The sequence below is a fragment of the Aethalodelphis obliquidens genome, unplaced genomic scaffold, assembly GCF_003676395.1.
Source record: "Aethalodelphis obliquidens isolate GAN/ISIS:26980383/991018 unplaced genomic scaffold, ASM367639v1 scaffold11, whole genome shotgun sequence".
NCBI lineage: Eukaryota > Metazoa > Chordata > Mammalia > Artiodactyla > Delphinidae > Aethalodelphis > Aethalodelphis obliquidens.
This window is the reverse complement of record NW_020837955.1, coordinates 642,173-704,768: the sequence shown is the minus strand read 5'-3', so window position 1 is coordinate 704,768 and position 62,596 is coordinate 642,173. Positions and strand designations below refer to the sequence as shown.

General features: G+C 49.6%; 1 protein-coding gene across 1 annotated transcript; it reads left to right on the top strand.

Annotated features, from left to right (window-relative positions):
• Positions 1–39,178: 39,178 nt before the first annotated feature.
• Positions 39,179–60,610, top strand: TMEM72 (transmembrane protein 72). Its single transcript, XM_027113091.1, has 5 exons — positions 39,179–39,248; positions 53,123–53,189; positions 56,876–56,947; positions 58,543–58,682; positions 60,092–60,610. Exons 1-5 carry the CDS (start codon positions 39,179–39,181, stop codon positions 60,568–60,570), a joined length of 828 nt encoding a protein of 275 aa, XP_026968892.1. The 3' UTR covers positions 60,571–60,610.
• The last annotated feature ends 1,986 nt before the right edge of the window (positions 60,611–62,596 follow it).

Genomic DNA, 62,596 nt, shown 5'->3' with positions numbered 1-62,596 from the left:
GGAAAGAGGTATCTTTTTTTTTTTTTTTTTTTTTTTTTTGGTGGTACGCGGGCCTCTCACTGTTGTGGCCTCTCCCGTTGCGGAGCACAGGCTCCAGATGTGCAGGCTCAGCGGCCATGGCTCACAGGCCCAGCCACTCCGCGGCATGTGGGATCCTCCCGGACCGGGACACGAATCCGTGTCCCCTGCATCGGCAGGCGGACTCCCAACCACTGCGCCACAAGGGAAGCCCAGGAGGTATCTTTATATATAGGAATCCATCTCCTCCTCTTCCAGACCCACAGAGCAGACAGCATGATTCTCCCCGCCTTGATGATAGGAGGCCCAGAGGGACAGACAGTCTCTGAAGCCAAGCTGTCTCTTTCTGCTGCTTCCTGGTCCTTAGTAAACATCCGCCCAAAGAATAACCTCATGAGCCAGCAGAGCTGGTCTCTTCTGGAAGCTGTGTGGTCTCGGGCAACCATTTCTCCCCTCTGAGATCCATTTCCCTCCTCTGTGAGATGGGCAGGGCTTCCCTTCCCCGGGGTTGCTGCAGAGATTAAGTGAGCCTCACACGAGGCTTGTACACAGCATGTTACCAAGATACTTCCGTTCTCCTCCGCTCCCTTCCCTTCTGGGCACCGTTTATCCCTTTACAAACAGGGCCCTTAGACTAGATGCTCTGCTGGACCCTTTGAATTCTGCTGTTCACGTGTCTGTAAGAAAGACCCTGGGTCTGGCCAGGACTGCTTGTGGAAAGGGAGCCTGACATGGGTCTTTGTAGACACCGAGGAGTCTTTATTCTGGAGGACTCTTGATTCTGACTAAGCCCATTGGTGCATGGAGGGTGGACGGCGGGACGGGGAGGGGGAGGGGGATAAAAAGAAAGGTCTTAAGGAATGCTGGGGAAGGAAGAGAAGCCAAATGTCTGGATTGTGTGACCCCAGGCTGCAGTGCTAGAATGATTCTCAAAACATTCTCCTTTATGAGGAAGTTGGAATGTGAGTCACACTCCGCGCGCTCCCCCAAGGGTTGCTTTGCCGAGAAAGACTGCAAATTGTTCAGCTAATTAGCCAGCATTCTGAGCTAAGCCTCAGCCCAGAGCAGGCCTCCAGCACAGGGCACCCCCAGGACGGATCCCCGGGGGCTACTGCCCCGTCATCAGGAGAGTGAGCTACGTGGGAAGGGGGGTGCCCAGGGTAAGGAAGGGAGGTCCCCAGTGTTTCAGCTGCTGCCAGGAGATCATGGATAAAAGAGCAAGTGGCCCAGCATTGTGCAGTTTACAAAGAACCTTCTGTCCACAATGGTTGGATTCTTAAAACAATCCTGTGAGTCCAACAGATCAAGGTTGTACTATAATTGCTTTGCGCATAAAGACACTGAGGCTGAAACAGTGCATGCAATTTGCAAGGCTGCAGAGTAGGCGTGGGATGGAGGCAAGGCAGACTGGCAGCTTCCGGGCGGTGCCGTCCCCACTCCACCACATTGCCTTCTGGGGACATTACTATCTGTGCATTAGAGGTTATGGGTAGATTGTGGGGATTCTTCATGAGGCTTTTACAAAGCTATCATCCGTCTAAGGTGGCTTATAAACACATCCCTGGAAACAATGGGGAGAGCCAGAGGAGTTGTGGGGTAGAGATAATCGCACTGAACGTGCACCATTGTCTGCAGGGAGATGGCTGCGGCCCACTTCCCAAAGGGGTTGGCCAGCCGTGACAAACACGACTGTGCACTAGAGCCTTTCGGAGAATCAGTCACTATGCTCAGGTCGTCCCCCCCAATACATTTCAGATTATCGACATATATTATTGGAACACAAGAAAATAAAATATTCAGTATTCAGTTTTTTGAGCTCCAAAGCTAGGTCTCAAAACTGACATATTAGACAGTAGTGGAAAAGGCAAAACTGTTGATTTACCAGAGCCAAGTCATGGTAAGACAAATTGGGCCTCTAGAGGGGACTCCTCACTCTCTGGGAAGCAGGGATAACTTTCCTCCCATACAACAGATTAGAGAGAAAAAAAGAAGTGGGCCTAGATCTGGGGAGAATAGATGAGCAGCTGCACTTGGACTAGAAGGAAGGAGGTTGAGGCCTGGGGGACCAAAAAGAGAGAAGGTCACGAAGTGTCAATATTGAAAGAACCTTCCATCCAGCACCAGGGAGCCACTGACTGGATGCTAACCTTCTGAGTGGTCCGCACATCCCCTGCGTTGAAAAGCTAAGTGAGCTGTTGCTTTCACTGCTGACAAGTGAGGTCCACCCAGAGGCAGGGGTCCCCATGCTGCATGCAGAAATGGTTCCCACCAGCCCATAGGGGTTTTACAGCTCCTCACCCAGACTGTTTCATCTACTGAGCATCTTTTCCAACTTTCACAAGTCCCCTGGGACGAACGCTGCCGTCCCTGACACCCAGAGGAACAGACGTGGGATACAATGGAAAGCCCCCAGACTCTGAACTTGGTGGGACTGGACAGCGGTGGCCTTCGTCCCTGGCACTTCACGATAACATTTTATCCACTCCGCGGCAGAGTGGAAGTAGAGATGGTTGGGTCCCAGTTTGATCATCTGTAAAACGAAATTCAGGGATCAGACCACGTCATGTTCAGCTTGCGTTGTCCAGTACCTGCTACATGCACACTCCAAGGAGAACTGCCTGCCCACTGCCCTTCTAGGGGCCGGGGGCCTCATTCAGACCACAGGAACTCAAATCCCAGTCCCAGTACTGGCTAGACTTTAGGCAACAGGAGGCACGGAGGTCTGACTAGCAAGAACTTACCAACCTGAGCTCTCTGAGCTCTCCCGTCCCTGTGGCTGGGATGGAGAGGCGGGGATGGGCTGCCCTGTATTCTTATGGTTCACGTCATCTCAGATGCCCTTGGCAACATTCTGAAATAAGATTATAAATTCAGGCTAAATAGATCTTTCCTCAGAACGGGAGCCCTGAGAATAAAAGATAGCAGAGTTTTCTCTTAACTGGGAGAAAACTATCAAGGTGCCTATACATACACGGGCTGGGTTATCCTCAGAAAAGGAAACAATAAAAGAATACTAGAAGTACCAGCTCTTTTAGCATATAGCTCTCAAATGAGACCTGTCTGTGTGAATCTGGGGGAGATGACGGACTCTGCTCTGTCTGCTAAATGCCATCGTGCATAAATCACATTTTGAGAAGCTACCTAACGCATAAGCTTTTTAATGCTGTCAAAGATAGTAGCTAAAATTAAATGCCACTTAGCTTTTTCAGAGATGAATTAATGGACCGCCTGGTCAAATTCAAAGCTTTTTGATGTATAAAAACTTTATAAATGGAGCTCTTCCATCAATAGGCAAAGTGTAACGAAAACCTGTCTACATGGATAGTGTGTAATTTCTGCACAGGTCTCTGTAGCAAATACATCACTGTATACTGGTCAGGAATCTTGCTCCAATAAAGGAACATAAAGATTAAAAAAAAAAAAAATGGAGTACTAGAATTGGGGAGTCCAGGGCAGGTGACGCTGGGAAGCCCTCTCCCACCTCACCCCGGCAGTCCCTGTGTGATGAGACACATGTCACTCCAACCTACTCTTCCCTTCCCTACTGTGGGACCCCTGCCGGGTCAGCACAGGCCGACCAGGGCTGGAGCCTGGGATAGAAGGAAAGAAGAAAGGGAGCAGATACTCCTCCTGATGGCTGGACCTCCACTGTCCCACTTCTGAGCAGGCAGGCCCAGTGCAGAGGAGGCAAGATGGCAAGAGGACTGCAGAAAAGGACGTCGGAAAGAAGAGGCTATTGAACACGCCGAGTACCTCTTCTAACGCCTTGGGGGGCCTATCACCTCCATAAGAAGAGTAGCACCCTACGGTATAGGGCACTCGGGCTTCTCACGGTGCCCTAGAAAAGTGCCACACACACCGCCAGGCACTAGGTGGGGAAGCACAGAGTGTAGAGTGAGCCGACATGGGTGGCCTGCAAGGATGCCAAGCCTGCTTAATGTTCACACCTGCTCCTTCACTAACCCTCAGCACACCCCTGAGAAACAGGTTTTCAGATAAGGAAGCAAAGGCTTGGAGCCAGGAGCCAGGCTTAACACACGGACAATTCAGGAAGACACATTTAAGCTCATTCAGAGGAAAAGTCGTTCAAGTTAGGAATGAGATTCTGTGATTCCAGTTGCCTGTGTCTCTGACACTGTGTGTGTGTGTGCGCGCGCGCGCTCATTGAGGGGGAGGGGGAAGGGGGGTGTGCGTACGCGTGATTACTAAATGCCAGTAAAATCACAAAACACAGAGGCTTCATTTCTTAACTTCTTCCATCAGGGTCAATGTTGCCTCCATTAAAATGATAAAGAACAAATGAATACACAGAAATAACTGGCTTTGTCAGGCAGATACCCAGTGTGTTTGCATTTCTAGCTTCCAGCCTTTGCCGGAGTTGGTGCTTGCCTTTTCCGGAGTTTATAGACACGCATGCGCACACATACAGCCACACTCACACACATGCACACACGCAGCACTCAGGGCCCTGTACTGGGCTACATCTGGCCCCGTCTTAGGCACGTTCTTTCCTACAGAACAGCCCTGCCCTCTCTCCAGGCTGATTGTCTTTTATGATCAATGAATGGTTCGAAGGCCCACAAATTCCGCAGATGGGCCTTTGAAGAGCACTGCCCTCAAGATGACTCTAGAGCATGCGGATGAGAAAGTGCACAGATGCATCTGCGGGGGAGCATGGTGCCCGACTCATTCTCCAGAGCCAGGTTACTGGGGCACCAGCCATCCGACTCACCAGCTGTGTGACCTGAGGTGGGTGCCTTAGCCTCTCTGAACCTCGGTTTCTTCATTTGTCACTGGAAATAATAACAGCACCTGCTTCCTAGAGTTGATGTGAGGGTTAAATGGGCCTAACAGAACAGGGTTCAGAACAGCATCTTTCCCACAGCAACTCCAGACCTTCCTCCTGCAGGCTCAGACCCCCAGGACCTCCGAGCCAGCGGAGGGTTTAGATCTTCCTTCCCACCAGCAGCCACACTCCAGATGGAGTCTGGAGCCTTTAGTTTCTGTGTAGCTGTGCCCCTGGGAGCTGGCTCCTTCTTAGTTTTTTGAGTGAAACCTCCCTGTTGGACCAGTGAACATTGCCTTTGGACCCCTGCCCATCTGGCTCAGCCATGATTCCACATCTGCCCTGTTCAGGGGTCCATCCCATCCCCACCCTTGTTCAGCGGCTGTTTCTCCAAGACAGATACTCCCAGAATTGCATTGCTACCATGCCCCAAACTAGGAGTACAAATCCCGTTCAGAGGCTCCTGTGGCCCCATGCCACCCCCCAGATGCAAAAAGAAGTAAGCCAGAGCAGCCTCCTGAAACAGTTCAGGAACTAAGCAAACTGCACCATTTGAACTCTATGGACAGACTTTTAGAAACAGTGGCCCATGGAGAAAGGCAAATTCTCACTGGGCCAAAAGGGGGGAAATAATCCTGCCCACTCCACATGCCTCATGCACGTGGCCCATCTGAACGTGTTGAAGACTCACAAGAACTTGATAGGCTGTGGGAGTTGAATGCCCCGCAGGATGTGCTCTGGGCCTCACCCTGGTGGTCCTGGCCACAGAGCTAGTCAGCTCGGCACGTGTGGTTGTCATTCCCGGTGACAGCCTAAAACTACTGCCTATTTCTGTTCTGCTTTTAAAATCCATTAATGGTTTTCAACTTTTTTTTCAATATATAATAGCATAAACATTACTAACAATAATAACCAGAAATCATTGAAACCTACATGCCCAGCACTGTGCTAAGAACCTTACTTATGTCACCTTGTCTGATGTTCGATGACACACGTTAAGCAGGTAGTATTGTCACCCCACTTTCCAGAGGAGGAAGCTGAGGTCTGGAGAGAGGTACACAGCCAGTTAGTGACAGGGGACATGAGCCCAGTTCCTCCTCCACAACTGATTTTTCTGGATTGTCGATTGTCAGCAGCATCTCCTTGTCTCTGCTACACTGTCCTCTGCTTCTCAGGGATACACCTGGAGCCACAGAATCACTGCCCCTCTGGGTCCAGGTTAGATTCAGCTGCTAAGCACGGGCACTGGGATCTGGTGCGGAAGTGGAGAAAACTCGTCCTGCAGCTGCTCATGGGTGGTGCTCTCTCTGCCTCCCAGGGCTTCTGAGAATCGTCCTCCGGGTGCCGCAGGTAGGTGACCCCCACAGGCAGGCAGCTCTCAGGCTTGCACGTGTCCTGACAACACCTGCTTTGGGACTGCAGGCCCCAGGGTCCCCTCCCTATCTGTTCTGGAAGCCCTAAGGAAGTCTTCCTGACCTTCACTCTCCCAGTCTCTCCCATGGTTTAAAAAGCCCCCAGTTGCCCATAGTAAATCTCTCTCTACTCAAAATACCTAGAGTGATTTTGCTTCCCTGGAAAACCCTGAGCAAAAGCCCCCAGCAGAAGCTCGCAAGGTCCCAGGCACTGCTGGCTGGAGAGGCCGTCCACGGCTCCTCCCGGCACACCCTCTGCAGCAACCATCTGCTCACCCCAGGCTCCTCCCTGGCCCCCACCCTGCGCGTCCCACCTGCAGGCTTAGAGCTCATTTCTCCAGCAAGTCTTTCCTGACCCCAGGACCCAGGAAGGCCTCCTGGCTCCATGCCCCTTGCACCCTTTGCATCCATCCTCCTGCTTGATGTCAAGCTCTATAAACACAGCGACGGTGTCTGTTTTGCACACCACCGTACCAGCATGGGGTCTATAAATACATTTGCATTAGTGAATAAATAAATAAGCGTTGAAAGTCTTTGAGGTCATGATGCCGTGGGTATGAGGAAAGAGACTATAATGTCTCTCAAATATGTTGTTTTATTAAGAATGCGTATTGGCACTGGCTCTGAGCTGGGTGAGCTCCAGGGGGTAAAAGGTGAACCCAGCAGGAGCCCAGATCCAGGAGGGGCGAACATGCGTGTATGGGAGTCTGCATTCTAAGGTTTCTAGTGACGTCTGCTTCCCTTGGTCCCTCTAGGGTCTGCATGTGTGCCTGGAGAAAACGCAGTGACAGGAAGGTGTCCACCCCCAGGTGTCAGGAAGGCTGCCTCTGCATTCAGCAGATGGCTTAAGTTCCAGAGCTTTCAACAAGTGGAACTGATTGATATCAGTTCCTTGAACAGTCTACATAAAGAATGACTTTATGGCACTTAACCATTTTTATATATTTCATCAAGGTCTAGTAAAGCAAACCTTTTTAAAAATAAGGACAGTATCTATCCCACCTTGTCATCACTGTGAGAGTGGAGAGCACGGAGCCGGGGAACCACTAGTCAGCCACGCCCACTTGAAGCTGTAACCAGACTTTAGCTCGTGAAAGCCTGTAAACACGTTTTTAAAGCCCATACCATTTTGTAGAAGTTACGCTGGAGAGTGAAGGGAAATCCAGCTTTTCCACACCATGTGTCCTCTGTGGTTGGCCTCATGCAGCTGCCTCTCCGCTCAGACCCCGTTGCCCAGGGTCTGTAACCTGCTGACTTAAGGGCAGTGGTTCTGGGGCTTCGTCTCAGCCTACCATCCAAGAAGCAAAGTCATGAGGCAATAAAGCTTAAAGCTAAGGAATCACCAGGAGAGGACACAAAAGCAGTGAGAGGATAGGAGCCAAGAAAAAGTGGAAGCCACAGGGGAAACAAAGCCCCTGTGTTTCTGCAAACCATACTGGACCTCTGCTACCCTCTAGTGGACACTGGCCATACCACAACCTCTGCTGGGGGATCCCAGAAGCTGACAGCCGCCTGAAGCTGGGCTCCGCTCAGACACTGCCGCTTTCTAGTTGGTGACCTTGAGAAGTCACTTAAAACCTCCCTGCATTCTGAGGGTTGTCTTTTGGTCTTGTTTATGGTTTCCTTTGCTATGCAAAAGCTTTTAAGTTTCATTAGGTCCCATTTGTTTATTTTTGTTTTTATTTCTCTAGGAGGTGGGTCAAAAAAGGATCTTGTGGTGATTTCTGTCATAGAGTGTTCTGCCTATGTTTTCCTCTAAGAGTTTTAGAGTGTCTGGCCTTACCTTTAGGAGAAAATATTTGCAAATGAAGCAACTGACAAAGGATTCATCTCCAAGATTTACAAGCAGCTCATGCAACTCAATAACAAAAAAACAAACAACCCAATCCAAAAATGGGCAGAAGACCTAAATAGACATTTCTCCAAAGAAGATATACAGATTGCCAACAAACACATGAAAGAATGCTCAACATCATTAATCATTAGAAACTACAATGAGATATCATCTCACACCAGTCAGAATGGCCATCATCAGAAAATCTGGAAACAATAAATGCTGGAGAGGGTGTGGAGAAAAGAGAACCCTCTGGCACTGTTGGTGGGAATGTAAATTGATACAGCCACTATGGAGAACAGTATGGAGGTTTCTTAAAAAACTATAAATAGAACTATGATACGACCCAGCAATCCCACTACTGGGCATATACCCTGAGAAAACCATCATTCAAAAAGAGTCATGTACCACAGTGTTCATTGCAGCACTATTTACAATAGCCAGGACATGGAACCAACCTAAATGCCCATCAACAGATGAATGGATAAAGAAGATGTGGCACATATACACAGTGGAATATTACTCAGCCATAAAAAGAAATGAAATTGAGATATTTGTAGTGAGGTGGATGGACCTAGAGTCTGTCATACAGAGTGAAGTAAGTCAGAAAGAGAAAAACAAATACCGTATGCTAACACTTATATATGGAATCTAAGGGAAAAAAAAAAAGGTCATGAAGAACCTAGGGGTAAGACGGGAATAAAGACACAGACCTACTAGAGAATGAACTTGAGGATATAGGGAGGGGGAAGGGTAAGCTGTGACAAAGTGAGAGAGTGGCATGGACTTATATACACTACCAAATATAAAATAGATAGCTAGTGGGAAGCAGCCGCATAGCACAGGGAGATCAGCTCAGTGCTTTGTGACCACCTAGAGGGGTGGGATAGGGAGGATGGGAGGGAGGGAAAAGATATGGGAACATATGTATATGTATAACTGATTCACTTTGTTGTAAAGCAGAAACTAACACACCATTGTAAAACAATTATACTGCAATAAAGATGTTTAAAAAAAAAAATGCCCTGCAGAAGTTTTCTATCTGTAAAGTGGGGGTATAATAGGCCTTACCTGTAAGATTGTTAAGAGGTTTAAATGCCCAAGATGAGGTAAAAGGGACCAGATTTATCCTCCAATCTGAAACTTAGTTTTTAAGAGACGGCCCATAGACTGGAAGGACAGTGATCCCTGACAGTCAGCAAACAGATGATCCCTATCATTGCCCACCTCACTGCCCAGAGAGTTTCCAGGCCACAGCACAGAGAGGGGACCCTGGACAGCTCACAGACTCCACGCGTTGAGAAGACAAAGCTGAGAGTCCAAAGAAACCAAGACAGATACAGAGTTCCTGAGGGAAGAGTAAGCTGCACAGAGAGACAACTCCAAACAACTGCGAAGTATCCAGCAGAGTGTGGATCGGCACGAGTGTACCAGAGCCTGGGAAAGAACCGCCTGACAGGATCAGAGAGAAGAAGATCCAGCATCCACAAAGAACCAGAATAGCGTATCTTCCCACCAGCCGGCTGGAAACCTCACAGACCATGAGGCATAAGGTTCAGGAGTGGGAAACAAGTACCCCTACAGTAAACGCAGCTCCAATTCCCCCTAAGAAAGTTTAAAGGCATGTGACTAGACAGGATCTAACTGTTTCTAAGTAACTCAACTGTGTCCCAGACAAAGCTCAAAAATGCATACAGGAGAACAAAAATATCTTGCACGCAACAAAAAAAGAGTAACAATGTCTGGCATCCAGTAAAAAATGACCACACATGAAAAGAGGCAGGCAAAATGACTCATACTGGGAAGAAAACTCTATCAGTGGATTGAGTGCCAAAACATAGCATATCAAAATTGATGGGTTGTGGACAAAGAAATACTTGGAGGGAAATTTAATGCGTGAAAATAGGTTAGAAAAGAAGAAAATCTCAAATCTAGGATCTCAGTTTCCACCTTTAAAAAAAAAATAGAAAAGAAGAGCAAATTGAACTCAAAGTAAGCAGATGAAAGGAAAAAATAAAGATCAGGGCATAAATCAGTGGAATAGAAAACAGAAAACAAGAGAAAAATATCAATGAAATTAAAAGCTGTAGCGGTTGTTTTTGGGGTTTTTTGCTATTGTTTTTTGTTGGGGTTTTTTGGTTTGTTTGTTTTTTTTGGAAAATCGTAAAATGATAAACCTCTAGTCAGATTGATGACCAAAAAAAGAGAAAAGATCCAAATTACTAATATCAGGAATGGGAGTTATGACATAATTGTAGACTCAACAGATGCTAAAAATAAAATAAGAGAATATTGTGAAAATCCTGAGGCCCATCTATTCAACAAGTTAGATCAAATGGACAAATTCCTTGAAAGACATTATCCATGCTCACCCAGGAGTAAAGAGATAACCTGAAAGCACCTTGTATCTATTCTTTTAATTTAATTTTTACTTCAAAATCTTCTCACAAAGAAAACTCCAGGTCCAGATGGCTTTATTTCCAAATATTTGAGGAAAAAACTAATACCAATTCTATATAAACTCTTCCAGAAAATTGTCAAGGAGGAAATACTTCTCAACCCATTCTAAGAAGCCAGCATTATCTGGGTAACAAACCCAGACACAGACATATTACAAGAAAACTACAGACCGATGAGATCCCTATAAACACAAAAGCAAAAGAAGAAAAAATAATATTTCAAGCCAAACAAAACTTTCGCAACTGATATCTAACAACATAAAAATATAATCCATCATGACCAACTGAGGTATATTCCAGGAATGCAAGGTTAGTTTATGATTAGAAAAATCAATCAATGTAATTCACCATATTTATACATTTAATAAAGAAAAACCATATAAACATCACAATAGACATAGTAAAAAATTTTCAAAAATCCAACTTCCATCCCTCATAATAACTCTAAGAAAACCAGAAATAGAAGGAATTTCCTCAATCTGGTAGGGGACCTCTATGATAAACCTACTGTTCATATTAGAATTAGTGGTAGAAGGCTAAATGTTTCCCCCTAAGATCAAGATCAAAACAAGGATGTCCATTCTTACAACTTCTACTCAACATTCTTCTGGAGGTTCTAGTAAATCCAACAGGGCAAGGGAAAGAAATGAAAGGCAGAAAAAGGCATCACATTACAATAAATCCAGGATTAACCAGAGAACAGTTACCTAGAACTCCCAGTTGACAGTAATATCTTTCTAGTTTACCTCCACTGTTAGAAGTAACAGCTGAAATAATAATAGCTCCCACTCACTGAATGCCTACCTTAAGCCTGACATAAATTAGCGCTTTGGATATGCTACCTACAAGCATTATTAACACCACAAAAGGAAAAAAAACTTAGTAACCGTGTTCACTGATGAGGAAAATGTTACTCACACATGTTAAGTGACAGTGGGGATTCCAATTCAGATCCATCTGGTTTTAAACTGCTCACAGAAAGCTAGAATTTTTTTCCATAAAGAAGCTTCCAAGGAATGACCCAAATCAAATGGTTTCTGCCAAATCTACCTACAAAAGTTTAAGCTCCTAGTTAATATTTTAAATCCTGGATCGCCATTAAATTTCATGCCTGTACTAACTCCTGCCTAATAAAATAGCTGTCTGGAGTCTTGTACCGACAAAGATTGTGCAGCCAAGTTTGGGCTAAGTGAGAAAGATTGCAGACTGGATTCTAACGTTGTTTGTATTTGTTGGAATTCTCCAGAGAGATAGAGCCAATAGATGGACAGAGAAGCAGAGCAAAACAGACATAGGGAGAGGAGGGAAGGAAAAGGGGAAGGGGAGGGAAGAGGAGGGGAAGTGAGAAGAGATTTTTAAGGAATTGGTTCACATGATTGTGGGTGCTGTCAAGTTTGAAATTCACAGGGCAGGCTGGCAGAAAAATTCTGGCAGGAGTTGATACTGCAGTGTTGAGTTCCAGGGCAGTCCAGAGGCAGAATTCATTTCTCCCCAGGGGACCTCAGTCTTTTCTCATTAAACCCTTCAACTGATTGGATGAGGCCCACCCGCATTATAGAGTAGTCTGATTTACCCAAAGTCTACTGATTTAAATCTAAAAAGGACCTGCACAGCAACATCTAGACTAGTTTTTGACCAAACGACTAAGCACCATGGCTGAGCCAAGTTGACACATAAAAGTAACGATCACACAGCCATAGGTCAGAAAGACAGTGCTCTGTAGAGCAGTGGGTCTCAAACTTTAGCATGTTCGGGAACCCCCTGGAGGGCTGGTGAAAACACAGACCCGGTAACTCTTCCACCCAAGTCTGACATATCTTGAATCAGTTCGAGACAGACATTCAGACAGTGCTGTTGGAGGGGAAATGAACTGCTCTGTAAGGTAGGAAGTTCCCCGTGAACAGAGGGAGATTCAATCTGGAGGACCCCTGGTGGGAATTTCAGAGAGGATTCAGGGAGCAGCTAGGACACTTCCTCTCCTCTCACACTGTGAAGTTCTACGAATCCCTGAATTCCAGCCCAAATTCCTGGGATGAAGCTTAAAAGGAAGAAACAAACTTTAAAGAAATAGCAGAAGGTGCCAGAGTTAATATAATTATTATGGATAGCCCTTATAAAAATCACACAGACTGTGCTCATGCATGTTTCATGCAGAAATCCAAAACCAGGTCATTAAAGCAGATTCGGGGTCTCAGTAAGTTAATGAAGAAACAAACAAACAAAAGTCTACGCCTTCAGCAAAACCGTTCCAACTTGCATTAATCTGGAACTGAATGTCACATTTAATTCTGCTAAGGTCTGGCAGGGCCCCAGGCAGGGAATTGTTTGCATTCCATCAAGAAAAGCTGCTTTGGGTGCTAAGGAACCAGTAGTCTTAGTGGGGCCTGACTAGGGTGGCTAGAAGGTAGTGTTCCTCTTGGTGGGCTTATGCAGCACGAGTGAGATAAGGATCACTAGCCTGAATCCCTAAGGTAGCACCCTCCCCTCACTCTCAACCTGGCCCAGCTCATCCCTCAGCCAGTGTTACTGCTAGAAACACCACCAGATTGTGCAGCAAGACAAAGCTACATGTATTCCCCGTGCAGCTGTGACTCCCGTTGTACCATGCATGACCCAAAGATCAACTCTAAGACCTGCTTTCTGAGAATTAGTGGACACAGCCTTTAACTTGCAGCCAGAAGACCTGAGTTTAAGACCGGGCTCCGCCCTTGGAGGACTCTGTGATTTGGGCAAGTCAAATCACCCCTCTGAACCTTTGTTTCCTCATGGGTAAATAGGGCTGAAATTCCTGTCCCTGTATGCCCCACAGAAGGTCTTTGCAAGGGGTTATTAAGACGCAACTCCTCACATGAGGTCCAAAGAAAGTTTTGGACCCACCTTGCCTGGGTTTTACAATATATGTCACAAAGGTAAAAGTATGGCCTAAAGTGTTCACAACCTTTCCTGTATTTCACTTTTATTGGCAGCGTGAATGGAAGCAGGATCCTGAGTCATTTATGTGTTCAGCCAGGGGACCAGCACGGTAGCTGTAGAGGTGGAAAGTGGTTGTGAAAGGGGGGTGGGCCAGAGATTTTAGGAGAGACCAGAAGAGGGACCGTGGTTTGTGAGAGGGGGTGAGGGAGAAACGGTGATGGCAAGGACTGCAGTGAAACACCCCTAAAGATTTTGTGAGACCTTATGCTGTGTTTTGTGTTTCCCATATGCTAGCCCTCCAAAAGGCTTCAAGTCTTCTGTTACTCTGAAATGCTTTTGGAGTTGAAACTGCATTTCTTTTGATTCATCACAGTGCTAAGACTGGACCTTCACAAGGCAAGCAGGCCCAGATAATTTTTGGTTATACGTACTTAAAAGTCAATGTATTTTAGGATGAAAGCTAGGGTCCCTATATACGTATCTGTAGGCATAATAATAATAATAATAATAATAATAATTTCTGACATTTCTCATATCTATCTTTTCCAAAACATTCTTATATGTTGGATACAATGCATTCTACGTGTTCTGCTAAGCAGAGACTTTGTTCCTCCCTCAGAGCTGGATGTGGTACACATACGTCACTTTTCCTAAGGGGAGTAAACTGTAAGAATTCCATGTCCTAGAGAACAGACTTGTGGTTGCCAAGGGGGAGGGGGGGTGAAGGAGGGATGGATTGGGAGTTTGGGATTAGCAGATGCAAACTATTATATATAAGATGGATAAACGGCAAGGTCCTACTGTATAGCGCAGAGAATTATATTCAGTATCCTGTGATAAACCATACTGGAAAAGAATATGAAAAAGAACATATATATATAACTGAACCTCTTTACTGTATAGCAGAAATTAACACAACATTGTAAATTGACTATACTTCAATGAAACTTAAAGTGCTTTTCCACTTTCCCATACATGCTTACGTATGATGCATCCAGAGCTCAGCTCTAGGTCCGGCTCCATCCACATCAGCCCAATTTGTCTACAGGTGGCCCTTTAGTTTCTCAATGTGCCTTGAGTGAGCACAGCACTGGTGCCGGGGTTTGTAAAAGCAATAGGGTTACAGGAAGAGGAGAGAAGAAAAGATTTAGGGCATGAGATGGGGTGAAAAATCAGCAGCACAGGCTGCAGGGTGTGGACTTTTAAAATGTGGAGGAAAGTCTCGGTCCCTGCTGAGGAGCCAGGAAGAAGGAGACCAGAAGCAGTGGAGGACGGGCCAAGGTCTTGGCCTAGGAATGAAACTTAAAATCGCGCCTGTGTGAAAGTGGCCTGTCCTCCCGCCCCGCCAGGATGGCGCTTGAAACGCACCCACTGTTTGCGGCCAGTTCTTCTCACTCCCTTAAAGTAAGCAGATGTAAGAAACAAGAGCACCAGAATCAACCAGACAGAACTTACTCCACATACTGGGGGGACCCATGGACAAAATATGAGGGATCATAAAATACAAGCGATGACCTCTGTGTCTGTGGCAATGCTGCCACAGTACGGGCTGGTGGAACACACAGCCCCGCAGGGTCAGAGAGAGCGTCCAGCCCCCAGGCCTGCAGGGTCCCTCTGTGCCCCCCACCCCACCAATGTGGGGTCCTAGCTCCACCCACTGCAGTTCATGGTCATCTTCCAAGTGCAAAGCCTTTGCTCAAATTGCCACCCCAGTGAGTGTATGGCCGTGAGGGTCACTACTCCTGGCTCTAGTCCCCAGAGCTGCAGCTCTCCTTCTTGCGTGGAGCGGAGACCCCAGGAGAAATGTCCCTCACCAGCTGTGGGAGTGACGATGCTCTGTGTCACCAAGTCCAGTTTCATTTTTACATTCACACATGTAAAGTTGGGCCTTGGAAAGGATCTTTCCAAAAGGAAGACAGCAACAGTCAAATCGAAGAATTCACCGAAGCCACACGGAGGCCTGAATTATCAGTTGTGAGAGACAAGACTTCTATCCAACCATATCAAACAAAGTAACTGGGTAACGTTCAAATGCTTATTTATTTGTAGGGCTGGGCCAAGAACAAGAAAATATCTAAATGAAAATTCAGAATCTTCTGAACTTGGCATTTCCGATGGATCTAAGGGCTCGCTTATGTTCAATCCACTGACTCCTAATTAGGAAAGGAGCAGAGAATTCCAAAGAACAAGGTCCCTTGCCTTTCAGAATGGTTATAGGACTTCCAGATGGCATATTGAAAGGTTTGACAATGGAGGCAAGCCTGGGGGTGGGATAAAACAGGTGCTTGAAAGCCAAAATGAGATGCCACACAGCACGGTTTGAGTTAATAGCGGCAGCAGAAAACAAAACAACCCCTTGTGACCGCTCTGGGTTGAGAAAACAGTCAGGTCGTGGGACCCATTCCTGCAGGCCCTGGAGCAATCAACGGCTGGGCAATGTGCTGAAACCTGGGAGGGAGCAGCCTGGTGACACTGAAAGGCCAGCTTGGGGGAGGTAAGGACGGCCCCACCACTTCCTTGCTGCACACCCACCTGCAGAGAAGGGGTTTCTGAGAAGGAGCTGGTCGCACCTGGGCCGGGGAGGGGACGGCTGCCTCGATGCAGTGCACCCCTGCCCAGCACAAACACCCCCTTAACTGAGAAGCTGCGCTCTCCACCTACCCCGCCCCCCCACCCCGAGCCTCAGATCCGGATCAGCGGCGTTCAGAGGCTGCACACGTAGTGCCGAGGAAAGCACACGTGCTTGCGGGAGCAGACGCCCCTGCGCCCAGCCCCCAGTGGTGCTACTGCCTAGCTGTGGGTGTTGAGGAAGGCTCTCGAGCTCTCTGGGTCTGATCGTACTCATCTGTAAGGAGGTTCGGGGATACCCACCTTGTAGAGGACCGAGAACAATGTAGCTCAACAGACTTAGCTCTTTGCATCCTCTCCTGTCCTTGGTTGTTCTCGAATCTCTCAGCTGGCCTCGGGGTCCCTGCCACCCTGTGGGCGCCGAGGACAGGTCTGTGACTCACTGCTCCGCTCCCCTTATGCCCAGCGTGGCTCTGGGCGGGTGTCCTTGAAGAATCTCTTCTTATCCACACCCAAGGCCTCGAATCCCCCATCCAATGCTCCAGCGGCCCCTCCCTGCAGCTCAAAGAATTTCCCCTGGGGACACCTCCCACCCTCTGCTTCAAACCTCCTGATGCCTGGCCAGGCTTCCTGGGTTCTAGCCACTGTCTCAAATTTCAGAGCTCCTCTTTTCTCCACTCTACTCCCTTCTTTCCTTCCTTTCGCATTAATCTGTTTGCCTTCTTTGTCTCCTCTCTCTCCCTCCTTCCTCCCCTTCCTTCCTCCCTCCCTCTCCCTCCCTGCCTCACTCCTTCCAGTTGATGAATGGTTTGCATGGCCCTCTGAGCTTTGATTTCATTTTACTCTCAAAGACACTGCCCATCACCTCATTCCCTTACTCCCAAATCCTTCACTCAGGGCCCTGGGAAGTCAGGTCCTCAGCCAGGCTCTGCTCCCTCCCCCAGACACTATCTGAAAGTTGGCAACTGTAGTGGACATTTGATTTGCAAAAGTGAAGTCAGGGGAGGTGGGTTTATTCTCTCCAGTGAGACCCAGGACATCTGCCTGCTCCAGGCCTGGTCTACCAGCCCTCCCTTCCAACCCCTGGACAAACTTGCATCCTTCCAATGTATCCTCTTCTGTTTAAGTTACTAGAATAGGTCCTTGTTGCTTCCAACCAAAGAACTCTCGCTGCATGAGTGAAGAGGGCAAGACACCCAGGACAAGAGGGAGCAGGGAATACAGGCCACAGGGGGCCCTACCTGAGGCCATTTCAGTCATCGAGGTGAGAAATGATTAGTGCTTAAGCTGAGGCAGGAGCAGTGAGTGTGCTGAGAAGGGGATGATCAAAGGGCTATTAAGAAGGCAAGGAAAGCATTGGATGTGGAAGATGAGCCCACCCCCAGGCTCCTGGTCAGGGTGTTAGATGGAAGGTGGGGCTCCTGCAAAGGTAGCACGTGTGAAATGTGAAAGCCTCACTAAATACTTGCTCTGGCCTCCAAGTCCTTGTGGATCCAACTCTTTCTCTCCCCAGATTGCAGATTTAAAACCAAGGCCAGGAAAGCCTTGTTAAACGCAGGTTTGCTCTGATTCCTGGGTCCAGGAACTAGAAGGGCTCATTGATGGGCCAGGGATGTTCCCCTCCTAGGCTGTCTGCCTGCGGCTGGAAGACTTCTCTGTGTCTGGGGGACTACGCAGTTCCCAGGCCCGTGCATGGCACGGGGTCTCTGGGAAGACACAGAACATGTGTCAAAACAGACGGCATGTGTTCCTTCAGCCACTGGAAAACAGAGCCATGGACAGACCAAGAGGAAGCTGCCGACGCTGGAGGTGCGTAAAAGGTGGGCTTGAACACAGTCACCCTGGAACAGCAGTGTTCCGTGTGTCCCATCCCCTTTTCAGAGCTACAGCAAAAACCCGAGAAAATAAAGGTGCATGATTCAGGGTGAGCCTCAGCCTCCTCCACAAGGACACCTGGGAAGTGGTCCTCAGGTGATCAGGGACCAGCCTAAAGGCGAGCTGACAACGGATTCTGGAATACTGAGGCCGGGAAGACCCAAGTCATGTCAGCGTCTGGACAATGAGGATAAGTGAGACTCTGAACCAGGGGGAGGGCAGCGTTTACAACACTGGGCTGCTGTACAGACAGATCGCATGGCAGGTGCCCATTCGCTTGACCTCTGACCTTGGAGAGCTCACTTCGCCTTTCCCAGGCTCAGTCTTCTCTCCTTAGCGTTGTGGATGCCTAAAGCATTGACAGAGTCCTGACACGTGGTAAATGCTCAATAGATTGGAGCTTTCACTTTCCTAAGACATCACTCTCTCTTTCTTTCCTTTCTCTCTAAAGGCGAGGCATTGCCCCACAACCTGCATCCCGCACAGCAGCAAGGAGTCCAAGGAGATGGCATTCTCCTCCCACCCCTGCCAGTGACCAGCTGGACTTAAGCAAGTGTTTCACCTCTCCAGAACTGAGCTTCTCCTCTCCTAACGAGTGGTGAAAAGGGATGATGTACGGGGCCACTTCCTGCAAAAACGCATGGAACTGAAAGTTCTGCCCTGCATGGTTCTCCACAGTATGGGCTCACGCAGCTGTGTAGTCTCAAGGCATCAGGAGTTCCCCAGCGGCTTTCATGCACAGGTAATGGGAAGGGTTGTCTTCACAGCTTAGTGTCAGTACCCAGATATCCTCGTGATAAAGTCAGCTTCGGAGTCTAAACTGCAATGTGCTCCAGGTTCAACAACTCAGTATGAGAGAAGAAGTCTTAGACACTCTGGGAAAACATCACTTCTGAAAAAGATAAAACTAGCAAATAGTCCCAACAACGTTAATGGATATTTTTATTATGTATAAATAATAATGAGACAAAAATCGTATCCCTCTTTTCCCGTTATTAGTATTTTTAAATGCACAAAACTTAATAAAACTCATAAAATGTCCCTAAATACTACTCCATTGCCATTTAGTCTTGTTCACTGATGACATTTCTATTTCCATTAAAGTATTCTTATAAGACTTCTTCTCCATGTCAACTCACAGTTGGCATTTATGTTGTCTGCTTCCCCTCCTTATCTCTGTGACACATTCTGGAATTCAGTCTTGGTAAGTGTCTGTCCTGAGAAGCTTGATAAATTGTATCTGGCAAATCCCTGGAGATATCTGCTCACGTCATGACTCTGCTGGGTTTTTTTTTGTTTTTTTTTTGCGGTACGCAGGCCTCTCACTGTTGTGGCCTCTCCCGTTGCAGAGCACAGGCTCCGGACGCGCAGGCTCAGCAGCCATGGCTCACGGGCCCAGCCGCTCCGCGGCATGTGGGATCTTCCCAGACCGGGGCACGAACCCGTGTCCCCTGCATCAGCAGGCAGACTCTCAACCACTGTGCCACCAGGGAAGCCCGACTCTGCTGTTTTAACACAAGCATCAGAGCATTCACATGGCTCAGAGGAGGGCTCTCGTCACTCTTCAGTTCTAACACCCGCAGGTCCCACTGTTTAAAGGGCAACCTAGTACTATGTGCCCAAACAAAACAGAGGGGCAGTGGGAGGGGGCAGCTAAGAGTCAGCCTGCGTGGTCTTCACTGAGGTCACATACATCATTCCAACACCAGGTCTCTGATTCATTGATACCAACTGAGGGTCCAACAGTTCAATTCAATTCTGACACTAACTACCCGGAGTCGATGCAGATCCCACAGGTTAAGGGCACAGTCCCACAAGACTGTCCCCACTTTACATACCAGTTGCAAACGAAGTCCCCAGACCTGCCTTCTGCCTGGCTGACTACAAATTCAGGGTTCCCATGACCCCCTCAGGTTTATAATTTGCTAGAAGGAGTCAACTCTACTTACAAGTACAATTTTATGATGTATGCTGGATTAAATCATGGCCATTGGTGATGGAAGTCAATCCCCAGACCCTCTACCCTATACAAAGGTCAGGAGGTGAAGCTGAAAGTTGTAACCTTCTAATCAGGTGGTTGGTTCCTCTGGCAACCAACCCCCATCCTGAAGCTCTGTAGGAGCTTCCAAGAATCAACTTATTAGCATAAATTCTGGTGTGGTCAACTCATTAGCATAAATTCTGGTGTGGTCAACTCATTAGCATAAATTCTGGTGTGGTCCAAAGGGGCTTGTTATGAATAATAAAAAACACTCAGGAAATTCCTCAGGTTTTAGGAGCTCTGTGTCAGGAACCAGGGACAAAGATCAAAATCCTATTTTGGGGGCTTCCCTGGTGGCGCAGTGGTTGAGAGTCCGCCTGCCGATGCAGGGGACACGGGTTCGTGCCCCGGTCTGGGAAGATCCCACATGCCGTGGAGCGGCTGGGCCCGTGAGCCATGGCCGCCGAGCCTGCACATCCGGAGCTTGTGCTCCACAACAGGAGAGGCCACAACAGTGAGAGGCCAGCATACCGCAAAAGAAAGAAAAAAAAAAATCCTATTTTTGATTATAACACACAGCCAGAGCCGGGCTGGAATGCCAGAGGTGCCAGGTATCACCTGGCTGACTGGGCAAGGTACTCACTCTCTGTGAGCATTGGGTTCCTGGTCTGTAAACAAGATATCCTCAAACCTAAAGGTACGTAGGCTGTGAGCATCAGGAGGATAGTGTGAAAATGCCAAACAAGTGTGAGTTAAAACTCTCCATGAGGACATTCTGTTTCACATCTGGCTAAAATCAGACCCAGCCAGAGTTCTCCACCACAACTGTAACTGTAGATTGCCACATCCACTGAAGAGAATTGTTTGTTAGTTTCTATAAAGGTAAACATACATCTACCCTATGACTCAGCAATTCCACTCACAGGTATTTACCACAAGAAATAAATACCTGTGTCTACAAAAGAGAACTGTACTTGCATGTTCGTAGCAACATTCTTCATAATAGTCAGTAAAAACCTGGAAATAATAGATGAATGGGTAAATGAATTATGGTATAATAAAAACAGATATAAAAACCCAAATGGAAGAATCTTAAATTTTTAAGAAGCCAGACACAAAGGATACATACCTTATGATTCCATTTATATTAAATCTAGAATAGTCAAAACTAATCTCTAACACACAAAAGTAAGAACACAGTGGTTGGGTGGTTGATTGGAGGCGGGTACAGGGAGCTCGCCTGGAGATTGAAAATGTTCTAGCCTTTGTTTTGAGTGGGAGTTACATAGATATATATGATTATCAAAATTCTCCAAACTGAAAGATTAAAATCTTCCATGGTTCTGTATATTGGTTGTGCCTCAATTTTAAAAAATCTTTTAAAGCTCTCTCCATGAGGATCATGGACCTAGGCACTGAATGGAGATCAGTCTCTCGGTGGGAAGAGGGGGCCCTGGGCTATAAAGGACAAAGTGGGGTCCATGTCTAATTCTACAACCCAACCCTCAATTCATTGCCAGGGACTTGCTAAGGAAGGGTTCCCATGCAGTCGTGGACATCTAAACTTGCCTACAGAGGCAGTGTCTATGAAATGCATTCCCTGAATCAGGATTCTTGCCTGCCTCCCCCAATTCTGAGCTCCCACACCAGAAACTCCTGGGACGTAACAAGGAATGTCATTCATCTCTGCATCCCCAGTACCTGGCTGGGGGCAGGCACACCACAGGCACTCTATAAATTCTTAACTATACTAAATTGCTAAATACCAAGGTCAGCTATGGCTGACTCAGAAAAGCCAATCTTTGGCACCAAAGTATCCAGTGTGTCAACATGCATTGACTATATTAACCATATAACTATACAATTTCTACAAATCAACAGTGGTAGAGGTGGGATAGCTTTCCCCTCATGCCACACACCAAAGAGACAACAAATGCAGCTCCTCACTCAGAAGCTGTGTTCTAAGGGAAGCAGAGAGACGGAGCATTGATGTTGTTATTCTCTCTCTCTCTCTCTCTCTCTCTCTCTCTCTCTCTCTCTCTCTGTGAGAACTTCTGGCGTGCTGCCATGCTGATCAGAATAATCATATAAGCATTTGGTGAAGTGATTTATTAGGAGGTAAAAAGCCACATGAGGTCCTTCTCCACTCACCTCACTTCTGCTTTCTGCAACTTTCTTTTGCACTGAAGTGTGGGGAAGAGATAGAAGTAGAGGTTACAACTCCTGCTTCCATCCCATTGATCCCAGGATAAAGTCTCCCACCAGCAAGTCCCTTAGGTAGGTCAGAGTTGAGGGTACCTGCACCATTCCCAGCATCACCATGGAAACATCTCCACCTCTGGGAAATAATGAAAATTGCTGGTATAGAGTGAACTAGATTTAAAAAACAAGACAGAGTTAGCGCTGAGAGAGGAGTGATAAAGGGATCATTTTAATTAGGAAGTAAGAGGTCATACCACCCACAGGGGTTATGCGGATGTACGTAGGCACCATTTACAAATCTAATATTGAAGTTGAGCTCAGCAGTTTGGAGTACCTATTAACCACACTCCCGTGACATGCACCTACCTGGTGTACTTACATTGAATTTTGCTACAAATAAGGGCTCTCGTCCTGCACGGCTGTTGTTAAACGTTTACCAGCCAGCATGCTATTGTCCCAGAGCCCTGTGTACCTGCAGGAACTGTTGACCTTTACACTTGGTTTAGTCCATATCTCTGAACGACCCCCTGGCTGTAGTGTGGCATCTGGAGTGGCAGGTGGAGGGGTGAGAGGGGGGGAGGTCAGCTGGCTGTCAATGGCACGCATCAGAGGATAAGCAGGCAGCCCTGGGGGCAGCCACAGACACAGGGGTGATAAAAGGAGGCAGATGAGGGCAACGCCAGGAAGTGGGAACAGCAGGGCTCCTGCTGACCTGGGAAGAGCTGAAGGAAAACTGGAAGCAAAGTCTGCTCTGAGGTTGTGAATCTGAGTGATGGGTAAATAGTGATGTCATAGAAGGAGATTATACTGGGGACCAGGATCGAGAAAAGATGAGTCTCTCTGAGCTGTTTTGAAATCAAAGTAATGGGTGGTACCCCATGACCCTGAACATAGGGTGTCAGCCAAGCAGAGATTGGAGGAAAGGTGTCCGTGTCCTTCGCTAACAGATCATCTCCCCTGCTCAGCATGTTTTCACCTTGTTTTATGATCTGAGCATCAGAGCTGGAAGAATGTTTGTGACCCTCAGACCCTCTCACCTCATTGAGCAGATGAGATCATTAGGAGGTAAGCAGACCCCAAACCTGTCACTCCCAGGCCAGCTCCACAACCCTGACACACCCCAAACCCAGGGCTGGGACAGGGGTCTGTTAGCGGCAGGACTTGCCCTGTCAGCAGAGGGCAACTTGATCTGCCATCAGCTTCGACAGGACAGGCCCTTGTGCTGGACACAGGGGTGTAAGTATAGGTAAAATGTCATTCCCAGGGAGCTCCAAGGGCAGGGAGGAAGCACCAAAGGGAGAAGAAAGCCACTGCGAGGGGCCCGAAGGTTAGCCTGGAGCCGGCTCTCACCTCCTGCCCAGATGTGCCCGGGCTCTGGCTCTCAGCCACCCTGAGAGGGACAGGGCGAGCTTCCACTCGGGCCCAGGACTGAGAGGCAGAAGAGTCTGGATCCAGCGGGAGCAAAGTAAGAGAAGAGGCCACATCTGTCCAGGTACCGAGGTGTGCTGGGGCAGGGTCAAGGCAGGGCGAGGCAGCAGGCTAGGAAGAATCCAGCCACTTCGAAACAGGTGACTCCAAGTGGGAGGCCCCGCAGCCACCAAAAGAGTGCCGGTGCTCAGGGGGCGGCTCTCCTGCGGCCATTTATCCTGGTTTGGAGCATGAAAGGCTTCCGATTTGTGGGGTCCCCACTCGCCCATCCAGGCTGAATACAGGGTGGCAGAGCCAGAAGGAAGAGAGGCACATGTCCTGTGTCGGCCCCCCACCAGCTCAAAGAGAATAGTTTGCGTCTTCATTTGTTATAAATGTCTCTTGTGTGCCAGGCACTGTTCCAGGCGCTAGGAATACTGGGGTGAGGGACCCCACAAAGTCCCTGCCCTGAGAGAATGCATATGCTAGTGGAGGGGAGACAAACAGTAAGCAGGCATACAAATGAGAATATATATGTATGTGTTAGGGAGAAACTAAAGGAGAATAACAGACCCTGGACAGATTCCTCGCACCCTGTTTACTCACCCGTAAAATGGGACTGATGTCCCCCCAACAGGACCGTGGTGAAGCACGGGTGGGACGTGATGGGGTCCACCCCAACCCTGGAAGGAGGGTGAGTGAGGCAAATTCAACCACTGCCGCTTTTGCCCTTTTTACTGTGGTCAATATACATAAAATTTACCATTTTAAACATTTTTAAGTGGCTTTTAGTACTTTCACAATGTTATGCAACCATCACCACCATCCAATCCATCCCCAGAACTTTTTCATCATCCCAACAGAAACTATACCCACTAAACAATAACTCCACACTTCTGCCCCCAGCCCCTGGCAACGTCTATTTTACTCTGTCTCTATGAATTTGCCTGTTCTAGGACCTCATAAAGGTGGAATCATACAGAATTCGTCCTTTCGTGTCTAACATTTCACTTAGCTTCACCTACAAGAGGACTCACTGGATCTTACAGTAATTCTGTGTTTAGCTTTTTGAGGGACTGCTGTTTTCCAAAATGACTCCCACCAGCAGTGCACAAGTGTTCCAATTTCTCCACATCCTGGCCACACCTATTATTCTCCATTTTTTTTAGTAATAGCCATTCAAGTGGGTGTGAAGCAGTCTTTTGCTCTCTTTTATATAATCACCATAATTATCGTCAGAATGTTTCCTGCATATGTGTTCATGACATGCCTGCATTGCTCTGTGCACTATTCATTTATAGTACACATTTTTGTCCGGGGTTGTATACACCATCCTCCGCACTCTGTACCTTATGGGCAATTTAAGGCATTGTCAAAGGTCTTCCCAAATGTATAACTGTCTCTATGCTTCTTTCCATGGAAACAGAAGTGTCAGGGGACTGGCAGCCTCTATAGAGAGCTTGGTATTGTGTCACTTTCAGACCTAGGATGTTAAAAGCCAGTCCTAGCCCTCTCCTCCCCCATCACCCTGCCACTCCTGTGCATGCTAAACCCTGTGCCCAGGAGGAAGGCAAGGCCAAGGGCAACTCACCCAGGCTTCACACTAATATTTATGAGCCATTGCTCTTTTTCAAAACAACTGGAACCTACGTGAGTGGGTAAAGAACAGGGGAAATATAGAGCCTTTAAATAGTCTCTGGCCAGACTCACCTGGTCCCCCAGATCTGATCCTCTGTGATCCTCAAACTCAAACAATAAATAACACAGGTCCTGGAGCAGGACAAACTCACAGGTGTAATTTATATCTCAAAATCCAAGCAAGATCCGAAGAGCAGCCAGGTCTACAGATGTAAATCCCAGCTCATTCATACGCTGACGTTCCAGGGTCTGAAAAAAAAAGCAAGAAGATGCTTTCCTGGGTAAGAGTTCCACACAGCGAGGTCTTGAACTCCCAGGGAGGAGCACTTCCCGGCCTTCAGCGAAAGCGAGGCAGAGACTGGGGGAAAGACGTCCATGTCCTTGGCTACAGGTCGTCTTCCCACTCAGCAAGTTTTCACCTCGTTTCACAGTCTCAGGGTATCAGAGCCAGGGGGATGTTGATGATCCTTAGACTTCTCACCTCATCACACAGATGAGATCATCGAGGCCCAGGGTTTCCATGCAGTAAGCAACCCCAAGCCTGTCACTCCCAGGCCAGCCCCTTGACCCCGACACGCCCACCAACCTCTATGAAGGGCGGCACCTATGCTTCCTCAAATGGGAGACTTTGAGATCATTGTTGACACATCGGTTTTGTTTTGTTTTTTAAACTGACATTTGAGTCCCAGCTGATTCTTTTAGCAAGAACAAAACGTTGACATGCCAATGGGTGGGTTCAGATACGAGACCCCCTTCAGTGCAAATATGAAATACATCATTATGAATTATGTATTTCATAATGATGTATTTCATAATGACGTATTTCATATGGCAGGCTCAAAAGGAGAAAAGCCAAACACTGATCATAAAGCGACTAGAAACTGAAACTCCTCCTGTGAGGCAGGAGAAACTTCCTTGGAAGAAGACAGGGCCAGCTTCCTGGAAGCACACACACACACCCCCCAAGCTCTTGGGACCGGAGAGATGGAGTGACCCCACTGGGGAGGCCCACAGCCATCCTGAGTAGCAGCTACACCTCTGCCCCATGAGTCCCCTGTGTTCAGGGATCCCTCCCAGGTCTCATATTAGAGGGCCTTTCTTCTGCTGCACGTTTCCTTGCTGGACAAAAATAAGAGCCAGTTTAACAGAGAGAAAGGAATATTCACTGAGCACTGCCGCGTGCCCAGGCTGGGCCGGGAGCTTCACGCCTTGAAACTAAAAGGTGAGACCCCCCCACCCCACAGATGGAGGGTGGAGCTGAACTCAGACCACACACTGTCAGCAGAAACACCTCCGTGCCCGTTAGACCCTGGCCTCCAACCCTGTCTGAGTTCCAACACCTACAAGGCCCAGGCTGATCTCAGGAGCTGGTTTAGGGCACTGAGGCTGCCTGCTCTTTGTTGTTGCTGTTTCCCAGTTGATCCTGATGTGCAGTCAGGATTGAGAGCCACTGTTGGACCAGCGGTTCTCAAAAGTTACCTGAGGAGCTTTAAAAAAGGGTACTGAGCCTGAGTCCACCCCCCCATCACCCCCATCCCCCCACCAACGTTCTGATTGAATTGGCCTGAGGTGCGGCCCGGGCATTAGGATGTGTAAAACTCCCCAAGTTGATTCCTCTGTGCAGTCAAGAATAAGACCCAACGTCTTAGGTGACACTTCGGGAAAGAGAGTCTGGATTTCTCAGGAAAGTCCAAGGACCCCATCCTCTGGGTGCTTAACCCCATAGGGTTCTGCCCACCTCATTCTCCAGGGTCAAAATCTCTGGTTTCACCTGCTCCTCAAACACTCTCCCACACAGAGAAACCTGCAGCTGGTGCTACAGAGGTCGGGTTGGCCTGTGTCCTGCACTGGAATCACCTCTGAGGCTCTTCTGCATCCTGACTTCCCTCAGCCCTGTGTGAGCTGTGAGGCCAGCTGGCTTCCCAGAAGACCCTGCCAGAGGCCTTTCAGTTCCTTCTGGTAGATTTTCTGGGTTATGTTACCCTTGCAAGGCATTAGCAGCCTGACTTCTGAGGCAATCAAGTTCCCAGTCTTCCAGGGAGGCCCCAGTGACTGCGAAGCGCTGGCAGCCTAAGAAACCTAAGCACAACGCAGAGACGGTCCAGCCCAAGAGCACAGTGAGGCAGGGAAGGACGGCTGATTTGGAGCCGGGGGTCTCATCAGAGTCACCCACAGGGCTTGTTAAACCCCAGATTGCTGGGCCCCACCCCTAGAGTTTCTAATTCAGTCGGGTGCCCGGGTTGGGGTGGTGGGGGGCAGGATTTGCATCTCTAACAGGTGATTCTGCTGCTGCTGGTCCAGAGAGCATCCTTTGATAAACACTGGTCCATAGGCTGCTGCTTTCTACCTTTCTCGCAATTGCAGTTTTCCTCTAAGGATTCCCTGAAAAGCTAAATAAAATACCCCAACTTCTTGTGCTTTGGTTCCCCTCCCCAATCTTCTGTAGAAGTCAGAGTATGCAGTGGAAGGATGGACAGTGTAGCAGGCAGAGTAATGGTCCCCCACAATGCCCATGTCCTAATCCCTGGGACCTGTGAGGGTTATGTTACACAGAAACAGGGAAGTAAGGTTGCAGATGGAATTTAGATAGCCAGAGCTATCCAGGTACACCCAGTGCAATAGCAGTGGAGCCATTTTCCCATCTGGGAGAGAAATGAGACAAAAGAAGGAGAGATTCAAAGGTGAGAGTGACTGGACCACATTTGATGGCTTCGAAGATGGAGAAAGGGGACCACAAACTAAGGAATGTGAGTGCCTTCTAGAAGTTGGGAACAGCCCTCTGCTGACAGCCAGCAAGGAAATGGGGCTGTCAGTCCTACAGCCACAAGGAACTGAGCTCTGCCAACAACCTGAATGAGCAAGGAAACAGATCTTCCCACAGAGCCCCCAGAAAGGAGCCCAGCCCTGACAACACTTTGATTTTAGCCCAGTGAGACCTGTATGGGGCTTCTGACCTCCAATACTATGAGGTAATAAATTTGTGTCGTTTTAAGACACTAAACGTGTGGGAATTTATTACAACGGCAATAGGAAATTTTTACAGAAGGGGTGGAAACAATAACTGGAACTCACACTTATTGCGTGTGATTTAGTTATCACAATGGCTCCCACTGGGTTCAGTAAGGAGAACCATGTACCTGGGTTCCCCACATGTACTCAATAATTGGGCTCCCATTGAAGCCTCAGAACTTTGTGGTTTTACATCAGAACCACAAAGTGTGCTGCTTCTGTTCTGTGTGTGTGCCCTGGTGCAGTCTCCTCTGTCTCAAAGTTTCCAGAACCCCATTCCAAGGTAGTCTTTTGGACCAGATAAAACAGGTGGGAATTACACAGGTAGAAACTGTAGGTGGAAGGAACAGAGGGGTGAGGTATCACAGGAAAAGCAAACAGAGGAAAAGTGAGGCTAGCTTTTAAACTTGAGAACATATAGGTAAGGAGCTGACAAAGGAAGCGGTCAGAATGTGGGACTTGATCCCAAGTGGAAGATTATGTTGGCATCCCCACTGCCCTAATGCAGCCTCTCCCTGGAAGCCTCCAGTGATGGGACCTCACCGTGCTAAAGACAGCTCGGCTCACCATTACACAGCTCACAGTGTGACAATTGATGGAAACTTCCCAGCAAGGAAAGAGGGATGTGGGTCTAGTGTGGTGAGGCACATGGTGAATGTCATCACCGAGATGAGGAAGGGGACTGACTCCACCCACGCTCCTCCCCAGCCAGGGACAGAGCCCCCTGTAACCAAGCAAGGAGTTTCCTGTCCCTTGGCCTCTACATGGGTTACAACCATGACTGATGTGGGCCCAGCAAGTCTCACACACGTGCTTCAGTAGCTGTGGATGGCATGGGGCTGGCATCATCTGGAGCACTTTGTCCTCTCTGTCACTGAAGCCTCCACATCTGTGGCTTCAAGTGCTTCCTGGAAGCCACTTCTAAGGAGCCTCCCTGGATGGGCTCAACCCTGTAGTTTCTCTCCCATAGCACTAAGTTCATGCAGCTTTTATACAATAGTTTTTAACTATATACAACTTCATTCTCTCTGTACCACCTAGCAGTGGGCCTTCCATATATAGGCATTCTATATATTTTGTTGGCAGGTGCACAATTCCAGTATATTTTTAGCCTAAAAAATCAATTAGTTAGCAGCATGCATGTTATAATCCCGTTGTGGTAATATGTTTTTCGATATATGCACAACGATATAACTTGAAGGATTTTCTCTAATATATTAGCATCTGGAGGGAGGTACTTCCTTAATTTTTATCCTTGTTTCAAAATACACTTTTATTTTTGTCTAAGTAATAAAAAAGTAACCAAGCTTAATATGTCAAGAAATAATCAGTCTTAATAAAGCAACAATAACGAACAACTATTTGTTTCTCTAATTCCTCTCCCCAGTTCCACTCCCCAAAGAAAAATGTCGACTCTTCTGGCAAATTCTTCTGATATTCACTTTCATATTTTTGGTAATATTCATGTTGCAGTTTTTGACTGATCAGCTGTAGGCATGAACTTGTGACATCCTCCTCACTACCTCTCCTCCCATCTTCCGAAAATATACTCATTCTCGATACTTGTTTTCTTCATTTCTGAGAAACTCTCTTGTGCTACATCTTCAATACTTTTTTTCCCCTTGCTCTGTCTGTCTGGAACTCCTATAGGTCAGTAGATGAACCTCAGCCTTTCCCTTCTTCCTTTGTCTTTTGTTCTACTTGATTTTAACTTCCAACCGTTCTATCATTTTTGTTTTCTTTGCTTTATTTTGTTTGGGTTCTATTCGTTTTTCTTTTCAAAATTTTTATGCTCTGGTTATTTTTTCATTGTGTTCTGTCCTTGTTTTATAGATGTAACATATTCCCATGTATCTCTCAAGATGGTAATAAGAGGGTTTATTAGTTTTAAGTTTTCTATGCTTCCTACATTGCCTGCACCTTCTCTCTGAGCCCTCTTTTTCTGTTTGTTTTAAGGCCCTCTTTGTCACGTTGGCACCTTCCTCAAATATCTCATGGCCCTGCGCTGTCCTTATACCTAGGACAAGGTACTGCAACAGTAATTGGACATGTTCTGTGGAGATTTCAAGGATTTGTGGGTTTCACCAGAAGGTCATTAGAATTTTGGTTCCTCATAAGTTAGGGCCCAGGTCTTCCCTGGGGCTATTCATACTCTCCAGAAAGAGTCCTCCAGCTGCCTGCCCGGGGATATAGGTCTGCCTGCTGCTATTCTAGAGTCAGGGAGGAGAAAAAGTCTGAAGAGCCCACAATTCAGCACAAGTCTGACTTTAATCCTTGTCTTCTGTCCTCTGCTTTGCCTAGCATTCCAAGGCCTGACACACTGCTACCATTCAGTTCATCTGGAGAATAAGCCTCTGGTCTCCATTGGCTGGGGAAGCACGAGAAGGGCAGGGCAGAGAGGAGGGATGGGGGTCCCCAGATGATGTGGGTGCATTGGGTCTTCGTTGCTGCGCGCGGGCTTTCTCTGGTTGCGGCGAGAGGGGGCTACTCTTCTTTGCGGTGTGCGGGCTTCTCACTGAGGCAGCTTCTCTTGTTGCAGACCATGGGCTCTAGGCGCGCAGGCTCAGTAGTTGTGGCTCGTAGGCTCTACAGCACAGGCTCAGTAGTTGTGGCGCACGGGCTTAGTTGCTCCGCGGCATGTGGGATCTTCCCGGACCAGGGCTCGAACCCGTGTCCCCTGTATTGGCTGGTGGATTTTTAACCACTGCGCCACCAGGGAAGTCCCTATTTACCGACTTTCAACTATCCACTCATTTTTAGCCCCACGCCTGACCCTTGTTCTTTAGTTCTTGGTGTCCCTGGGTGCTGAGCCACTCAGGGGTTTGCAGGGTGAAAGGCACACTGCTGACAGGCAAGACCTACGGCAGGCAAGTAGCTCGAAACTTCCCATGTTCTGAAAACTCAGTTGTCACGCCTTCATCCTTCACTTGAATCCTCCTCTCTGCTCTTACCGTGTGTCCTTGGAGTGAACACTTTTTAAAATTCTCACGCTGCACTTTGATGGGGGCGGAGGGGAGCCAAATGTCTACCACTAAATAGCCACGTTCACCTGGAAGCCCCTGTGTTTTCAAAAATAAACTCTTTTTTAGTTATATCAGAAAATATATTTTTTTGGTATGTGACCAATTGGGTGATGTTGGGTGACTGAACAGAAACAAATGAATAAAACATGATTTAGTACTTATAGGAAGTTACAAATGACTTTGGTTGAGTTATGAACAGAATTCTCATTTTTCCTGACAGAGCCTTGAACATCTTTTTGTAATTTAAACTACAAAATCAAAGTGTTCAGAGACACAATCATTAAAAGCACTGACACGGAACGGAAATTGTAGCTCTCCCCTCCTAATTTCACTCCAGCACTTACATTTCAGGGTGGGTGCGGTTTTCTGAGAGAGCACAAGCTGGACTCTCATGAAGGAGCCTGTGTTCTTTCTCCGGAGCCTCCCTTGGGGCTCTGATTGATGAGGAAAACCCATTCCTCACAGCAACAGCAGAGGGAGACCCTGTCCGAAGCGACTCTACGCCTTTGACTAAAATATTGTTTCCGCTGCACATTGGGGCCCACTCCCGGGAACACTGGGCATTTAACCTCCTAAATGATACAAACCTGGACTGGTATTTAGTCTCACTGTGTCCCCTGGGAGGACTGATGTCAGAGACCAATTTCCAGAAATCTGTGGTCATCAAGAAGGCCAAGCCCATGGAATGTTTAAAACCTTCCACAGCCGCACCCCATAAATCTGTGTCTTGACAGATGGTCCCAGGAGCCCAAGCTGCACCGGCAGGGCCATCTGACCACGTCTGATGGGGCTTACTCAGCAAAGCAGGCGGTGCCTGTGTCAGACCCCCACCAGGAATAGCAATCCCTCACACTGTCAGTCCTCTCTTTCAAGATGTCTTCATTGAAATGGACTTCAGGCTATAAAGACGTCAGCCTCAGTGACTCAGAGGGATCTGAAGAGTCCAACTGCTTCATTATAAACACAGAAAAACCAACACCCAAGAAGCATGACCTAACCAAGCTCACACTGATCTTAGAGGCAAGTTGGAATTCACCCCCAGGTAACCTGGCCTGAAGACCACTGTACCATCCCTCTGCCAGAACCAGGGTGTCAAAATGACAGTTGCCAAAGCCCTTATCTGAGCTGCAGCGGGGACAGACCCATGCAGCTTGGGTAGCCCCTCTCCACCCCATTTCAGAGCAGATATCTCACCCCACCCTGCACAGGCAACGCCTGGTGGACCCTGGGCAGCTCTATCTCCCTGGGAGCACAAGACTTGCAAGAAAATCATTAACACAACCTGCACGCAAGCTGTGCACAGATTCTGGGTACCCCCTGCACTCTAAGGGAGCAAACACAGATTGCACCAAACTCAGAGAAGGAGGGAGAGATGAGGGGCAAAGATGAGTTTACCTGAAATGTATCAACTGCACACGCTCACACTGTTGGGTATGTGGCTTTGCGTACTTCCTGCTTTTTTGGCTAAATTGATCCTAAAGAAGTAAAATATAAATAAAGGATCCCCTCAAACAAGTGTCCTTCATTCATTCAAGCATCTACCATCCCTGAGTCCACAGATCTTGTCGGCTGGTGGGAGAGGGCAGCACTAAGAATTAGGGAATAATTCAAACACAATGTGACCGGTCCTGGGGGCCTGGGAGGAGAAGTAATTGACTGTGGAGATCAAAAACAATTCAAGGAGGCGCTACTCACCTGGACTTTCAGTGATGAGTGTAATGGTAACGAGGAGGAGAGACTATTGCACAAGGAAACAAGATATTACAGAGAGAACAACATGAGGAAAGGCAGAATGAGTGTGTCTGGTGGGGCTGGAGCTGAGACCCCAGTCAGTCTGGAGAAAGAGAAGAAGGGAGGGGGCAAAGATTGGAGAAATGGCGTGGGGGCTTACAGAAGGCCTGGGATCCTGGACTGAGGAGTTCAGGATTTATTCTTTAGGCAGTGGGAAATCTTTGAAGGTATTCAGCAAAGTTGTAACTTGTGAAGATCTGCAATCTCCACCAACAATTCAGGCATAGGATGGAGGCTGGAAGACCAGGCTGTGGCAGTTAGCTGAGCAAGAAATGATGAGGGCGGGCTTCTCTGGTGGCGCAGTGGTTGAGAGTCCGCCTGCCGATGCAGGGGACGCGGGTTTGTGCCCCGGTCCGGGAAGACCCCACATGCCGCGGAGCGGCTGGGCCCGTGAGCCATGGCCGCTGAGCCTGCGCGTCCGGATCCTGTGCTCTGCAACGGGAGAGGCCACAACAGTGAGAGGCCTGCGTACCGCAAAAAAAAAAAAAAAGAAAAAAGAAATAATGAGGGCTAAGCTCAAAGACGACTAAGAGTAACAGACAAGAGGAGGCAGATGAGGAGAATTACAGTGTAGAATTAGAAGAACTGGGGAAAGCGGGAACCTGATTTTGATGTGTCTAGCTTTGGTGACTAGACTAATAATGAGGCTAGTATCCAGGATGTAAAACTCAGGAAAAAGGGAAAGAATGGAGTGTAAATACTAAGTTCAACTTGGGACATAATGAGTTTGATGTATAATTGACCAAATTACAGGTGGAAATTTAGCTCCACAGCTAAGGAAGGGAGGCTTGGGCCGGAGGGCCTCCCTGGGAATTATTCTCATTCTGGTAACACTCAAGCCAGGCCATTAGAGAGAGTGGAGAGCGGATGAGAGAAAAGAGGGTTCCAAAGCATGTATGAGTTAACTCTCGATGAGTAACAGATTACCCTAAAACTTAGGAACTTGAAACAACAAGCTCAGCTGGGGGCGGAGGGGGCGGTGTCCGGCTCAGGATCCTCCTAAGATTATAGTCAGCCGGGGCCTGACATCTGATGATTCAACTGGGGCAGGGGGTCTGCTTTCAAGCTCACTCACGTTGCTGCTGTTGGCAGGAGGTACCATTTCCCCAATATGTGTCTTCTCAGTAGGGCTCCTCAGGGAACGGCAACTGGCTTCTCCTGAGACAGAGAAAGTGGCCAAGGTAACGTCTCTCATAACCTAACATCAGGATGACATTCTACCACTTCTTCCGTATTCAGTCACACAGACCAACCCTCCCAATGCGGGAGAACACCACACGAGGGTGTGAATACCAGGAGGGGAGATCACTGGAACCATTTGGAGGCTGCCAGCCCCAGATCGCCACCAGGGAACCAGCAAAGAGAGAGGACTCTGTAAAGGACACACGGGAAAAGGAAAGAACGCAAGCCCTAATGCACGTAGGATGATTGCCAAAGGATAATGTCATAGGGGGGTTGTCCAGAAGGAAGGAAGAGTTAACAGTGTCAAATGCTAAAAAAATCCGAGAGGTGGAGTTGAATGAGCACAACAATTAGGCCCCTGGGTCTGGCGGCAGCTGCCAGGCCAGCATAGTTGCAGTGACGTGTACCCGGGTAGAAGCCACATTTTAGTAGGTGAACAACTGAACAGAAAAAGAAACAATGGGAGGGAGTGGTAAATTTAGAGCACTTTCAAAAGTCTAGGTGGTGAAGGGAGGAAAGACTGCACGTGGCTTGCAGGGGAAAGCAGCGTCTTGCAGCATAGCTTTGCTCTTAGCTGTAGATGAGTAGATGGGAAAGGTGGAGGCGAAAGTGGAAGACATGGTTCCAAAGGCTCAGGAGACATACAAGGACAGCGACTGAAAGCACAAGTGTGAGGACTGACCCCGCTGCCTCCATCGGAAGGAAAGGACAAGTGAAGGGGAGGATGCAGTTAAGAGGAATGCAAGGGGTTTTGGGGTGCAGGTCTGAGGTCTATTTTCTTCTGCACACACTGAAATGAGGAGTGAGGTGACAGGGCATCTGAAGAGGTCAAAGGCTGAGACCAGATCCCGGGATTTGTCTCCAGTGCCAGGCCCTTGCTTGAGTTATGCCCGTGAGCTTCCTACTATTTTGCTGAAGTTTCCTCACCCCCAACAGATGAAGATTCGTATACGCCCGCATTTCATCTTTTCCTGACTTATGCTCCCCAGAGCCATCCCAAGCGTCTGGAATTTTTTTGCTGCTCTTAATTGTGCACAATTTATGGCTGTCCCATATAGTGAGGAGTATCTGTGAAGTATCCACTTATAGCAATACACAGAAGCCCCAGACAAGACCCAGGGACAGCTGCAGCCCTCCACTGGAAGCATTCATTCCCATGGACCACCACTGGGAGAACAAGGTGAAGAGCTTCATCAAGCCCACCTCTGCCTCCTGGGATCCAGGAACAGTGAGGAAATCAACACCAAGCTTCCACCCAAAGGCTTTCTGAATGATCTGCCCAAGGGTACTGGGATGGTGTCCTCTCTTGGGGCAGCTCTGTGACAGAGGCAACTGTAAAACCAGAGGGGGCAGTAGAGGGGGCCAAGCTGAGACCACTGGACTCAAAATCTCCTCATTTCTGTTCTGTGTGAGCTTGAGCAAATGCACTTAACCAAACATGACTCAGTTTCCTCGCCTGTAAAATGCAAATAATAATAAGAATAGGGTGGTGTATATAGCACTTAGCACAGCACCTAGCTATGACAATCGTCACTGACATCATCACTGGTTCTCACAGCCCTGGAGTCAGGGCTTGGACTATTGTAAGTTTCTTGAGTCAACCTACCTTCCTATGGCTGCAACACACAGGGGCTCCGGTCGTTGTAGCATGAAACAAAACAATACAGTAAGTAAAGCTCTGGATGTGCCCTGTCATCTCAAAGAACAGCTACTCACTTTACCCTGGTTCTCTATGATGCTGAGGCCAGGCTGTGCCCCAGTTTGGGGTATCGTGGGTTCAGTGGGTGGGGTCCTGTGTTAACAAACCTGCACAGGGTGGGCCACAGTGCAGTCAGTCTGTTCACGTATGCATTAGCTCCCATTTACTGGCATCTGCTCTGGACAGGTACTTTTGACATGCCACTTCTGACCCAGTAAGATAGCTAGTAGACCCATTTTACAGGTAAGGAAGTTGAGACTAAAAGAGAGTAAGGAACGTCCCAGGCCACACAGCTGTTAATGGCAGAAGTGAGTTTGGAATCCATCCCTGCCAATCACCACACTGCTTCTCTTCCCTGGCTGGGCACCCAGGGCCCACAGACAGAAACCCCAGCTCTCTTCCTTTGAATTCTAGGTGGCATCGCTGGCACATCTCACAGCCCTTGTCTGGATTCTTTAAGGAATCATAATCATTTAGAATCACAGACTTCCGGGTCTGAATCATCCAATCAGTGCTTGAGAACTGCCCATCATGTCACCTCCCCCCACCAAGTATTCACGTGGGCTCCAAGGAGCTTATTATCTCCTGCAACAGTTCATCCTACCAATGGGGGAATGATGGCTAGAACACCTTCCCCTACTTGGAGCTAAAAGCTTCCCCCCATAACTTCCAGCCGCTAGTGCAAGCTTGGACTCCTCAGGATGCAATAACAATTGAAACAATGCTTTCTGTGTATGAGATCCAGGTCACACCATTGTCTGGAGCAGTGGGGTCTCTAGCACTTTGCTTCTTAGGCACTGTAATCTGAGACTCGCTTTTTGTTATTCAGAGTACTTTTCCACACTCTTTATGCAGGTTCCTCAGCCCTGCTCAGTCCTTCCTTCTGTCCTGTCCCCTTCTCGGCCTTTCACAAGCTGCCTGGGCAGTCCCCCAATTTCCCCAGGAAACGCCCCTTCTCTTTTTCCTCTGGACCCATTTGCAACTGCAAGGTCAGACTTGGATGTCTGGGAGCTTCTCTGCCTTCTCAGCCAGCTTCTATTTTAAGGTCTCTGGCCCCTGGCTCCTGGCAATATTTTCTCTGAATTCTGAAAGGTCTAATCGGGCCCAACCAGATTTCTCCTTTCCCCGTGGAGCTCCACAGATCACTGAATCGTAGTAAGAGGGGTCATAAACTCTGCCAGAGTCTTCTTTGCAGTTTCTTGAAAAAGGGCCCTCTCTGGGGTTCCTCCACATTTTACCCTTATGACAGGCCCTACACCCCCTCCTCTTCCATCCCTCTTAGGGTGCAACCCCGGTGAAGCAAGAGGACCCTCAGGGATGGAAGAACATTCCTAATGCTCAGCCCCTGTAGTTCTCAGTCTCTCCCAACCTAAGCCCAGTGCACAAAAAAAGAGCTTCCCAAGAGAAAGGCTGTGGAGAGAAATGGAGCTTACGTCAACCGGCTTACCAGCAAGGAACAGGTGAATTTAGCCAGCTCCGTAAGGACATCGGGTGCCCGGTACTGCTGGTTATGCCATTCACCTCATCTCCTCAACACCAGATAGCGGCCCACCCCAACACCGGCATACCCAAAGGGAGAGAGCGCAGCCCGTCCTCGGGCCGCACGTTAAAAGTCAGGGACGCTTTCCCAGCAGCACAGCAGTACCTGCCCCTTCCAGGCTCTTTGACCGGAATTGGGTTACACGCTTATTCCTAAACCAAAGTTGCTAGGAAGGAGAAGCTGTAACCAGGACCAGCGGGCTGAACAGACCCCGCCAAGGAAGGCCTGGAAGGACACCGTGTCTCCTGAGCACGGAGGGGCCAGGTTTACAGCACAGTCAGCTGCTTTAGCAAGGAAGAAGCCAGGTGTGCTGTGGGGCACCCAGAGCTTCCCACGGAGCTCAGGAAGAACAGGTGCCTGAAGGACGTGAGCCACAGGCTGCTGACCCCAGGCCCCAGCACCTCCACCTGTGCAATTCAGCCTGTGTCACAGAGACTCAGGTACCAGCATTGGGGGAGAGGTGCGAGAGTGTCAAGACCTGTCGAAATTGGGAAGTTTGGAGTTGATGGACATAGTCTGCTATTAAACTCAGTCAGCTAACCAAAGAAATAAACACATACGTCAAATCATACATTTTTAAACTTGATCTTAAAGATCACGTGAACACAGAAGTTCTTAAACTCATGCAACGCAGGAAAATTAGTAGTCTTTCTGGAACACTATGAAATCTTGATCAAATTCATCAATCAAATTAAAATAATTTAACGGCAAAGAATATTTATTATATGAGGGCTTACGCATGCTCAACAAAGAAAAAAGCAAAATGGACCATGCCTGAGTTTTCTATTATTAGAATTTAGTTTGGAATTTTTTTCTCCTCCTTTGGTTGTTTTTGATGTCTACCCCATATGGCCAGAGGCATAAAAATTCCAGAAAAATGCCTGAGAGGAAAACTAAAACTTGTTATAATTCAATCCCTTGTGTCAGTTAGTAAAGTAAGAATTAGTAAAAGCCCACCATTGTCCAATTTTAGAGGCTAGGCTTCTTGGAGCAGCTCTCAGAACGTGCTTTGAGAACCACCAATCCAACCAAATCTGCTCATTTGTTTTCTGCAAAAGTTACTAAGGCTCACGCATATCTCTGGGTTTCCCCAAGGTCACCTAGTTAATTGTTGACATAGCAACTCACCTCCCAAAGATTATAGTAATTTCCCACATCACATGTCACGGATGCATGTCAGGGATAAAGAAAAGTCCGTGTGTGGCGCTGGGCCTGAGCTAAGCATGTCTGGTCAGACTCCAAATCTGCCACAGACTTGGAAGCTTTCTAATCCACCTAAATACAGCAGAATAGAGGCTTGGAACTCATTTCAAAAGTTGTTTCTGCTGGTGATTTAAAGACACATCCCTCTCTCCCATACACACACAAACACAAACCTGCATGTACACCGGGACCTCCAGACACTGACTCTCAGACCCTGAAGGCCTCAGGTCCAGGTGCGACTTTCTCTGCGCCTTTCTGCTACCCAGTAGGGCACGGCCTGGGCTGACTCCTTGGCTGGCTCCCCCCTCCCAGCCAGAAACAGTTAATTGTCAGCTCCACGCTGCCGCTAGCCCAGCCCTGATCTGCCTGATCTCAGACAGCCACGCTGGGGCCGCAGCAGCTCCAGACCAGGCCCCGGCTGCGTGGAGCAGTGGGGACATTCTTCCAAGGTAATGATTAAGCTGAGCACCTGGCAAGCTGGGAAAGTGAGCCCTATTCACACCTCGGCCAGGCTGAGGTGGCCTGGACTGGTTTGGCAAGAGCCCAGAGCTGGTAGCCACAGCCTCCCGCTGCACACAGGCCACCTGGAGCATCTCGGGCCAGAGCTTCTGCTGCCTGCCTTTCTGGGACCCTGCACCATGAAACTGCAGGTGTTCTGGACGGGGCTGGAATACACCTGTCGTCTCCTGGGCATCACCACTGCTGCAGGTAGGACCCCGCCCGTCAGCTTTGGTCCTCTGTGTACCGGGCACAGCAGACAGGACTGTCCAAGGGGTGGGAGCCGGCCAGCGAGGGATGGGAAGAAACTCCTGGCCACATATTCGTCACTTTCTTTCCCCAAACCCCAGAAACACTGCTCTTCAAGGCAGCAGCAGGTGCAGTGGAGAGAGCCTGGGGCTGGGATCCAGGGGTCTGGTACAGAATCTCTGCTTGGCAACCCACCATCCCTGTGACCTTGGGAACCCTCAGCATCGTCATCTGTGAAATGAGTTGAAAGAGTCTGCCCCACCTCCTTGGGGGCTGTTGTGAGGTGGAGGTGGGAGCTGAAGGTGAAGGTGTAAAGGGCTGGGCAAATGGAAGAATCGGCTGCCTCACTGCACAGTCAAGGGTCACTGGGGTGCATCTTGTTTTCTTCGAACCACAGCCCCACTTCATGGAGAGAGAATTCCCAGCACACGGGGCAGGCTGAGCTAGACAGCTGGACACAGAGATCCCAGGCTTCCCTTAAAACACCGAGGGTTTGGGGGGAGAAATGGTTCCCCGTGCTGGACTGCTGTTCCTCACCCAGCCTGATCCGGGGGCTGCTCGACTTGCTGGGAAGACACATGGTTACAGTAGTACCTACACAGCTGTGACCCTGAGCTCTGCCTGCTCACTTCCCCAGCTCGGACCCGGACCCTAGCCCGAGCCCCGCATGTGGCCAGGATCTGTGCTGGGGAGGTGAGCAGGCAGCATTCTGAGCCGTGGCTCTGGCCCCCACTGTCCCCTGGGGACAGAGAAGAGACACCCACTGCCGATCAAGTCCTTGCCCACCATTACACACAATCTTACGAATGGGTATTGGAAAATGGGAAATGGCTCCCAGCTCAGACCCAAACAGTGCTGGTTCCTACTCCAGCCCTGTTGCTCACCGATGTGTGACATTAGGAGAGCCACCTGGGCCCTCTGGGATCACGCTTTCTAATCTTTATGATAGAGATAACTGAGTCTGCTAGCCAGGTGTTTTGGAGAGTCGAGGATGCATGAACTGAGCATAGCTAAGTAGAACTGAGGATGTAAATCTTTTGGGAGAAGCCCCAGGACATACTTCAGAGTTCAGTGGGGATCTGTGTCATTCCCTGGGTTCAGGGCCAGCTTCACTGCTATGCTGGCCAGTAGGCTCTTCTAGCAATTAGCCCTGACTTGGCACAGGGAGGCCTGCTGTCAGTGGTCTAATACCACCCCTCCTGTTACAAGAAGGAGTACCTAAGTTCAAATAGGGGCAGTGACCTTGCCCAAGGTCATGCTACAGGTCAGAGAGATAGCCGGCCTGGAACCCTGATGGCTGGTTTTTGTTTTGTTTTGTTTGTTTGTTTTTTTGTGGTACGTGGGCCTCTCACTGTTGTGGCCTCTCCCGTTGCGGAGCACAGCCTCCAGATGCGCAGGCTCAGCGGCCATGGCTCACGGGCCCAACCGCTCCGCAGCATGTGGGATCTTCCTGGACCGGGGCACGAACCCATGTCCCCTGCATCGGCAGGTGGGCTCTCAACCACTGTGCCACCAGGGAAGCCCTGATGGCTGGATTTTTAAAAAGGCCAGGACTCTGCCCAAAGAGCTCCTTCTTCCCAGGGCAGGAAGCCCCATCCAGTGGGCACCAGGACGGGTCTGGAATTGCTCTGCTGAGGGCCCTGAGTAAATGAGCGAGTAGGGGAGCCAGGTCCAGCCTCCATCAGAACAACCTTGTCACCTACTTGAGCTCCAAGGTCCCTAAATGCCCATCCTGGGGAAGGGAAGTTAACCCTCAGTAGGGTTTCTGTGTCTGTGTCTGGGGTTTGAGTCCTCATCTACCACCGTTGATCTTGACTACACCCTGCCCTCCTCTATGCCTTGGTTTCTAAATATGTAAAATGCACCCCTTTCATCTGTCAGAAATCAGTGACACTTCCCCCTGCCACACTCTGCCCAGAGGGGAGATCTGGCTGCTGTTTTAAGAGGTATATAAACTTTTAATGGATTAGCTATAGACAGTTTAAAAGTCCAATTTATCCCAGCCAGTGGAAGGGTCTGCAGCCACACACACACACACAGACACACACACACACACACACACACACACGCTACACACACAAACTTCTCTGAACTACAGCCCTTATCTCTGTGCAGAGGGCCACTGTTAATGCAGAAGACGGTCCTCTCCCTTGATTTTGATATAGGATCCAGGCTAAATATAGGCCACTATATTGCCTTCTAATGGCCAGGCTTTCCAATAATTGTGTTTGGGCTTTCTAGAGTGCTGGGAGCAGGTGGGAAGCTAGAAAGAGGGGCTTTAGTCATCTTGGGAAACTCTCGAGTTTCTTTCAGCGTCACTGAACTGCTGGCCTATTTCCAATGTGTAAGATTTGCAAATTCCTTATTCTCTTAAGCCTCTTTTTTGTTGAAATCCTCTGTTAAGAAGTCCAGACCTCATTTATAGGGGCATTGCTGCTAGAGAGGAAATCAGACTTGAGACAGAGGCTGTCACTTTGCAGAAACTCTGGGAGACCTAAGGTAGCCCTGGTCTGCCTGTGGGGAGGAGTGTGGGTTGCCTAGAAACCAGGAAAAGCGCGTGACCCAAGGTCACCCAGAGTGTCACCTGCAGGGACCAGGCAGCTCCTGATCCAGCAGCCCCTTCCTGGTTTCCCTTTCCCTCTGCAGATGGATCTGAGGCTGTCAGCAGCTCTAAAGGCGCCAGGACCTGGGGACATGCACCAGGATGGCAAGGCCCAGCGGCTGTGGCCGAAGCACAGCTCACCTCTTCCTCCCCATTCAGCCCTTTTAAATGAAGCTTCATTAGGATGTCCAGTGGTCCCAGGGGTCATTGCTGTCCCACCCCCATGACCAGCCCCACACCATGAGTGGGCGCAGACAGAGCATTGCCACCGCCAAAGAAGGGTAAACAGGCCTTGCAGATTGCCCCCGGGCAGGAGTGTTTTGAAAATTAGAAAATGAGGCAATTCTCTCCCTTTGAAGTCGTAAGCTTTCCAGGTCATCACAGACCCACGCCTCCTTATCTGACTTACACTTGGCTGGTGTCATTCATTTGTATCCCCTGCCTGGCCATGGAAGGCATTGGGTGTCTCTCTATTGCTGAGATGTGGCACCAGGAACCACCCAAAGAAAAGACACAACCGGGGAACTGCACTGGAACAGACTGGAAGCACTGCACACCTGCCAGTAAACATGCCAGATCCCTACGTGCCCATCCCTCCGGCAGGTTCTCACTGTGTCCACCTGAAGACAGAGTCATGACATCCGAGTCAGAGACTCAGGCCCCAGGGGAGGCTCAACCCTGTGTTTCATTCTCATTAACTGTCAGGAGGGGGGCACCTGGGAAAATGGGTTTCAACTGAGATGGGAGCGCTGAGGCCCAGGGCGCACTTCCTCCTTAAAATTAGAAAGGGGCCTATCCAGCGAGGTTGGTCCCCATCCTGTGCTTGGAAGGCAGGATTGGCTTCCCTTTGCACCTCTGCTTTCCTCCTTATCCCCCAGAGTGAATCTCCATGAACTTCCTCCCCAGTCCTCAGCCCCTGCCCCAAGCCTGCAGAGAGAGGGTGGAAAGAGCTCCCTGTGTCAGGGTAGATGCTACACCTTGAAGGCCCTCCAGATCTGGGCTGGGGTACGGAGGGAGGTGAGGAGATTCATTTCCCTGGGCCTTGACCCTGGAGAGAAAGCCCTCTCCTCACTGCTGTGTCCTTGCACAAGGGCAGGCCTGGGCTTCCCGCAAAGAGGAACTGCTGAGGAAATGTCTCTGGGCCCTGTGGGGAGGCCTCTCAACTTTCCTCAGAGCAAAACTCTCTCAAGCTTCTCGGGGGCTTTTTTTCACTCTTCCAGCCTCTGCTCTTGATGTAACAGCTGCTCATGAACATTATTACCTGAGTATCTATCGTGACCCTAGCTCAGGGCTACATGTTTTAAATGAAGTATTTCGTTTGATCCTCATAACTACCCTTTATTTTTTTAACATCTTTATTGGAGTATAATTGCTTTACAATGGTGTGTTAGTTTCTGCCATACAACAAAGTGAATCAGTTATACATATACACATGTTCCCGTATCTCTTCCCTCTTACGTCTCCCTCCCTCCCTCCCACCCTCCCTATCCCACCCCTCTAGGTGGTCACAAAGCACCGAGCTGATCTCCCTGTGCTATGAGGTTGCTTCCCACTAGCTATCTACCTTACGTTTGGTAGTGTATATATGTCCATGCCACTCTCTCGCTTTGTCGCAGCTTGCCCTTCCCCCTCCCCATATCCTCAAGTCCATTCTCTAGTAGGTCTGTGTCTTTATTCCCATCTTACCCCTAGGTTCTTCGTGACCTTTTTTTTTTTATAACTACCCTTTGAAGCACCATCACACTCATCCTCGTCCCCATTGCACTTGCGGGGGAACTGAGGGCTGGTTGGTGAAGTACCTGGTTCAAAGTCTCACACTCAGGAAGCAAAGAGGCAAGATTTCCATTGATGACTCTCTACTCCTGAGACCCTACTCTTCATCAGCATGCCTTCCGCCTAAATCAGGCCAAAGGACGTGTCTTTCTATGTCTTGGCGAAATGATGGGATGCAGAATGCAAGACACACAGAGGGTACCAAAGAGGCTGGCTGAGGCCACCCTATCAGCCTAGTACCCCCACCATCAGTAAGTCCTGACCACGCACAGCCTCAGGTAGGTGAGGCCATGGTGAGAGTGGACATAGTTACACTGAAGCAAAGGAAGGGTTGACCAGACACTTCCTAAACCTAAAGACACTGATATTCTTTTTATCTGCAATATTATACGATCTTTTCTTATTGAATGAAATTTCTTTAAATTCTAGAGTGCTTTACAACTTTCAAAAGTTTCACACACGTGATTTCATATAATCCCATAATAACCCTTTTTTTTCCTTTCCCCCTACTCCTATATTGCCCTTCTCCCCTTCCATCTCCCCACTGGTAACCACTAGTTTGTTCTCTAAAGCTGTAAAGTCACTGATATTTGATCCAACTGCTAATTCTCTGTCTGTGAATGATTGCCAAGCATGCTTTGACTGGCACCACCACGACCATCTCCAGTCAAACCCACACCTGGACCTCATCTGGGGACAGACAAATCTGCACAAATTTCCAGAAGGAATTATCACAGTAGGACCTTCCATGTATGGGTCCAGAGGTACATGACTGACAACTTGCTGTAAAGTCATTATCTTGCTGCAGCCCTACCAGTACCTGTGAGGGCCGAGTGCTGAGCTAAATCCCATTTTACAAATGAGGAAACTGAGGCTCAGAATGTTTAGGTAGTTTGGGAGAAGTTACACAGCCAGTAAACAGCAGATCTGGTGTTGGAGCCCCAGTCTGCCCACTCACAGGGCAGTGATGCAGCGGAACATCTGAGGGCTGTCGGCACACAGCTCCCAAGAGAAGGGCACCACTCAGCCAATGAGGACAGGAGCCGGGCTTCAGACAAAGCCATTTTAAGCAAGTCCTGCTTGCCAGAAATCAATTACTTTCGATCAACCTGGGATCACTTAGGAGTTTTGCTTTGTTCCATGTTTTTGACCCCTTAACCTCTTCTCTACATAAAGGACAGAGCCACATTCCTGACAGCCCCATTCCTTGCCACATTCCATTCAAATGGAGGCTTATTAATATAGTCTAGGATAAAAGAAGCATTTAAACCCAGATGTTCTCATTACTTTTTAAAGAGTACAACAAATGCATAGTTTGACTTTAGCCCTATTCAAAGCCTTCAAAAGAAAAAAGAGAATGCTTCTGAGGCAATCGTCTTGGGCCTTCCTTGCTAATTTCCAGCCTTCTTAAATGTATATCTCAGTGACCACCTCCTGCCATCTCAGGAAGCTTCGTGCGCTCCAACACGTCCACAGGTGGGTTTATTACCAGGCAAGAACGAATTGTTTTCAGATCCTGTGAGTGGATGTGGACTGTTTTCCAGTCTGATTGTCCCAATGGGCAAATGAAATACCCCCACCTTAGTTCCACCCTCTTACCACTGGAAGATAATATAATTTACTTCAAGCATTTCTTTCTTTACTTATTTGTGCCTGTGTCCTCCTTCTTAGATTTAGAACAAAAAATCTGGATCTCCACCTAGGATTCATTTATCTGACAAACATCAGCTGAGCCCCCACTTTGTGCAATGTAGACACATAGATTAGGATGGTATGACCTCTAACCTAGAGGAGCGCATGAGGTGACCAGGGAGACAGGCTAGTAAATACATATTCCAGCGCCAAACACTGCAGCCTAGTGTTTGAGAGGGTGAATTTGTGTCCTTCTCTACCACTTAGTAGATGTGTGACCTTAGGCATGTCAGCTAATCACTTTAAATGTCAGTTTTCTCATCTATGAAATGGGAATAACAAGTGCATCTGAGCTCTGGGAACATGAGCATTCAATGAAACAATGACTAAAGCAGCAAACTTCATGGCACCTAGATTCTCACTCAGCGCTGGTTAATTTTAGACGAACGTGCAGGACACAGGGATGGCACAGTGTGAGTAATGAGACCTTCTTGCAGGATGGAAAAAGAAGAAAGATCAGAGGGAAGGAACAAGCTAACATATGACCCTGGAGGCTGGAAGGGGAGGAAGGGGCTAGACTATGAAAGGTCTTAACGCTGAGTAACATTTTTCTTCACATTTTGTGCTTGGGTCATTAAGATCATCCCACAGCACATTAGTTATTTCTGCATCACATGTAGTGATGAAACCAGAAGAAAGATGGTAGCCTCATTTAATTTTTCATGGGCTGACAGTTCTTTTAAGATTTTTCTTTAGCTCTGTGCAACCATCTGAAGAGGGCTGTTATCAAAAAAGAATGTAGTCAGGAACAAATGGCTGATGCTGGGGAGATGGAGCCCTCCTGGGGCTTTCCCCTGAGCCTTCCTAGCTTGCCATAGGCTAGGTAAAGGTCGGATAAAGAAACATGTAGAGACATGGATGGACCTAGAGACTGTCATACAGAGTGAAGTAAGTCAGAAAGAGAAAAACAAACACCGTATATTAACGCATATATGTGGAATCTGAAAAAAATGAGTATAGATGGTCTCATTTACAAAGCAGAAATAGAGACACAGATGTGGAGAACAAACGTATGGATACCAAGGGGGAAAAGGAGAGGGAGTGGGAAGAATTGGAAGATTGGGATTGACATATACACACTCTTGATACTATGTATAAAATAGATTGCTAATGAGAACCTACTGTATAGCACAGGGAACTCTACTCAGTGCTCTGTGGTGACCTAAATAAGAAGGAAATCCAAAAAAGAGGGCATATAGGTACACATATAGCTGATTCACTTTGCTGTACAGTATACACTAACACGATATTGTAAAGCAACTATACTCCAATAAAAAAAAAAAAAGAAAGAAAGAAACATGGTATGTGTAGCATGGAGAGAGACCATTTGGAGGCACGGTCATTGTTTTCTAGTGCCGGGAAAGCTGCCATGTGGAGGAGTGAGCAGATACATTCTCTTTAAATGCAAGAAAGAATAAGAATCAAATACTTCAGCCAAATACTGTGACCTGAAATCAAGACCTAGAAGAAATTTCCCCTTGTGGGTCTCTGCAAGAAGGATGCTGTTCTGCCTGAGGGTCAATATCCTCGATGGCATCAGCAAAGGTCTGCAGAGTCCCTCCACGTAAACGATGTCATCAGCAAAAGGTGGTGTATTCCCCCAGATGGTTTCATAACCTTGAATTTTATAACCTTGAAGGAAGAAATAATATCTATGCTACACATCCTTTCCAGAAACTTGAAAAGGAGGGAGTACTTCTCAAGTCATTCTATGAACTATCATTATAGTGATACCAAAACTAGAAAAAGGCATGATGAGAAAAGAAAACTATAGACTAATACCCCTCATCAACATAAATGTAAAAATTCTAAAAGTTCTGACAAATCAAATTAAAATATATAAAAATATAATATACATAACCAAGTACAGTTTATCCCAGAAATGTAAGGTTGCTTTAATATTCCAAAATCAATTTATGTAATTGACCATATTAACAACTAAAAACGAAAAGCTATATTATTATCTAAATAGATAGTGTTTCCCTGGGAGTGGACGGAAGCATTGGAAGGTAAGATTACAAGGATATAAGGAAACTTTTGGGGTGATAAATATGTTCACTATCTTGACTGGAGTGATGGTTTCCCTGGTATACACACATGTCAATACTTACAAATTGCACATTTTAACTATGTGCAGTTTGTTGCATGTCAATTATACCTCAATAAAGCTGTTTTTAATAGTGGATGTGTCAGTTATCTATTGCCAGAATAATGCTGTGTAACAACTGCAAAACCTTAGTGGCATAGAGTAATAAGCTTTTATCATTCACACATCTGGGCGAGTAGGTTAGGCATCTCTGCTAACGTAGGCTGGGTGTACTCACCTATCTGAGGGTCAGACAGCTGTTGGTTTGTCTAGACTGGCCTTGGCTGGGATGATAAGGTCCCTTGTGCTCCAGCAGGCTGGCCTGGCCATGTGCCCATGATAATGGCGGAGGCGTGAGAAAGCAGGTCCAGTTCACAAGCCCGTTTCCCATCTGTGCTTGCCTGGTACCTGATAACATCCTGTTGTCCAAAGCAAGTCACATTGCTGAGCCCAGATTCAAGGGAAGGGGGAACAGACTTCTCTTCAGTGCAAGGGACTGCAAAGTCATATAACAAAGGGTGTGGATACCAAGGCGGTGAAGGCTTGCAGGGCCATCATTGCAATCTACCACAGGCACTTTGGCCAATCTACAAGGCCAAACAAAATAGTCCTCTTGGATGGTCTACTATAGTCGATAGTAGAGAATCCAGTAGAGAAGGAGGACTCTCTCACCTTCAGGAAATTCTCCCTAAGCAGGCTTGTGAGTGGGTTGGAGGGCACTGAGGGCCACCCTATACTCTAAATTCTCTTCTAACTGAATATCTAGAATTTTCTTCTATAAAATCTTGGCCTTTTCTCATAGTGTCTCTGAACCCTGGCTCATAGGTGTCCCCTGAATGGCTCTCAACACACTGGTAAACTTCCCTGCCAGGCTTAGCATCTGCCACAACTTCTCCTGAGTTAAGAAACCTGCAGCTACTACTTTATTGTCTCATTGGATTCTTAGCAACTAGTTCCAACATCTCTGTGTTCTTAGAAATGGTGCAAACCTAGCCTTCGCGTCTACAGTCTGCTGTGACCCGCCTTGAACCATCCCCAGCCATTGTCATCAGATCAGTGTGTCCCTACCTGAGATGTCCCTACAGACACTAAGACCAGTAGGAGATATGCCATAGCTGAGGATGAAGAAAAGCAATAAATACGACGTGGGGAGTTATGAGGTGCCCTTAGCAGCAGTGAATATGACATACTCACCCAGCTCCCCAGTCATCCAGGGCCAAGACCACTGCCTGGCATGGAAAGCCAGTTAGCGTGGCCTCTAGTGACCTCTGTGAAGTGTCCTATGTTGCCACCAGGGCACTGCACTGAATGCAAGACAGGTGTCAAAACTCAACCCAGTGATGGAGTCAGAACAGATAAGCTACAGCCAACCATGACATTGGCCCTGAGGCAAAGGTAGCACGAGGCCAGAAGCCTTGGAGATAGCCCTTTAGCCATTAGTACCACAGACAGGCCCCATCCTCAGGAGCACACAGGCCCTTAGCAGGCTGCACAGAGGGGCTTAACACATGAGATGTACCGGTAGATGGGGCTTTGGGCCACTTGTATCAATCAGGCCTGCAGAAGGGACCCGAGACAGGAAAACCAATGAACAACATCAATACATAGAGAAGAGCTCTTGAGCCACGATAAAAACATGTATTAATGGAAGGAAAGGATAAGAATAAACCCTCCCCTTCCCCTGAGACTACTGATGGGAACAACCTGCCTCTCCTAATAACTCCATTAGCCACCATCTACGTTCGCACAACTCTCTATAATTTACTAAGCCTGAGGCTCCTAGTCAGTTATGCGTGTTGTATCATCCCCATTTTTCTGGAATAGGAAGCAAGGAAGGGAGTTATCGTTTGCTTGAGGAGCCAGGACTCTGCTTTTCTGATCAAGCCGCATGTTCTCTGTCACAGCACTGCACGCCCATAGCTTTCATCGACCCACACTCTGGACCAGAGCCTCAGGATGCCCGAAAGATGCTCCGGTGTGTGCCTGGCCCAGGCCTGCACCACAGGTCCAGGATCTCTGATCCCTGCTAAGTCTGAACTATAACCAACAGCTCAGGAAGGCAACTCAGAAGAAAGCCCTGGCCTCTGGGAGAAGAAAATACTGTGCTGCGGTTGGACTCGGCCCAGACAGGAGGGAAAGAAACTAGAGGCCAGGGAATAAGACGTAGAGGACAGGCTGGTCCACAGATGCTGGTTTCTAACCAGACGCCAGAAAAGATGCCTCCCTGGAGACAGGGAGGGGAAGTGAGATGGAGGGGTGGGCCAGACTATGCCAGGGTGGGCTTGTAATATGATTCTGTTGGGTTGGGATGAGGGGCAACGTGATCCTAAGGGACAGACAACAGGGAGGGATGGAAGGAGTCTGAGGCCCCTCCGTGGGGGTATAAAAGTAGCCCAGGTGGCTCCGCCCAGCACCCGCACCCCCTGTGGCACAAAGAACAACGCCGCCCAGGATCAAGGCTCTTCTGGGGCAATTCTTTCTTATGGAGAAGTTGTTACAATGAAGCCCTGATTCTGGGGACATGTATGGCATTTGTCCCCCATCTCCATTCTCAATCTCATCTCCTCTGTCCCCGGGCCCAGCTCAGGGCAAGGGCCATAGCGTCATTTGTTGGGGTGAGTGGCTGTTGTAGGCTGGCCCATTCTGCTCAGAGCTAGAGCCCTGTGAAACCACAGAAGACGAGATGGAAGCACAGTCTAGGAATAGCTGTCAGGAGACACCACGGAGCCTGGGCAGGCAGCTGCGGGCAGAAGCTGGGTCGAGGCCACAAGCAGACAGACGGATGAGGGGGACAGAAGCATTGCCTCAACCTCACATGGTCTGCCTCTGAGAGCATGAGCCCCAGAACTGGGAGGATCCAGTGGGGGACCCTTTGGCCCCAGTGTCAAAGGGACTTATGGCCTCCCATGAGAACCCCCTACAGATCTCCTGGCCTGAGGGGTCATGTCTCTGACTTCACCCCCTTGCCCTCCTCCCCCTACCAAAGGGCATATCTCTGTCCCTGGGCTTGCAGAATCCAGCATGTTTACTGTTGGTTGAGAGCTTTTGGAAGAGTGACCCCACTTTCCTTGATGCAAAATGGGCTACCTGGAAGCTGGGAAAGCTGTCCAGGCCAGAGGTAGAGGGAGGAAGGAGCTTGTGTGTATGGGCCACGTGACATCTATGAGCACAAATCCCAGGTTTTCAGACCTGTTTTTTTTCTCCAATCCAAGCAACAACTCTAGGAGATACAACGAATTCTCCCCATTCCACAGATGGTAAACCCAGCTCAGATGAATTACTTATCCACCGTTACCCACACAGAACTGGGATTTCAACCCAGCTCTCTCTTTTCCCTATTGTTATTCTCATTTTTTAACTGCAAACTGCCTTTAGAGTGTTCCTGAAATGCCCCTTTGACCATTGACCCTCTGTTTCCATCAAAAGACGTCAAAATAGCATTCCATATGCCAAAGGGGTGCAAATCAGGAAAAGGGGCTGAGTTCCCAAGACCCCTTCTTGCCATCTGCTGGTCGTCGCCAGAATCCCATGCAAATCTACAAAGATTACGAGGTGGATGAAGGTCCTGCCTCGCCCCAGAAGTGAACAATCACAAGCAACAGCCTTGAGCAGAAGACCCCTTCCCCGGGCCCTGGGTGGGAAGACACTTCCCCGGGCTGGACTGGATTCTTGTACAAAAGATTGGTGATTTCACTGAGCACCGGTGATATGCTTGGCATTAATTAATTTACTGAATCCTCAGAGAGATTGGTTCAGCTATTAACTGGCAAATGGGAGACCGAAATGCAGGACCTGACCTAGGCATCCATGATTGGTTTGTTTGTTTCTTTGTTTTACTTATACTCCCTGTGCCTCAGTTTCCTCTTCTGTAAAGTGAGGGTAACAGTACTAGGACTGCTATGATGATTACATAAGTTAATAAATGCTTAGTGCTGGGAACAGGACAGGAGACACAGTGAAAACTAAATACATGAATGTTTGCCTGCATAACACACACACACACACACACACACACACACACAGGTCGACAGTGGAGACCAGGAAATGGCCCATCGCCTGGAGCCAGAAGGCTCAAGTTTGCTCTATCGGTCCTTTGTTTTCTAGATGTGTCCTTGGGGGAACTATACAAGGCAACTGAGCCTCATTTCCGTCCCTATGAAATGGGGAGTATAGAACTCCCTGTGCTGCGGGGCTGCTGTGAGGAACCGGGACACGTGTGACCGTTGTGTATCAGCCACTGAGTGCTCTACAGGTCACATTAACACTGCAGAGGGGAGTGAGGCTGTGTGGCATCCCTGACTCCTCACCTGGGACAAGCCAGCAAGTGGCTAGGACCTGGAGAGGACAGTGTCCTCCACCGCCCTGGCCCATAAGCACGGGGAGCGCTGGAACCCCCATCGCTAAGAATACATAGGCACCCCCCTCCTCGATGGAAGAGCTCTGTCCCCTTCTCCCTGAAGTACTTCCGCATCCCCCCACGAAGGGAGGGGAGGAGGTGCTGGCACCCGAGTGAACGGCTCCACCCTGCATTTCAGGAGACAGCATTTCCGCAGTGGGCAAAGGACTCCGGTCACCTGAGCATGGGTGCTTACACAGAGAATCCGCCAGGGAAAAGAGGAGGCATCAGGCCCAGGGAAGCAGCCCCCCGCGCGGCAGAGATGAAGGGCCACACACGGGCAGCCGAGAACAGAAGCTCAGCCCCACCATCTTTGACTCTCTGGGAGGCAGACGAGCTAAAGTCACTGTTCGGCAAATACCAGCGTGGGTCGTCAGAGCCCAGAGAGAGAAACGTAGGGTGCGTGGGCTGTAATCAGTTAGGGCCAGAAAGAGGTCTGAGGGGTGGGTCACCACGGTGGGAGGAACATCTGCATGCTGTCCGTGGAGCGTTTCCATCAGCGGGTGGATGGGTCAGGGCTGCGGCTGGTTGAGTGAAGCCCTGAGAGTCAGGAGACAGCCAGGACCCAGCAAGTCCACACACGTGGGTCCAAGATGGATTTACACGTACAGATGCAAGGTCAGTATTTGAGTACAGACACCAACTGCCAGGAAGAGACAGGCGGAAAGATGAGGCTGAGCCGCATCTTGTGTCCCAGCAAAACCCCAGGGGCTTAATCCGCCCTGGGTCCAAAGTGATGAACCAGGAGTGCATGATGCAGCCGCCAAACCAGCAAGTGAAAACGAGGGCACGGAAAGAGCAAGAACCGTGATCCGGGCAAAGGGAACACAGGTGGGGGCATATCCCATGGCCAAGCTCTAGGGCCCAGAAACACAGCCCACATGGGCCTACAGGAGGGTAAGGGCCCTTGAAGCCGCTGCATGTGGAGGACACCGGTGGAGCCCAGGGCTTGGTGGCCTGTCAGTGTGGGCTGTTTCAGGGGCACTAAAGGGGTGGCAGCATGACCAATGTGGATAGAGAAGGACAGGCATCTGCTCTGGGAAGACTGGATTAAAAGGCCTCTGGGGTGCTGCATGAAACCCCTCTGGTTTCCAGAGACCAATCCTGAAGCCTCCTTGCTCTCTTGCACCTTCCCAGCTACAGCTCCCTGTGTCACATGGAGAGGAGCCTACCCTGGTCCCCAGTCCCCAGGAGAGGGCTCACTCCACGTCCAAGGAGCCTGCACAAGGCAGTGCCGTGGCTGGAGCACCTGGGCCCACTCTTCCCTCTTCTTCTTCTCCCCTTAGTGTTGATCGGCGTGGGCACTGAGACCTTCCTCCAGGGACAGTTTAAAAGCCTGGCTTTCTACCTGCTGTGAGTATGTGTGCATGTGCCCTCCCTGCCTGTATGTTCTGTTCCAGCTCACCCCAAGTCCATCTGCTGAGACTCCCCCACAGCATCCCCCCATCCCACACGAGCTCCATTCCGTCCCAAAGGTGAAAGGAGTAGAGGTGGCTTCTGGAATATCCCTTTGTTGGGAAGGACTTTAGCCAGATCATCTTGTAAATCAACTAATTAGCATCCCATCCATCCATCCACCCACCCATCCATCCATACATCTATCCATCCATCCATCTCTTCAATCATGTCTTTATTCAGAAAACAATAACCAAGCTCTTGTTTTAAAGATTGGGGAATCAGTTCAAAGGACTATCTATTTGAGCTCCTCTACATGCCAAGCAGTTAAATGTTTTATTTACCTTATGTCCTTTACCTTTGACAGCATTACAGAAGAAGTGCATATAGTCCGTTTTGCAGATTGAAAAAAAAAAAAAATTCAGAGGGAGTAAGCAGCTCAGCCCACATCACCAAGCCCATGAACAGCAGGGCCCAGATTCATCCACCTGGGTCCCTTCAGTGTCTCAGCCTCTGTCCTTTCTCCTCTGCCAGCTGCCTCTACAGACGCCCCCTAGTGGGAAAAAATCGCTGTGCAGTGGTATCCCAGAGGGATGAGAGCCTGGGGTCCCTGCGGGCTCTACAGCCCAGCTTCTCAGCAGCTCCATCCTAAGGGAGCCTTGGCCTGCCTGCAGGGTCACCAGGCTGCATCCTCTGCCCCCCACCTCCTTCCCTCCATACCCATCCTCATCACGGTGGCCTGGTCTATGTCCTAAGGAGCCCTCCTGCCCCAGGGAGCCTCTTTGGTTTGCTACATGGATCACACCCCATCCACAACCCCGTTCCACCCTTCTGGCCCATCTCCACACTGCTACCTAGAAACCTGGTCCCTCTGTCCACCTTCAAGGGATCCCAGAGCCTCCAGCCCACACTCCTTTGCCATCTTCTGGCCTCCACCTTATTTCTTGTCACTCAACTTACACCCCAGGAGCTTCTGTCTTCTTCTCAAACTCACCCACATCACCTCCCCTCTAAGCCATTGCTCCATCCTGTAGAGCACACGAGTGCCTTCCCAGCCACTCCGGCATTCCCAAAGCCTGTCATTCCTCCCTGCATTTCACCCTGGGAAGCCTCCCCGAGCCTGGAGCCCCTGCTGGCTGGAAGGGGCTTCTCCTTGCTCCGAAGGGCCTCCACATCTTACTGAGCCTGTGCCTGGCCACGGTGCACTGTCTGCCTCGAATCCAGAAGCAGGGCGGGCCTTCCTCCTCTCCACATGGCTGCCTAGTTCACCCACAAACATCCACTTCGGGTAAGAGGTGGAGGCTATTATCCTACGGAACAGTCCAGATCCATGGCTGGTTAATGCAGACTGTTTTCTACCCAGAACCCTGCCTCTTCCTGACTGCTCCATCCCTGTCCTGAGGGGACACTGTGCCCATCTGGTCACTCTGTGGTCCAGTCCTAGACGATGTTTCTTCCACCCTCAAGACCCCTGCCCCTTACTGTAAACTAGTCTATGTTCTCCACACATGCCCCGCTCTTACCCCTTGGGATGGGCACCCATTGCCCACCTGGCCCATCCCTCCTGCTACTCACACACCACTCACTCCGCAAGGGACAGCCAAAGGCCCAAATGTCCCTCCCTCCTCTTTTCACTCCTTCTTCCACTTATCCTCCTCCCATACTCACAATCTCCCCCACCCCTGCAGATCTCAGAGTCCTGCCACTGTGTTCTCTCCGTCTACTGGAGCATCTCCCCATAAGACTGTCACTGCCTGCTCTGTGTCCCCAGGGCCAAGCAGGGGCCATGGCCGCGAGTAGGCACCAGTAGGAGCTGACCTGTCATTGGTTTTCTCCGGGCTTTTCTCCACTTCTCCTCTACCCCTGCTGCCTCCTGTCTTCCTCCTTCCAAAGAGGCCCCTCAGCACCTTCCTCACACTTACCCACAAACGGTGGCTGAAGGGTCCACATGGGTAGCATGGAACCCTGAGCAGAGGCCTTCGTGTGTAGGATGTTGCTACAAGGGCAGGGCTCTCTGCTTGGATTCACTGCCTCATCTGAGTGGCCCAGCATCCCTGGCCTCAAGAGGCACAGCCTCTGTAGCACCAGTTGGGAAGTCTGAATGAGCCACTCTATTCCCAAAGCCTCAGTTTCCCCCTCTGCTCCAGGACATAGAAAAAGGCAATGTCACTTGTTTATCAAAGCACATGCTCTGGGGCTTCCCTGGTGGCGCAGTGGTTGAGAGTCCACCTGCCGATGCAGGGGACACGGGTTCATGCCCTGGTCCGGGAAGATCCCACATGCTGTGGAGCGGCTGGGCCCGTGAGCCGTGGCCGCTGAGCCTGTGCGTCCGGAGCCTGTGCTCCACAACGGGAGAGGCCACAACAGTGAGAGGCCCACGTACCACAAAAAAAAAAAAAAAAAAACATGCTCTGGTGCGCTTGGTAGGCATACAGGCTCTGCAGTCTGAGTGCTGGGTTCGAATCTTGACCCACTACTGATCAGCTATGTGACCATAAGCAAGGGGCTTGACCTTCCTGTGCCTCAGTTTCCCCAGCTGTAAACTGAGGGTGATCACAGTGATTTAACAAAAATCATTAAATGAATTGGTATTTGTAAAGCCCTTAGAAATGTACGCCATGTATTCATTATGTAAATTAATTATTACCATTTAAAAACTGAGGAGAAAGAGCTAGGCAGATACTGGGAGGCACAGAGAAAGTGGGAGAAGGTAGAGATTAAGTACTAAATGGTCAGAGGGAGAAAGAGAAATAACTAACATTGTCAAACGGACAAGAGAAGAAAGGCGGAGACCTCCAAGAGGCACTAGCCTGTGCAAAGGCCATGTGGCACCTAACAGCTTCATGTAGGGCTTCCAAAGGCGTGCTAAGAAATTTCATTTCTATAGGCCAGTGAGACCCTCCAATAAAAAATGTAAGTTCCCCTCCAAAGATTCTGATATATACAGTCTGGGGCCGGCCCAGGAATCTCCAGGAGATTCTGACTGGAGGATCCCCAGACCATACTTGAAGCAGAGGAGCCTTTGAAGCAGTCTGGATGTGGAGGAATATCAGATTCAGAAGGAGCCCTCGGGCAGCTTGGTGGTGAGAGATTGGAGGAACAGAGGCCCGGAGGTGAGGGTCAGGGAGTCAGGGAAGCCAAAAGGGGAAGCTGGTATAAGGATTCAGGGGGCAGTGTCCAATTCAGGCAGTACAGGTGAGACCAGAAAGAATGGGAGTGATTCTCAGGCTGTCTAAGGAACACAGTCAGCCCCTGCTGGTGACTGTTTGGATGATGAGAAGGCAAGGGATCCAGCTTTAAGGCTCAGACAACCAGCAGTTGGTGTCAGCCCTGGCGACACTGGGTAGAAGGATGTGCCTGCCGGTGTCCAAGCAACAGTGTAGGGGACAAGTTTGTCTCCCCTGCTGGCCTGCAGCTCCCTCCCCTATCTCTGGGCCCTGGCCCAGCCCAACCCAGCACAGACCCTGGCGTCCAGGCAGCTTCTGGTGCATGTTGACTGGGTGACAAGATTAGGTCAAGAAACTCCTGGTCAGTTGTTCGGCTACACAGAGGCCCAGGAGGCCAAGGCGCTGGGAGAAGACAGCCGAGGGAAGTGAAGGGAGGGTCAGAGGGTACCCGGCCTCCCTCACCTGCCTCCGCCACAGGTTTACAGGAGCCGCCGTCTCCGTGAGTGAAGGGGCCTACTTCGTGGCTCAGCTGCTGGCCATCTGCTTCCAGTAAGTAGCCTCCAGAGCGGCCCCACTCCCACCCCCAGCCCCAGACACTCCCAGATGCCTCCACCCATGAGACCACGACCCGGTAGATGTTCTGCTCCCGAAGCAGCCACAGACAGGTTCTCTCCGGACCCTGCCGCGAGCCCCAGCCTGGACATGGGCTCAGGCTCGTGGAGCTCAGTGGTCCCCTTTTCCCTTCTCACAACCAGGGAGCGGACTGACTCATCCATTCAGGGCCTGACCCCACCCAGAGTCCCCCGACAGAGTCCATCCCCATCCTCAACCAGTCACTGTACCCCCCGTCTGAGTCATCTACCACGGGGCGAGTACCTCGCGGAAAGCCAGCTTGGAGCAGCCAGAGCTGGGTTTGAGAACTGACTCTGCCTCCTGCTGGGACCCAGGGACAAGTCAGGGCCTGCCTCCATGCCCGTTTGTGAGGCAGGAATGAAGATTTTTCAGAATCTTGGGAAACCACATGGCCACAGAGGCCTATACCTCTGCCCAGTCATGCTCCGTTCATGGAAGCTGTCATCAGGGTGGCCAAGGACTGACCCCTGGCCACAGTTCTCAGAATCTAGACAGTTGGGTCTCTAGGTGGTCAGCTAAAAAGCCAGGCTTCAAATCCAGCTGTCCTGGCATCGTGCAAGGCTGCCCTGAGGCAGCAGGCCTCCCCCATTTCTGCTGAATGTCACTGCTAAAGGACCTTTGCAATTTCTCAGGGCAGGGCAGGGAGGGGCCCCGGGCCTGAAGGGGCATTTTACCGTCTCTGGAGTCCCTCCACTCCCAGCCAGGGTTTGTTACAAAATAATGACCACCAGAGGGCACCAATGAGCCATGGCCGCAGAATGTGGGAGGAGGGCTGTGCTCTGGTCCAACACGTCATCCGCCAGCCCACACCACTCCCCCAAAGCCAGACTGGGCAGGAGGCGGTGTGCAGAGCCCCGCTCCAAGCCAATTCAGAGGATGAAGGAGATGGACCTAAAGGCAAACACTTTCCTCCTTTGCAGCCTGGAGATAGCTCCCCTAAGGAAAACTGCCCAGCATCAGGCCTCTGCCAGGCCCACGTGTGGTCCTTGCATGTCAGTTAACAGAGAAGCCCCCTTGGGACAATGCCATCTCATGCCTAGCCAAGGCTCCTTTGAGTAGGGTGCAGCTGGATTCCAGCCCTCTCACCCATGTGGCCAGGCCCTTTGTGCAGTGCACAACCCTTACAACTGTCCCAGCCAGGTGTCTCCCGTACTGCACACTTTCTGCACTACACTGTGGACTTCCCAGTGTGCCCCTGAGTCTCCTACTCTTCTCCCCACTGCCTTTGCAGCATCCTGAGAGCACTTACCTTCCTCCCCCCTGGGCCAAACAGGCATGTCTGGGCTGCATTTCACAAAATTGCTGGAGACCCTCTGGAAAGGCTCAGGCAAGGCCCCTAACGGTGGAACCCACAGTGAGGTCTTCAGCCCCTGGGGGTGTTCAACCAGAGGCCACTGCAGGGAACATGGTCATAATAGGACCCAATCCCAGACTCTGATGGCTTTATATATTGCTGGGGCTTTCCTGGGTCGCTGCCTACTCCCTGCCAATCCTGGACTTCCTCCCCCCAGGTGTCAGCCAGGGTCCCTGGCCTACAGAGCAAGGGAGAAGGCCCACTGGCTGGGCTGCTTCCAGAGGTTCCTGGCCTACATGCTGCTCTCTGTGGCCTGCTTCCTCCACCCTGTCCTGGTCTGGCACGTGACCATCCCAGGTAGGAGCTCCAGGAGGTAGTGGAGGCAGGCAGCCCCCACTGCAGGTAGGCTCTGAGCAGAAGGGGCTGCATCCCGCTCTCATGGACCTGCAGTGATGCTGGCTCCAGGGCCCCACTAGCCCCTCTGCCCTTTCTAGCATGAATCATAGGGATGAGGAACTGATCAAGTGGTAGGAAAGTCCCAAGAAGTGCATCTTTCCTATAGGCGTCCAGAGGCTCTACCCACAAGAGCGAACTGACCTTTTCTCCAATGCTTGTGTGTGGTCTGAACGTTCAGAGGGAGCAAGATAGTCACTTCTCCATCCAAACCCTTCTGTGCCTCCTTAGCACCTACCCCTTCAAGTCCAAACTCCTCAGCCTGGTTTGAAAGGCACACCAAATGGGATCCCCAAAGACCCTTGCAACTCCATCTTCTTCTCCCACCCCATTCGCCCTGCTCGTCAGCCCAGGTTCTGATCTCAGAAGCCAGCACTTGATGCTTCCACCTCCTGGGTTTTGACAATGATTTTTTCTGCTAGGACCCTTCTCCCTCCTCCTTAGCTGTGAAAACTGCTCCCCTCCTCACAGCCCATCTAAAAGTGCCAGGAAGCAGACCGCCCTTGGAGATGAGGTGGAAAGGTGGAGCCTCCTCTTCCTTCCTGCTGCTTCTCTTAAAGTACCTGTCGTGGCCTCTCAGGGACACCCCGTGCAGCCTTCACTCCTGAGCAGGACTCAGCTCTGCCGAGGCCACAGCGAGCCACGGCCCCCCACTCCTTAGAGAGCGTGAGATGCATGGGAGGCCCTGGCCCTGGCAGGCGGGACAGCCACCTTCACCCCTTCCTCTGGAAGACAGAGGGGCCTCTGGCCTGGAGGCTGCATGAGGGGCCAGGAGGGGAGCCAACACTGTGCCAGCTGTACCCACAGGGATTTGCCATTTCCTCCATGTTTGTAGGGCAGCGGGCAGTAAAGCAGGATCTCCCCACTCCTGGGAATGGAGGGAAGCCCAGTTCAGCAGTTGGGCCCAGTATCCAGCACAGAGTCCAGGTGTGTCGAAAGCATTGCAGGTCCAGCCCCAACAAGCCGCCCCTGAGAGGGAGGCTGAGCGTGGTGATGGGAGGACAGGCGGGCAGCACCAGGATCGGCTGTCAGCAAGAAGGGGGCCTGGGGCACAGGGTCTCCTGGCTAACTGTCAGGGTGAGGGCCCCAGCACAGCACTGGCCCCGCTGACATCCCCCGGCCAGGCATCAGGCCTGCCACACGGGTCTGATATGGGTCTGTGAGGACAAGTCAGGCGTGAGGGCTGCAGCACTGGGGACCTGAGTGTGCCCACACAGGCGTGCCGCAGTGGCCCTCTGGGACGGTGGCCGTGGACAGCCTCTAGCTTTTCTCCAGGACTCGTCCAGCATCCTGACCTCCCAGATCTCTTCCAGGCTCTATGCTCATCATCACTGGCCTGGCCTACTTCCTGCTGAGCAAGCGGAAAAAGAGAAAAGCTGCCGCAGAGGTGCTGGCCCCCCCAGAGCAGTACACGGACCCCTCTGGCAGCGCCGTGAGCACCACCGGCTCTGGGGACACCGAGCAAACGTACACCTTCCATGGGGCCCTCAAGGAGGGGCCTGGCTCCCTCTTCATCCACATGAAGAGCATCCTGAAAGGGACCAGGAAGCCCAACGCCCTCCAGCACCCAGATGCCCTGACGGAGCTGACTCTGGAGCCAGCTGACCCACTGGCCAAGAAGAAGCAGGTGCACTTTGAGGACAGTACGGTCAGAATGATCCCAGACCTGGCCGAAGACCTGAACGATGGGGACAGCGAGCCAGAGGAGGTCACCTCTGACACCGCCCCCATCATCCCTCCCCCCGAGGCCCCATTCTTCCTATCTTCCCTCGCGGGCACCAGCCTCTTCTGAGCTGCTTGTTCCAGGCTGGGGGATGCTCAGCAAGGGGTCTGTATAGATAGACAGCCCTGCCTGGATTTCCTGATGTCCAGGGGCCCTGCGGGGAGCTCGGGGTCTTCACAGGTCAGTTCTTCAATGGCTGACCAGACATCCCCACGGTAGCTGGGCCTCTGGGACCATCGAGCGACACGACAGGTCCTGCGGAGACCTTGAGGGTGGCTCCAAAGAAGCTCGCACTGCCTCGAACCCTCACAAGTTTCTCTCTCCCAGACATGGAGCAGAGAAATCCTTGTGGTTTCCCTGAAGGAGAACATCATTCCCACTTCACACAAGGCTGCGTCAGTCCAGAAGCCCTGGGGCTTCTCTTGCTCCTGACACAGGACCCAGCACTCAGCAAGGACTCACGGCCCATCTCATCTCTGATGTAACATTTCAGCTCTGAAAGGCCAGGGACGCTCTGGCAGCTTACACGTCTCAGAGGCAGGTGTAGACTACAGCTATGGGTCCTGAACTCCAACCGAGGTGGTTCAGGACGGGAGCAGGGAGAAAAGGCAAGGCTGCGAGCCCTCAGGACGGGAGCAGCGCCGAGCAGTGGGCCGAATTCTCTGCGCGCTCTGGGGCTGGCCCCGGGCAGCAGGAGTCACAGAGCGACTTGAGACAATGCGGCTCTGTGCTCACTGCAGGGAGGGCCAGGCCAGATGAGCAATGCTCCTTCCAGAAGCATCGCTGAGGGCTCCCTACATCCTCACTACATGGGCTCTCAAGATTCCAAGTAGATGATGTAAACTGAAAGAGACTGAAATCTGACAGTCCTCAGCCGTGAATGCCAACACACAGGACAAGGCGCCTGCTGTATGCAGGGACCGCAGAGGCGGTGCCCTGGAGACTCACACAGCACGGAGACATCGCTCTGCCCTGCTTGGTGACTGTCGGGAGGATAGGTGAGAGATCTATATTTGTTGAAAATGGGAGAGAAGGAAGGAAGAGATGGGAAAAGAGGGAAGACAGGAAAGTGGGCAGGCAGCAGGCTAGGTCTCTGCCATGGGGCCACGGAAGCGACAGTTAACCCAGAATGAACAAAGAAAGATGAATCGGATACTCAGTGAAGGATGTGCAATATGTATTTCTACAAAGTGTTCTGTGGTCCGTGGGATCGTTACAAGGCAGAGCAGACACATTATTCTTCATAGGCAATCTTAATTAATGAGAAATTACAATGCTTCTTCATTCGTGCGTGTGAGCAAACACCAGGGTTCTGTAGAGCAAAACTTAGAGCACATGCTTTAAGGTCTGGATTAGAAACATGTGCTCATTCTTGTACACTTTTCAACATTCCCGACAAGTTATTTTGCAAATGTATGGAAATAGCCAAGCAGGAGCTTGTATCAGTTTGGTGCCTAAATGCAGCAGGTATCCCAAACAAGTAGACTCCTCCCTGCAATAACCCAGTTCTTCTGTAAAACCAAGTGAGAAAAGACATTCTCACAAGCCTTCAGAGGTGGAAGCAATAGCGTTGTTTCTTTAGCCGCCACCCAGGAGGAAGTTCAGGGGCTGAGAGTCACAGCTGGGGGAGGATGAGTAATATGGAACATGGGTCTGGGTAGGCGGGGATGGTACCTGATTCCGAATGGGCCAGGTGTCCCAGGCTGGCCTGCAGTGCACAGAAGGAGTCCCAAGTGGGGAGGAGCCAGGGTCCCCACCTGTCACGTGGAGAGGAGGATACGATGGGCACAGACACCCTCGTGGCACAGGCCTCTGGGGAACCCGACGGTCCTGCCACATTCTCAGCCCGAGTCAGCAGAGCTGGATAGGTGAGTAGGCTGCAGGAAGCAAACTGGGAAGCATAATGTCTGAGCTTTCAGACCCCATTAATAAACACCTCTGCTATAGCAGCGTTTGGGATGTTTCTTAGAGGTGAGGCGGGCATTGGGAGTTCTGGGTGATATGCGTGTGATTCTGAGACATCTAGGCTTCCTGGTGGCTGCCATCAGTTAAGGGCGTCTGCTGGGTATGCTGCATTAGAGGCTGAGGCGATTAT

What these genes read in the sequence shown, in the direction of transcription:
- TMEM72 (XM_027113091.1), top strand. Translation starts at nt 39,179, where the DNA reads ATGAAACTGCAGGTGTTCTGGACGGGGCTGGAATACACCTGTCGTCTC. An exon ending in AGCCTGGCTTTCTACCTGCT is followed by an intron (nt 53,190 to 56,875) that starts GTGAGTATGTGT and finishes CCTCCGCCACAG; the next exon opens with GTTTACAGGAGCCGCCGTCT. An exon ending in CTGCTGGCCATCTGCTTCCA is followed by an intron (nt 56,948 to 58,542) that starts GTAAGTAGCCTC and finishes TCCTCCCCCCAG; the next exon opens with GTGTCAGCCAGGGTCCCTGG.